Below are 63992 nucleotides of genomic sequence, written 5' to 3' on the forward strand. Positions count from 1 at the left end.
TTCAAGTTTCAAAAAAGACTTGGCTCTTATGGCTGCCGGCGTGCGGGGGGTATAAAAAGTGCCCACTCCCTTATAAAACCAAAAATTTGAATTCCTTCAAATACAGGCATGTTGCATATAAAAATGACCGCATTGAAATGCTGACTACGAATCTGAAAACCGTTTTGAAAAATATTGCTCCTAGTTCGTATAAGATCTCATTAAGTACCTAAAAACAGCTGATTTGGTCAAAATTGTTCATTTTGGTAGGTTATTTAACAATAATTTCAGATTGAATCAATATTTTTTAGAACAGTTTTCAGATCTGTAATCAGCATTTCAATGCGGTCATTTTGATATGCAACATGCCTGTGTTTGAAGGAATTTCAATTTTTGGTTTTATAGGGGGGCGGACACATTTTATACCCCCTGCACGCCCGTTGTTTTTGGATTGAAAAACCTCTTTCAATTTTCACAGGTTTTTATACTGGCCCAGTAACCCTTGCCAATGTCTACTAATGTGAAACTCCAAAATCGCCCCAACCAATTATAGAGTAGCTTCTCTACTAAAAATGAAATGTTTATATTTTAAGGTGGATCTAAAATGTTGGAAGCTCTGCCAGTTGCTGGAGTAACTGTTACAGGTAAATACCCCGATTATCTCCGAAAATCCAGGGATCAAAAGGGATAAGACAATGGTTGATAAATTGATTTACATCCCCAATGATGATAAAATTACTCCTTCTGTGGAGATTACAATTATTGGTTTAAATGTTTGAACACTCAACTTAATGAAGCAACAAGTTAAAATTTTAAAAAGTCCCCAAGATTGTGAAGCCAAAGAATAATTAAACATTATTATAAAACTTTGAGTACTAGTGTAATAAACAGCCAAGTGTCCCCTTCCTCCCTGAATTTAATCCTCCAACTTGTTATTTATTCCTTACTTTTAATAAGAAAAGTTTTATTTACGTGGCTGCTGTTGTAGATACAGTGCTTGATTTTAACTTATCTGTTCAAATCTCTGCCTATTTCCGAATCATTTAAAAAATAACTTTGGTAAAAATTTTGCACATGAACTAATTGGGTATAGTCCCTTTCGTGGCAACACCTCTTAAGGGGCATTTCGTTGTATTTTCACATTAGCTTTTGATTATGTTAGTTTAGGTGTTTGACCTGCGGGTTTAGGCAATTAGCTATGTTAAAAGTAATTTAAAAAATACTGTGAAAAAACGACGAAACGCCCCCTAAGAGGCATTGCCACAAAAGGAACTATACCCAACTAATTTACTGTATAGGAGGAGCAGTTGGAGGCCTTGCACAGATTTTGATGTCAAGTCTTCAGGGCCGTACCTGTCCCCCCCTCATGTGCAAGGTAATGACCACAACTTTTATCTGCCATTGTCTTATCTCTTTAGATCCCTGTGTACAGAACCTATAAAACATTTTATACTAGGTAAGTATAGCTAGTGGTGTAATATGAGATTTTTATTGTGCACAATATACCAGGGATCTAAGGGATAAGCCATTTGCCAATATATTGATGTTCATTTCCAATTTTGATACTCTAAATAACCCCCTGGGTAGCCTGAAAATAGTTTAGACAATCAACTATATATATTTACCAACCAATCAAAACTCAATAAAAGTACCCAAGGTTGTTAAGCCAACGAATAGGAAAAGGTTATTATTATACTATGGGCACTAGTGTAATGAACAGCCCATAAGAATTGTTTTTAGTAAGAAACACATCTCACACACAATGCCTTTATTTAAAATAATGAATGTCCTTCCTTTACATGAATCAGCTAATTGTTTGAAATTATTATTTATGTATGATTTTATAAACAGTAAGCTACCAAGTTTCTTTCAAGGTACATGGCTTCGCCGTAATCAATTACATAACAGAAATCTTAGAAACTCTAATATGTTTGATGTTAAAAAACCGAAGTTTAAATTTATTGAAAGATTTCCTAAGTATCATTTTCAAGAATTATGGAATAACCATTGTAATAATGATTTATTAACCCACAATCAATCAAGAAAAAAATTTATAAAAAATCTAAAAGAATCTTTGTTATCAAGCTTAACTTTAGTGTGTAACAACCCATTATGTCAAGAATGTATATAAAATTATATTTCTTTTCAATATTGTTTGAAATCTGATAAATCAATCAAAATCTATTTGTTGAAATGTTTTTTTAAAAATTTCTATTATTGCAATAATGGTGTGAGACTTGTATGCCCTAATCAATCCTTCCTATTATCATTCTTTCCTCTCCAATATGATTTTATTTATTGCTTATTATCTTTTTTTCTATTTTTTTGTCTTATTTATATGGCCTGTATGAAAACAATGTGTGAATACACATTACTGCATACTTCCTAGTTTTTAGGAAACTGCCATTTAGGAAGAAATTTTTTTTTATAAATTAACCATATCAATAAAATTTGACTGTATATATAAATGTATATAATATTCATTTAATTCATTTATTATTTTGTTGTTTTTTTTTCTATGTATGTACACCCAAGAATAATAAATCTAATCTAATCTAATGTCCCCTCCCTCCTTACTCCCTACATAATTTAACAGACTTAAACCAATAAGTTATTTCAACAAGAAAGGTTTTCTGACTTTGTATGGATTTATTTGGCTTTTTTTTCTAACCTAACACATTTCAAATCATTGATTCTATTTTTTTTGTTAAGCCAAAGCTCTATACCTCCATAATTTTTCTTCTACTCATAAACAGGTTAGTTCTCTCCTTTCTAATTTTTTTTTATCTATAATACAAAGTACAACGATGTCTGTCCGTCTGTCTGTCCGTCTGTCCGTCTGAAGCTTAAGATCTCAGTAACCACTGAACCGATTGGGCTCTACTCTTCAGGGAATATACCTACTGGTCCTGTGATGGTTTTAAGCTAATTCCTTGGGGGGTGGGACACCCCCAACCCCCCAAAAAATAAAAAATACCCCCCCCCAAAAAAAAAAAAAATTAAATTTTTTTTTACTTTTTTTTTTAAATCTAAAATACGAAAAATTAGGTTGATCAAACCTCTTGGGGCAAAGCCCCTAGAGGCTAGGGGCGAAGCCGCTAGTAAGAATATAAAATTATATAGAGAGTTTAGAATAGTTATTTCTCGCATCATATTATAAACAGCTTTCCGCGGATATAGAATGGGGCTAAAAAACTGGTTTTAATCTTATGATTGTACATTGTTATATTTGTAGAAAGCTGGATATAAAACGATGCTAGACATAGTTTTTTTCGTATGGATGAGAACCGGTTCCTATCCACCAGATACGAATGAATGCGAGAAAAACAATTGCTTCACTTTTTTCAACATAAACCCTACAGTTTTGGCTAAAAACTTATAAAAATAATCCAATTCATGCTCAAACAATGAAGATTAGAAAACAATATTGAACTTTGAATCTACTCACCTCTCCAAAGCACTACAGCTCAAGACCTAGCCCTTGTGGAGAATTTTGCGAAGTAATTATTAAAACATACCTTATTTTCAAAATATTATTTACAAAGAACGTGTCCTAACTTTTGTGATTTAAAAAAAATAGCTAGTAGGTGCTTTTAGTAAGTTGTAGTGTAAAATGATCCATAGAATATAGATTAAAACGCAACAAAAAAATGATGAAAATTGCCATTATGAACAAAAATAGTAAGACCTTCAATTTGACACCTTACTTTTTGAATTCTATTGAGTAATTATTGAAAAAATCTATTTTGTTGAAGCCTGGTGAATCAAAACTTTTTACTTTGGGAGCTCGTCACGAATGGGTTCAAACAAAATCACAAAAGTTAGGACACGTTCTTTTAACACTTTTATAATTTCAGAGTGGTGACTGAAAACTTAGGTATTAAAATATTTACATAAGAATAACATATTAATAGCAGAATAAACTAAAGGAGGGAGGGGTTACATAATCTTATGTCCCTATCCTAATGACCTTGTGCCGACTCTCAATTAAGTCTTTAAAAATCAACCAAAGGTGTCGGGAATATTAACACAGCCATGAAGCAGAAAACAATTTGCTAGAAGACGAAAAAGGTCATTAGATGGGGGGGGGGGGTAGATATCGGTATATACATCCATTCTCTATTCTTTTCTAAAAAAACTTATCTAAGAATATTTTTACTAAAAGACCAGAGTACTGAATTGGCAGAATCAAAAGTACCAACTCTTACCTTAGATGAAAATGCTTTGCCAGCTGCACTGTAAGTATTATCTTCTATTGATCTGTCTGTATGTCTGTCTGTCTGTCTATCTGTCTGTATGTCTGTCTGTCTTACTGTATGTTTGTCTGTATGTCTGTATTTATGTCTGTCTGTATGTATGTTTGTATGTTTGTCTGCATGTTTGTCTGTATGTCTATCTGTATGCCTGTTTCTATAAATGTCTGTAAGTCTGCCATTGTGTTTGTCTGAATGTCTGTCTGTATGTCTGTCTGTGTGTTTGTCTGAATGTCTGTCTGTCTGTCTGTCTGTATGTCTGTCTGTATGTCTGTCTGTTTGTCTGCCTGTATATATGCCTGTATATATGCATGTATGTATGTCTTTATGTCTGTATGTCTTTCTGTATGGTTGTCTGTTATTCTTTCTGTCTGTCTATCTTTATGTCTGTCTGCATGTTTGTCTGTCTGTATGTCTGTATGTATTACTCTCTGTATGTCTGTCGTTCTGTCTGTCTGTCTATCTGTCTGTATGTCTCTCTGTATTGCTATCTGTTATTCTATCTGTCTGTCTGTATGTCGGTATGTCTGTATGTATGACTCTCTGTATGTATGTCTGTCTGTAATTTTATATTTCTGACTGTATGTCTATCTATCTGTATCCGTCTGTGTGTCTTTCTGTATGTCTGTCTGTATTTCTATTTCTGACTGTATGTCTATCTGTATGCCTGTTTCTATAAATGTCTGTATGTCTGTCATTGTGTTTGTCTGCATATCTGTCCGTATGTCTGTTTGTATGCCTGTCTGTATTTTTGTCTATCTATATGTTTTTTATTTATTGTAAAGTTATTGAAAATTTATTTCTAACACAGAAAGAAATCTACCAAAAGTAACAATTTTCTAATTTATATTTTTTTTTTAATTTCAGTGTTCAATTGTTTGGAACTATATTTATGATTTCCATGCTTCTATTGGGATTGTTACTGAAGGGGATTCCTGTAACTCCATACCAACAATCACTCGAGGGAGATTTTTCAGGTTAGCCAGGGATCTTAAGGGATAAGACAATTAAGGATAAATTTAAAAAAGGAAATAATCAAAATCACCCCTATTGTAAAGGGGTTGTTGCACGAAATGCATTTGAACTTAATTTAATGAACCGCATATTTTTTCTTAGTTAATGGGTTAAACTACATAGAATTTAAGAATTTCAATTTTCTACCACGTAGTTTTTGAAATATCAAGACTTGAAAATCGTCTTTTTGTGATATATGCAATTTAATAAGACTATTTTCAAGTCTTGTTATTCTAAAAACTAAATGGTAAAAAATTGAAATTCTTTCAAATATATGCCATATAAAAGTAGTTTAACCAATTTACCAGGGAAAAATATGCGGTTTACTAAATTAAGTTCAAATGCATTTCGTGAAACTACCCCTTTTAATTATTGGTTGAAAAGTTTAGACAATGATAGTTTGGAACTAACAAATCAAAATTCAATAAAGTTTTTAAGTCAATGCATAATAGTGTTTGAGTACTGGTGTAATTTACAATTTAGTGTCCCATACCTTACTGAGGTTAATTTTGTTATAGTTGGGTACTCAAAGAAGGACACCTATCCAATATTAATATTTATCAACTGCTTAGAAAAAAAATAATATAAATGATTTTTAACATTAATAGTGTAAAATGGTCTTGACTCAAACCCAAAACTTTCTTGATGTTACCTTTAATGCTGTGTCTGTAGATATCAAAATATGAAGCAAAGACAGACAAAAATCACGAAACCTTTCTCATTATTTTGACATTTTAATATTTATAATTTGTAGAGTGACTGACAGACCGAAGTATATTACATACTGTATGATAATCTAAAAAATATGTCCTTTATCTTAAATAGTAGCTGAGAAAATCACATTTACCCCATAGCATTACAGACTGACACACAAAGTGAATTATAGAGTAGGGTGGGCCCATTTCCCCCTTTTTTTAGATTTTACTGTTATCATAAGTTGTGGAAGTCATATATATGTATGATAAGCCCCATTCAAGTTTCAAAAAAGACTTGGCTCTTATGGCTGCCGGCGTGCGGGGGGTATAAAAAGTGCCCACTCCCTTATAAAACCAAAAATTTGAATTCCTTCAAATACAGGCATGTTGCATATAAAAATGACCGCATTGAAATGCTGACTACGAATCTGAAAACCGTTTTGAAAAATATTGCTCCTAGTTCGTATAAGATCTCATTAAGTACCTAAAAACAGCTGATTTGGTCAAAATTGTTCATTTTGGTAGGTTATTTAACAATAATTTCAGATTGAATCAATATTTTTTAGAACAGTTTTCAGATCTGTAATCAGCATTTCAATGCGGTCATTTTGATATGCAACATGCCTGTGTTTGAAGGAATTTCAATTTTTGGTTTTATAGGGGGGCGGACACATTTTATACCCCCTGCACGCCCGTTGTTTTTGGATTGAAAAACCTCTTTCAATTTTCACAGGTTTTTATACTGGCCCAGTAACCCTTGCCAATGTCTACTAATGTGAAACTCCAAAATCGCCCCAACCAATTATAGAGTAGCTTCTCTACTAAAAATGAAATGTTTATATTTTAAGGTGGATCTAAAATGTTGGAAGCTCTGCCAGTTGCTGGAGTAACTGTTACAGGTAAATACCCCGATTATCTCCGAAAATCCAGGGATCAAAAGGGATAAGACAATGGTTGATAAATTGATTTACATCCCCAATGATGATAAAATTACTCCTTCTGTGGAGATTACAATTATTGGTTTAAATGTTTGAACACTCAACTTAATGAAGCAACAAGTTAAAATTTTAAAAAGTCCCCAAGATTGTGAAGCCAAAGAATAATTAAACATTATTATAAAACTTTGAGTACTAGTGTAATAAACAGCCAAGTGTCCCCTTCCTCCCTGAATTTAATCCTCCAACTTGTTATTTATTCCTTACTTTTAATAAGAAAAGTTTTATTTACGTGGCTGCTGTTGTAGATACAGTGCTTGATTTTAACTTATCTGTTCAAATCTCTGCCTATTTCCGAATCATTTAAAAAATAACTTTGGTAAAAATTTTGCACATGAACTAATTGGGTATAGTCCCTTTCGTGGCAACACCTCTTAAGGGGCATTTCGTTGTATTTTCACATTAGCTTTTGATTATGTTAGTTTAGGTGTTTGACCTGCGGGTTTAGGCAATTAGCTATGTTAAAAGTAATTTAAAAAATACTGTGAAAAAACGACGAAACGCCCCCTAAGAGGCATTGCCACAAAAGGAACTATACCCAACTAATTTACTGTATAGGAGGAGCAGTTGGAGGCCTTGCACAGATTTTGATGTCAAGTCTTCAGGGCCGTACCTGTCCCCCCCTCATGTGCAAGGTAATGACCACAACTTTTATCTGCCATTGTCTTATCTCTTTAGATCCCTGTGTACAGAACCTATAAAACATTTTATACTAGGTAAGTATAGCTAGTGGTGTAATATGAGATTTTTATTGTGCACAATATACCAGGGATCTAAGGGATAAGCCATTTGCCAATATATTGATGTTCATTTCCAATTTTGATACTCTAAATAACCCCCTGGGTAGCCTGAAAATAGTTTAGACAATCAACTATATATATTTACCAACCAATCAAAACTCAATAAAAGTACCCAAGGTTGTTAAGCCAACGAATAGGAAAAGGTTATTATTATACTATGGGCACTAGTGTAATGAACAGCCCATAAGAATTGTTTTTAGTAAGAAACACATCTCACACACAATGCCTTTATTTAAAATAATGAATGTCCTTCCTTTACATGAATCAGCTAATTGTTTGAAATTATTATTTATGTATGATTTTATAAACAGTAAGCTACCAAGTTTCTTTCAAGGTACATGGCTTCGCCGTAATCAATTACATAACAGAAATCTTAGAAACTCTAATATGTTTGATGTTAAAAAACCGAAGTTTAAATTTATTGAAAGATTTCCTAAGTATCATTTTCAAGAATTATGGAATAACCATTGTAATAATGATTTATTAACCCACAATCAATCAAGAAAAAAATTTATAAAAAATCTAAAAGAATCTTTGTTATCAAGCTTAACTTTAGTGTGTAACAACCCATTATGTCAAGAATGTATATAAAATTATATTTCTTTTCAATATTGTTTGAAATCTGATAAATCAATCAAAATCTATTTGTTGAAATGTTTTTTTAAAAATTTCTATTATTGCAATAATGGTGTGAGACTTGTATGCCCTAATCAATCCTTCCTATTATCATTCTTTCCTCTCCAATATGATTTTATTTATTGCTTATTATCTTTTTTTCTATTTTTTTGTCTTATTTATATGGCCTGTATGAAAACAATGTGTGAATACACATTACTGCATACTTCCTAGTTTTTAGGAAACTGCCATTTAGGAAGAAATTTTTTTTTATAAATTAACCATATCAATAAAATTTGACTGTATATATAAATGTATATAATATTCATTTAATTCATTTATTATTTTGTTGTTTTTTTTTCTATGTATGTACACCCAAGAATAATAAATCTAATCTAATCTAATGTCCCCTCCCTCCTTACTCCCTACATAATTTAACAGACTTAAACCAATAAGTTATTTCAACAAGAAAGGTTTTCTGACTTTGTATGGATTTATTTGGCTTTTTTTTCTAACCTAACACATTTCAAATCATTGATTCTATTTTTTTTGTTAAGCCAAAGCTCTATACCTCCATAATTTTTCTTCTACTCATAAACAGGTTAGTTCTCTCCTTTCTAATTTTTTTTTATCTATAATACAAAGTACAACGATGTCTGTCCGTCTGTCTGTCCGTCTGTCCGTCTGAAGCTTAAGATCTCAGTAACCACTGAACCGATTGGGCTCTACTCTTCAGGGAATATACCTACTGGTCCTGTGATGGTTTTAAGCTAATTCCTTGGGGGGTGGGACACCCCCAACCCCCCAAAAAATAAAAAATACCCCCCCCCAAAAAAAAAAAAAATTAAATTTTTTTTTACTTTTTTTTTTAAATCTAAAATACGAAAAATTAGGTTGATCAAACCTCTTGGGGCAAAGCCCCTAGAGGCTAGGGGCGAAGCCGCTAGTAAGAATATAAAATTATATAGAGAGTTTAGAATAGTTATTTCTCGCATCATATTATAAACAGCTTTCCGCGGATATAGAATGGGGCTAAAAAACTGGTTTTAATCTTATGATTGTACATTGTTATATTTGTAGAAAGCTGGATATAAAACGATGCTAGACATAGTTTTTTTCGTATGGATGAGAACCGGTTCCTATCCACCAGATACGAATGAATGCGAGAAAAACAATTGCTTCACTTTTTTCAACATAAACCCTACAGTTTTGGCTAAAAACTTATAAAAATAATCCAATTCATGCTCAAACAATGAAGATTAGAAAACAATATTGAACTTTGAATCTACTCACCTCTCCAAAGCACTACAGCTCAAGACCTAGCCCTTGTGGAGAATTTTGCGAAGTAATTATTAAAACATACCTTATTTTCAAAATATTATTTACAAAGAACGTGTCCTAACTTTTGTGATTTAAAAAAAATAGCTAGTAGGTGCTTTTAGTAAGTTGTAGTGTAAAATGATCCATAGAATATAGATTAAAACGCAACAAAAAAATGATGAAAATTGCCATTATGAACAAAAATAGTAAGACCTTCAATTTGACACCTTACTTTTTGAATTCTATTGAGTAATTATTGAAAAAATCTATTTTGTTGAAGCCTGGTGAATCAAAACTTTTTACTTTGGGAGCTCGTCACGAATGGGTTCAAACAAAATCACAAAAGTTAGGACACGTTCTTTTAACACTTTTATAATTTCAGAGTGGTGACTGAAAACTTAGGTATTAAAATATTTACATAAGAATAACATATTAATAGCAGAATAAACTAAAGGAGGGAGGGGTTACATAATCTTATGTCCCTATCCTAATGACCTTGTGCCGACTCTCAATTAAGTCTTTAAAAATCAACCAAAGGTGTCGGGAATATTAACACAGCCATGAAGCAGAAAACAATTTGCTAGAAGACGAAAAAGGTCATTAGATGGGGGGGGGGGGGGGTAGATATCGGTATATACATCCATTCTCTATTCTTTTCTAAAAAAACTTATCTAAGAATATTTTTACTAAAAGACCAGAGTACTGAATTGGCAGAATCAAAAGTACCAACTCTTACCTTAGATGAAAATGCTTTGCCAGCTGCACTGTAAGTATTATCTTCTATTGATCTGTCTGTATGTCTGTCTGTCTGTCTATCTGTCTGTATGTCTGTCTGTCTTACTGTATGTTTGTCTGTATGTCTGTATTTATGTCTGTCTGTATGTATGTTTGTATGTTTGTCTGCATGTTTGTCTGTATGTCTATCTGTATGCCTGTTTCTATAAATGTCTGTAAGTCTGCCATTGTGTTTGTCTGAATGTCTGTCTGTATGTCTGTCTGTGTGTTTGTCTGAATGTCTGTCTGTCTGTCTGTCTGTATGTCTGTCTGTATGTCTGTCTGTTTGTCTGCCTGTATATATGCCTGTATATATGCATGTATGTATGTCTTTATGTCTGTATGTCTTTCTGTATGGTTGTCTGTTATTCTTTCTGTCTGTCTATCTTTATGTCTGTCTGCATGTTTGTCTGTCTGTATGTCTGTATGTATTACTCTCTGTATGTCTGTCGTTCTGTCTGTCTGTCTATCTGTCTGTATGTCTCTCTGTATTGCTATCTGTTATTCTATCTGTCTGTCTGTATGTCGGTATGTCTGTATGTATGACTCTCTGTATGTACGTCTGTCTGTAATTTTATATTTCTGACTGTATGTCTATCTATCTGTATCCGTCTGTGTGTCTTTCTGTATGTCTGTCTGTATTTCTATTTCTGACTGTATGTCTATCTGTATGCCTGTTTCTATAAATGTCTGTATGTCTGTCATTGTGTTTGTCTGCATATCTGTCCGTATGTCTGTTTGTATGCCTGTCTGTATTTTTGTCTATCTATATGTTTTTTATTTATTGTAAAGTTATTGAAAATTTATTTCTAACACAGAAAGAAATCTACCAAAAGTAACAATTTTCTAATTTATATTTTTTTTTTAATTTCAGTGTTCAATTGTTTGGAACTATATTTATGATTTCCATGCTTCTATTGGGATTGTTACTGAAGGGGATTCCTGTAACTCCATACCAACAATCACTCGAGGGAGATTTTTCAGGTTAGCCAGGGATCTTAAGGGATAAGACAATTAAGGATAAATTTAAAAAAGGAAATAATCAAAATCACCCCTATTGTAAAGGGGTTGTTGCACGAAATGCATTTGAACTTAATTTAATGAACCGCATATTTTTTCTTAGTTAATGGGTTAAACTACATAGAATTTAAGAATTTCAATTTTCTACCACGTAGTTTTTGAAATATCAAGACTTGAAAATCGTCTTTTTGTGATATATGCAATTTAATAAGACTATTTTCAAGTCTTGTTATTCTAAAAACTAAATGGTAAAAAATTGAAATTCTTTCAAATATATGCCATATAAAAGTAGTTTAACCAATTTACCAGGGAAAAATATGCGGTTTACTAAATTAAGTTCAAATGCATTTCGTGAAACTACCCCTTTTAATTATTGGTTGAAAAGTTTAGACAATGATAGTTTGGAACTAACAAATCAAAATTCAATAAAGTTTTTAAGTCAATGCATAATAGTGTTTGAGTACTGGTGTAATTTACAATTTAGTGTCCCATACCTTACTGAGGTTAATTTTGTTATAGTTGGGTACTCAAAGAAGGACACCTATCCAATATTAATATTTATCAACTGCTTAGAAAAAAAATAATATAAATGATTTTTAACATTAATAGTGTAAAATGGTCTTGACTCAAACCCAAAACTTTCTTGATGTTACCTTTAATGCTGTGTCTGTAGATATCAAAATATGAAGCAAAGACAGACAAAAATCACGAAACCTTTCTCATTATTTTGACATTTTAATATTTATAATTTGTAGAGTGACTGACAGACCGAAGTATATTACATACTGTATGATAATCTAAAAAATATGTCCTTTATCTTAAATAGTAGCTGAGAAAATCACATTTACCCCATAGCATTACAGACTGACACACAAAGTGAATTATAGAGTAGGGTGGGCCCATTTCCCCCTTTTTTTAGATTTTACTGTTATCATAAGTTGTGGAAGTCATATATATGTATGATAAGCCCCATTCAAGTTTCAAAAAAGACTTGGCTCTTATGGCTGCCGGCGTGCGGGGGGTATAAAAAGTGCCCACTCCCTTATAAAACCAAAAATTTGAATTCCTTCAAATACAGGCATGTTGCATATAAAAATGACCGCATTGAAATGCTGACTACGAATCTGAAAACCGTTTTGAAAAATATTGCTCCTAGTTCGTATAAGATCTCATTAAGTACCTAAAAACAGCTGATTTGGTCAAAATTGTTCATTTTGGTAGGTTATTTAACAATAATTTCAGATTGAATCAATATTTTTTAGAACAGTTTTCAGATCTGTAATCAGCATTTCAATGCGGTCATTTTGATATGCAACATGCCTGTGTTTGAAGGAATTTCAATTTTTGGTTTTATAGGGGGGCGGACACATTTTATACCCCCTGCACGCCCGTTGTTTTTGGATTGAAAAACCTCTTTCAATTTTCACAGGTTTTTATACTGGCCCAGTAACCCTTGCCAATGTCTACTAATGTGAAACTCCAAAATCGCCCCAACCAATTATAGAGTAGCTTCTCTACTAAAAATGAAATGTTTATATTTTAAGGTGGATCTAAAATGTTGGAAGCTCTGCCAGTTGCTGGAGTAACTGTTACAGGTAAATACCCCGATTATCTCCGAAAATCCAGGGATCAAAAGGGATAAGACAATGGTTGATAAATTGATTTACATCCCCAATGATGATAAAATTACTCCTTCTGTGGAGATTACAATTATTGGTTTAAATGTTTGAACACTCAACTTAATGAAGCAACAAGTTAAAATTTTAAAAAGTCCCCAAGATTGTGAAGCCAAAGAATAATTAAACATTATTATAAAACTTTGAGTACTAGTGTAATAAACAGCCAAGTGTCCCCTTCCTCCCTGAATTTAATCCTCCAACTTGTTATTTATTCCTTACTTTTAATAAGAAAAGTTTTATTTACGTGGCTGCTGTTGTAGATACAGTGCTTGATTTTAACTTATCTGTTCAAATCTCTGCCTATTTCCGAATCATTTAAAAAATAACTTTGGTAAAAATTTTGCACATGAACTAATTGGGTATAGTCCCTTTCGTGGCAACACCTCTTAAGGGGCATTTCGTTGTATTTTCACATTAGCTTTTGATTATGTTAGTTTAGGTGTTTGACCTGCGGGTTTAGGCAATTAGCTATGTTAAAAGTAATTTAAAAAATACTGTGAAAAAACGACGAAACGCCCCCTAAGAGGCATTGCCACAAAAGGAACTATACCCAACTAATTTACTGTATAGGAGGAGCAGTTGGAGGCCTTGCACAGATTTTGATGTCAAGTCTTCAGGGCCGTACCTGTCCCCCCCTCATGTGCAAGGTAATGACCACAACTTTTATCTGCCATTGTCTTATCTCTTTAGATCCCTGTGTACAGAACCTATAAAACATTTTATACTAGGTAAGTATAGCTAGTGGTGTAATATGAGATTTTTATTGTGCACAATATACCAGGGATCTAAGGGATAAGCCATTTGCCAATATATTGATGTTCATTTCCAATTTTGATACTCTAAATAACCCCCTGGGTAGCCTGAAAATAGTTTAGACAATCAACTATATATATTTACCAACCAATCAAAACTCAATAAAAGTACCCAAGGTTGTTAAGCCAACGAATAGGAAAAGGTTATTATTATACTATGGGCACTAGTGTAATGAACAGCCCATAAGAATTGTTTTTAGTAAGAAACACATCTCACACACAATGCCTTTATTTAAAATAATGAATGTCCTTCCTTTACATGAATCAGCTAATTGTTTGAAATTATTATTTATGTATGATTTTATAAACAGTAAGCTACCAAGTTTCTTTCAAGGTACATGGCTTCGCCGTAATCAATTACATAACAGAAATCTTAGAAACTCTAATATGTTTGATGTTAAAAAACCGAAGTTTAAATTTATTGAAAGATTTCCTAAGTATCATTTTCAAGAATTATGGAATAACCATTGTAATAATGATTTATTAACCCACAATCAATCAAGAAAAAAATTTATAAAAAATCTAAAAGAATCTTTGTTATCAAGCTTAACTTTAGTGTGTAACAACCCATTATGTCAAGAATGTATATAAAATTATATTTCTTTTCAATATTGTTTGAAATCTGATAAATCAATCAAAATCTATTTGTTGAAATGTTTTTTTAAAAATTTCTATTATTGCAATAATGGTGTGAGACTTGTATGCCCTAATCAATCCTTCCTATTATCATTCTTTCCTCTCCAATATGATTTTATTTATTGCTTATTATCTTTTTTTCTATTTTTTTGTCTTATTTATATGGCCTGTATGAAAACAATGTGTGAATACACATTACTGCATACTTCCTAGTTTTTAGGAAACTGCCATTTAGGAAGAAATTTTTTTTTATAAATTAACCATATCAATAAAATTTGACTGTATATATAAATGTATATAATATTCATTTAATTCATTTATTATTTTGTTGTTTTTTTTTCTATGTATGTACACCCAAGAATAATAAATCTAATCTAATCTAATGTCCCCTCCCTCCTTACTCCCTACATAATTTAACAGACTTAAACCAATAAGTTATTTCAACAAGAAAGGTTTTCTGACTTTGTATGGATTTATTTGGCTTTTTTTTCTAACCTAACACATTTCAAATCATTGATTCTATTTTTTTTGTTAAGCCAAAGCTCTATACCTCCATAATTTTTCTTCTACTCATAAACAGGTTAGTTCTCTCCTTTCTAATTTTTTTTTATCTATAATACAAAGTACAACGATGTCTGTCCGTCTGTCTGTCCGTCTGTCCGTCTGAAGCTTAAGATCTCAGTAACCACTGAACCGATTGGGCTCTACTCTTCAGGGAATATACCTACTGGTCCTGTGATGGTTTTAAGCTAATTCCTTGGGGGGTGGGACACCCCCAACCCCCCAAAAAATAAAAAATACCCCCCCCCAAAAAAAAAAAAAATTAAATTTTTTTTTACTTTTTTTTTTAAATCTAAAATACGAAAAATTAGGTTGATCAAACCTCTTGGGGCAAAGCCCCTAGAGGCTAGGGGCGAAGCCGCTAGTAAGAATATAAAATTATATAGAGAGTTTAGAATAGTTATTTCTCGCATCATATTATAAACAGCTTTCCGCGGATATAGAATGGGGCTAAAAAACTGGTTTTAATCTTATGATTGTACATTGTTATATTTGTAGAAAGCTGGATATAAAACGATGCTAGACATAGTTTTTTTCGTATGGATGAGAACCGGTTCCTATCCACCAGATACGAATGAATGCGAGAAAAACAATTGCTTCACTTTTTTCAACATAAACCCTACAGTTTTGGCTAAAAACTTATAAAAATAATCCAATTCATGCTCAAACAATGAAGATTAGAAAACAATATTGAACTTTGAATCTACTCACCTCTCCAAAGCACTACAGCTCAAGACCTAGCCCTTGTGGAGAATTTTGCGAAGTAATTATTAAAACATACCTTATTTTCAAAATATTATTTACAAAGAACGTGTCCTAACTTTTGTGATTTAAAAAAAATAGCTAGTAGGTGCTTTTAGTAAGTTGTAGTGTAAAATGATCCATAGAATATAGATTAAAACGCAACAAAAAAATGATGAAAATTGCCATTATGAACAAAAATAGTAAGACCTTCAATTTGACACCTTACTTTTTGAATTCTATTGAGTAATTATTGAAAAAATCTATTTTGTTGAAGCCTGGTGAATCAAAACTTTTTACTTTGGGAGCTCGTCACGAATGGGTTCAAACAAAATCACAAAAGTTAGGACACGTTCTTTTAACACTTTTATAATTTCAGAGTGGTGACTGAAAACTTAGGTATTAAAATATTTACATAAGAATAACATATTAATAGCAGAATAAACTAAAGGAGGGAGGGGTTACATAATCTTATGTCCCTATCCTAATGACCTTGTGCCGACTCTCAATTAAGTCTTTAAAAATCAACCAAAGGTGTCGGGAATATTAACACAGCCATGAAGCAGAAAACAATTTGCTAGAAGACGAAAAAGGTCATTAGATGGGGGGGGGGGGGGTAGATATCGGTATATACATCCATTCTCTATTCTTTTCTAAAAAAACTTATCTAAGAATATTTTTACTAAAAGACCAGAGTACTGAATTGGCAGAATCAAAAGTACCAACTCTTACCTTAGATGAAAATGCTTTGCCAGCTGCACTGTAAGTATTATCTTCTATTGATCTGTCTGTATGTCTGTCTGTCTGTCTATCTGTCTGTATGTCTGTCTGTCTTACTGTATGTTTGTCTGTATGTCTGTATTTATGTCTGTCTGTATGTATGTTTGTATGTTTGTCTGCATGTTTGTCTGTATGTCTATCTGTATGCCTGTTTCTATAAATGTCTGTAAGTCTGCCATTGTGTTTGTCTGAATGTCTGTCTGTATGTCTGTCTGTGTGTTTGTCTGAATGTCTGTCTGTCTGTCTGTCTGTATGTCTGTCTGTATGTCTGTCTGTTTGTCTGCCTGTATATATGCCTGTATATATGCATGTATGTATGTCTTTATGTCTGTATGTCTTTCTGTATGGTTGTCTGTTATTCTTTCTGTCTGTCTATCTTTATGTCTGTCTGCATGTTTGTCTGTCTGTATGTCTGTATGTATTACTCTCTGTATGTCTGTCGTTCTGTCTGTCTGTCTATCTGTCTGTATGTCTCTCTGTATTGCTATCTGTTATTCTATCTGTCTGTCTGTATGTCGGTATGTCTGTATGTATGACTCTCTGTATGTACGTCTGTCTGTAATTTTATATTTCTGACTGTATGTCTATCTATCTGTATCCGTCTGTGTGTCTTTCTGTATGTCTGTCTGTATTTCTATTTCTGACTGTATGTCTATCTGTATGCCTGTTTCTATAAATGTCTGTATGTCTGTCATTGTGTTTGTCTGCATATCTGTCCGTATGTCTGTTTGTATGCCTGTCTGTATTTTTGTCTATCTATATGTTTTTTATTTATTGTAAAGTTATTGAAAATTTATTTCTAACACAGAAAGAAATCTACCAAAAGTAACAATTTTCTAATTTATATTTTTTTTTTAATTTCAGTGTTCAATTGTTTGGAACTATATTTATGATTTCCATGCTTCTATTGGGATTGTTACTGAAGGGGATTCCTGTAACTCCATACCAACAATCACTCGAGGGAGATTTTTCAGGTTAGCCAGGGATCTTAAGGGATAAGACAATTAAGGATAAATTTAAAAAAGGAAATAATCAAAATCACCCCTATTGTAAAGGGGTTGTTGCACGAAATGCATTTGAACTTAATTTAATGAACCGCATATTTTTTCTTAGTTAATGGGTTAAACTACATAGAATTTAAGAATTTCAATTTTCTACCACGTAGTTTTTGAAATATCAAGACTTGAAAATCGTCTTTTTGTGATATATGCAATTTAATAAGACTATTTTCAAGTCTTGTTATTCTAAAAACTAAATGGTAAAAAATTGAAATTCTTTCAAATATATGCCATATAAAAGTAGTTTAACCAATTTACCAGGGAAAAATATGCGGTTTACTAAATTAAGTTCAAATGCATTTCGTGAAACTACCCCTTTTAATTATTGGTTGAAAAGTTTAGACAATGATAGTTTGGAACTAACAAATCAAAATTCAATAAAGTTTTTAAGTCAATGCATAATAGTGTTTGAGTACTGGTGTAATTTACAATTTAGTGTCCCATACCTTACTGAGGTTAATTTTGTTATAGTTGGGTACTCAAAGAAGGACACCTATCCAATATTAATATTTATCAACTGCTTAGAAAAAAAATAATATAAATGATTTTTAACATTAATAGTGTAAAATGGTCTTGACTCAAACCCAAAACTTTCTTGATGTTACCTTTAATGCTGTGTCTGTAGATATCAAAATATGAAGCAAAGACAGACAAAAATCACGAAACCTTTCTCATTATTTTGACATTTTAATATTTATAATTTGTAGAGTGACTGACAGACCGAAGTATATTACATACTGTATGATAATCTAAAAAATATGTCCTTTATCTTAAATAGTAGCTGAGAAAATCACATTTACCCCATAGCATTACAGACTGACACACAAAGTGAATTATAGAGTAGGGTGGGCCCATTTCCCCCTTTTTTTAGATTTTACTGTTATCATAAGTTGTGGAAGTCATATATATGTATGATAAGCCCCATTCAAGTTTCAAAAAAGACTTGGCTCTTATGGCTGCCGGCGTGCGGGGGGTATAAAAAGTGCCCACTCCCTTATAAAACCAAAAATTTGAATTCCTTCAAATACAGGCATGTTGCATATAAAAATGACCGCATTGAAATGCTGACTACGAATCTGAAAACCGTTTTGAAAAATATTGCTCCTAGTTCGTATAAGATCTCATTAAGTACCTAAAAACAGCTGATTTGGTCAAAATTGTTCATTTTGGTAGGTTATTTAACAATAATTTCAGATTGAATCAATATTTTTTAGAACAGTTTTCAGATCTGTAATCAGCATTTCAATGCGGTCATTTTGATATGCAACATGCCTGTGTTTGAAGGAATTTCAATTTTTGGTTTTATAGGGGGGCGGACACATTTTATACCCCCTGCACGCCCGTTGTTTTTGGATTGAAAAACCTCTTTCAATTTTCACAGGTTTTTATACTGGCCCAGTAACCCTTGCCAATGTCTACTAATGTGAAACTCCAAAATCGCCCCAACCAATTATAGAGTAGCTTCTCTACTAAAAATGAAATGTTTATATTTTAAGGTGGATCTAAAATGTTGGAAGCTCTGCCAGTTGCTGGAGTAACTGTTACAGGTAAATACCCCGATTATCTCCGAAAATCCAGGGATCAAAAGGGATAAGACAATGGTTGATAAATTGATTTACATCCCCAATGATGATAAAATTACTCCTTCTGTGGAGATTACAATTATTGGTTTAAATGTTTGAACACTCAACTTAATGAAGCAACAAGTTAAAATTTTAAAAAGTCCCCAAGATTGTGAAGCCAAAGAATAATTAAACATTATTATAAAACTTTGAGTACTAGTGTAATAAACAGCCAAGTGTCCCCTTCCTCCCTGAATTTAATCCTCCAACTTGTTATTTATTCCTTACTTTTAATAAGAAAAGTTTTATTTACGTGGCTGCTGTTGTAGATACAGTGCTTGATTTTAACTTATCTGTTCAAATCTCTGCCTATTTCCGAATCATTTAAAAAATAACTTTGGTAAAAATTTTGCACATGAACTAATTGGGTATAGTCCCTTTCGTGGCAACACCTCTTAAGGGGCATTTCGTTGTATTTTCACATTAGCTTTTGATTATGTTAGTTTAGGTGTTTGACCTGCGGGTTTAGGCAATTAGCTATGTTAAAAGTAATTTAAAAAATACTGTGAAAAAACGACGAAACGCCCCCTAAGAGGCATTGCCACAAAAGGAACTATACCCAACTAATTTACTGTATAGGAGGAGCAGTTGGAGGCCTTGCACAGATTTTGATGTCAAGTCTTCAGGGCCGTACCTGTCCCCCCCTCATGTGCAAGGTAATGACCACAACTTTTATCTGCCATTGTCTTATCTCTTTAGATCCCTGTGTACAGAACCTATAAAACATTTTATACTAGGTAAGTATAGCTAGTGGTGTAATATGAGATTTTTATTGTGCACAATATACCAGGGATCTAAGGGATAAGCCATTTGCCAATATATTGATGTTCATTTCCAATTTTGATACTCTAAATAACCCCCTGGGTAGCCTGAAAATAGTTTAGACAATCAACTATATATATTTACCAACCAATCAAAACTCAATAAAAGTACCCAAGGTTGTTAAGCCAACGAATAGGAAAAGGTTATTATTATACTATGGGCACTAGTGTAATGAACAGCCCATAAGAATTGTTTTTAGTAAGAAACACATCTCACACACAATGCCTTTATTTAAAATAATGAATGTCCTTCCTTTACATGAATCAGCTAATTGTTTGAAATTATTATTTATGTATGATTTTATAAACAGTAAGCTACCAAGTTTCTTTCAAGGTACATGGCTTCGCCGTAATCAATTACATAACAGAAATCTTAGAAACTCTAATATGTTTGATGTTAAAAAACCGAAGTTTAAATTTATTGAAAGATTTCCTAAGTATCATTTTCAAGAATTATGGAATAACCATTGTAATAATGATTTATTAACCCACAATCAATCAAGAAAAAAATTTATAAAAAATCTAAAAGAATCTTTGTTATCAAGCTTAACTTTAGTGTGTAACAACCCATTATGTCAAGAATGTATATAAAATTATATTTCTTTTCAATATTGTTTGAAATCTGATAAATCAATCAAAATCTATTTGTTGAAATGTTTTTTTAAAAATTTCTATTATTGCAATAATGGTGTGAGACTTGTATGCCCTAATCAATCCTTCCTATTATCATTCTTTCCTCTCCAATATGATTTTATTTATTGCTTATTATCTTTTTTTCTATTTTTTTGTCTTATTTATATGGCCTGTATGAAAACAATGTGTGAATACACATTACTGCATACTTCCTAGTTTTTAGGAAACTGCCATTTAGGAAGAAATTTTTTTTTATAAATTAACCATATCAATAAAATTTGACTGTATATATAAATGTATATAATATTCATTTAATTCATTTATTATTTTGTTGTTTTTTTTTCTATGTATGTACACCCAAGAATAATAAATCTAATCTAATCTAATGTCCCCTCCCTCCTTACTCCCTACATAATTTAACAGACTTAAACCAATAAGTTATTTCAACAAGAAAGGTTTTCTGACTTTGTATGGATTTATTTGGCTTTTTTTTCTAACCTAACACATTTCAAATCATTGATTCTATTTTTTTTGTTAAGCCAAAGCTCTATACCTCCATAATTTTTCTTCTACTCATAAACAGGTTAGTTCTCTCCTTTCTAATTTTTTTTTATCTATAATACAAAGTACAACGATGTCTGTCCGTCTGTCTGTCCGTCTGTCCGTCTGAAGCTTAAGATCTCAGTAACCACTGAACCGATTGGGCTCTACTCTTCAGGGAATATACCTACTGGTCCTGTGATGGTTTTAAGCTAATTCCTTGGGGGGTGGGACACCCCCAACCCCCCAAAAAATAAAAAATACCCCCCCCCAAAAAAAAAAAAAATTAAATTTTTTTTTACTTTTTTTTTTAAATCTAAAATACGAAAAATTAGGTTGATCAAACCTCTTGGGGCAAAGCCCCTAGAGGCTAGGGGCGAAGCCGCTAGTAAGAATATAAAATTATATAGAGAGTTTAGAATAGTTATTTCTCGCATCATATTATAAACAGCTTTCCGCGGATATAGAATGGGGCTAAAAAACTGGTTTTAATCTTATGATTGTACATTGTTATATTTGTAGAAAGCTGGATATAAAACGATGCTAGACATAGTTTTTTTCGTATGGATGAGAACCGGTTCCTATCCACCAGATACGAATGAATGCGAGAAAAACAATTGCTTCACTTTTTTCAACATAAACCCTACAGTTTTGGCTAAAAACTTATAAAAATAATCCAATTCATGCTCAAACAATGAAGATTAGAAAACAATATTGAACTTTGAATCTACTCACCTCTCCAAAGCACTACAGCTCAAGACCTAGCCCTTGTGGAGAATTTTGCGAAGTAATTATTAAAACATACCTTATTTTCAAAATATTATTTACAAAGAACGTGTCCTAACTTTTGTGATTTAAAAAAAATAGCTAGTAGGTGCTTTTAGTAAGTTGTAGTGTAAAATGATCCATAGAATATAGATTAAAACGCAACAAAAAAATGATGAAAATTGCCATTATGAACAAAAATAGTAAGACCTTCAATTTGACACCTTACTTTTTGAATTCTATTGAGTAATTATTGAAAAAATCTATTTTGTTGAAGCCTGGTGAATCAAAACTTTTTACTTTGGGAGCTCGTCACGAATGGGTTCAAACAAAATCACAAAAGTTAGGACACGTTCTTTTAACACTTTTATAATTTCAGAGTGGTGACTGAAAACTTAGGTATTAAAATATTTACATAAGAATAACATATTAATAGCAGAATAAACTAAAGGAGGGAGGGGTTACATAATCTTATGTCCCTATCCTAATGACCTTGTGCCGACTCTCAATTAAGTCTTTAAAAATCAACCAAAGGTGTCGGGAATATTAACACAGCCATGAAGCAGAAAACAATTTGCTAGAAGACGAAAAAGGTCATTAGATGGGGGGGGGGGGGGTAGATATCGGTATATACATCCATTCTCTATTCTTTTCTAAAAAAACTTATCTAAGAATATTTTTACTAAAAGACCAGAGTACTGAATTGGCAGAATCAAAAGTACCAACTCTTACCTTAGATGAAAATGCTTTGCCAGCTGCACTGTAAGTATTATCTTCTATTGATCTGTCTGTATGTCTGTCTGTCTGTCTATCTGTCTGTATGTCTGTCTGTCTTACTGTATGTTTGTCTGTATGTCTGTATTTATGTCTGTCTGTATGTATGTTTGTATGTTTGTCTGCATGTTTGTCTGTATGTCTATCTGTATGCCTGTTTCTATAAATGTCTGTAAGTCTGCCATTGTGTTTGTCTGAATGTCTGTCTGTATGTCTGTCTGTGTGTTTGTCTGAATGTCTGTCTGTCTGTCTGTCTGTATGTCTGTCTGTATGTCTGTCTGTTTGTCTGCCTGTATATATGCCTGTATATATGCATGTATGTATGTCTTTATGTCTGTATGTCTTTCTGTATGGTTGTCTGTTATTCTTTCTGTCTGTCTATCTTTATGTCTGTCTGCATGTTTGTCTGTCTGTATGTCTGTATGTATTACTCTCTGTATGTCTGTCGTTCTGTCTGTCTGTCTATCTGTCTGTATGTCTCTCTGTATTGCTATCTGTTATTCTATCTGTCTGTCTGTATGTCGGTATGTCTGTATGTATGACTCTCTGTATGTACGTCTGTCTGTAATTTTATATTTCTGACTGTATGTCTATCTATCTGTATCCGTCTGTGTGTCTTTCTGTATGTCTGTCTGTATTTCTATTTCTGACTGTATGTCTATCTGTATGCCTGTTTCTATAAATGTCTGTATGTCTGTCATTGTGTTTGTCTGCATATCTGTCCGTATGTCTGTTTGTATGCCTGTCTGTATTTTTGTCTATCTATATGTTTTTTATTTATTGTAAAGTTATTGAAAATTTATTTCTAACACAGAAAGAAATCTACCAAAAGTAACAATTTTCTAATTTATATTTTTTTTTTAATTTCAGTGTTCAATTGTTTGGAACTATATTTATGATTTCCATGCTTCTATTGGGATTGTTACTGAAGGGGATTCCTGTAACTCCATACCAACAATCACTCGAGGGAGATTTTTCAGGTTAGCCAGGGATCTTAAGGGATAAGACAATTAAGGATAAATTTAAAAAAGGAAATAATCAAAATCACCCCTATTGTAAAGGGGTTGTTGCACGAAATGCATTTGAACTTAATTTAATGAACCGCATATTTTTTCTTAGTTAATGGGTTAAACTACATAGAATTTAAGAATTTCAATTTTCTACCACGTAGTTTTTGAAATATCAAGACTTGAAAATCGTCTTTTTGTGATATATGCAATTTAATAAGACTATTTTCAAGTCTTGTTATTCTAAAAACTAAATGGTAAAAAATTGAAATTCTTTCAAATATATGCCATATAAAAGTAGTTTAACCAATTTACCAGGGAAAAATATGCGGTTTACTAAATTAAGTTCAAATGCATTTCGTGAAACTACCCCTTTTAATTATTGGTTGAAAAGTTTAGACAATGATAGTTTGGAACTAACAAATCAAAATTCAATAAAGTTTTTAAGTCAATGCATAATAGTGTTTGAGTACTGGTGTAATTTACAATTTAGTGTCCCATACCTTACTGAGGTTAATTTTGTTATAGTTGGGTACTCAAAGAAGGACACCTATCCAATATTAATATTTATCAACTGCTTAGAAAAAAAATAATATAAATGATTTTTAACATTAATAGTGTAAAATGGTCTTGACTCAAACCCAAAACTTTCTTGATGTTACCTTTAATGCTGTGTCTGTAGATATCAAAATATGAAGCAAAGACAGACAAAAATCACGAAACCTTTCTCATTATTTTGACATTTTAATATTTATAATTTGTAGAGTGACTGACAGACCGAAGTATATTACATACTGTATGATAATCTAAAAAATATGTCCTTTATCTTAAATAGTAGCTGAGAAAATCACATTTACCCCATAGCATTACAGACTGACACACAAAGTGAATTATAGAGTAGGGTGGGCCCATTTCCCCCTTTTTTTAGATTTTACTGTTATCATAAGTTGTGGAAGTCATATATATGTATGATAAGCCCCATTCAAGTTTCAAAAAAGACTTGGCTCTTATGGCTGCCGGCGTGCGGGGGGTATAAAAAGTGCCCACTCCCTTATAAAACCAAAAATTTGAATTCCTTCAAATACAGGCATGTTGCATATAAAAATGACCGCATTGAAATGCTGACTACGAATCTGAAAACCGTTTTGAAAAATATTGCTCCTAGTTCGTATAAGATCTCATTAAGTACCTAAAAACAGCTGATTTGGTCAAAATTGTTCATTTTGGTAGGTTATTTAACAATAATTTCAGATTGAATCAATATTTTTTAGAACAGTTTTCAGATCTGTAATCAGCATTTCAATGCGGTCATTTTGATATGCAACATGCCTGTGTTTGAAGGAATTTCAATTTTTGGTTTTATAGGGGGGCGGACACATTTTATACCCCCTGCACGCCCGTTGTTTTTGGATTGAAAAACCTCTTTCAATTTTCACAGGTTTTTATACTGGCCCAGTAACCCTTGCCAATGTCTACTAATGTGAAACTCCAAAATCGCCCCAACCAATTATAGAGTAGCTTCTCTACTAAAAATGAAATGTTTATATTTTAAGGTGGATCTAAAATGTTGGAAGCTCTGCCAGTTGCTGGAGTAACTGTTACAGGTAAATACCCCGATTATCTCCGAAAATCCAGGGATCAAAAGGGATAAGACAATGGTTGATAAATTGATTTACATCCCCAATGATGATAAAATTACTCCTTCTGTGGAGATTACAATTATTGGTTTAAATGTTTGAACACTCAACTTAATGAAGCAACAAGTTAAAATTTTAAAAAGTCCCCAAGATTGTGAAGCCAAAGAATAATTAAACATTATTATAAAACTTTGAGTACTAGTGTAATAAACAGCCAAGTGTCCCCTTCCTCCCTGAATTTAATCCTCCAACTTGTTATTTATTCCTTACTTTTAATAAGAAAAGTTTTATTTACGTGGCTGCTGTTGTAGATACAGTGCTTGATTTTAACTTATCTGTTCAAATCTCTGCCTATTTCCGAATCATTTAAAAAATAACTTTGGTAAAAATTTTGCACATGAACTAATTGGGTATAGTCCCTTTCGTGGCAACACCTCTTAAGGGGCATTTCGTTGTATTTTCACATTAGCTTTTGATTATGTTAGTTTAGGTGTTTGACCTGCGGGTTTAGGCAATTAGCTATGTTAAAAGTAATTTAAAAAATACTGTGAAAAAACGACGAAACGCCCCCTAAGAGGCATTGCCACAAAAGGAACTATACCCAACTAATTTACTGTATAGGAGGAGCAGTTGGAGGCCTTGCACAGATTTTGATGTCAAGTCTTCAGGGCCGTACCTGTCCCCCCCTCATGTGCAAGGTAATGACCACAACTTTTATCTGCCATTGTCTTATCTCTTTAGATCCCTGTGTACAGAACCTATAAAACATTTTATACTAGGTAAGTATAGCTAGTGGTGTAATATGAGATTTTTATTGTGCACAATATACCAGGGATCTAAGGGATAAGCCATTTGCCAATATATTGATGTTCATTTCCAATTTTGATACTCTAAATAACCCCCTGGGTAGCCTGAAAATAGTTTAGACAATCAACTATATATATTTACCAACCAATCAAAACTCAATAAAAGTACCCAAGGTTGTTAAGCCAACGAATAGGAAAAGGTTATTATTATACTATGGGCACTAGTGTAATGAACAGCCCATAAGAATTGTTTTTAGTAAGAAACACATCTCACACACAATGCCTTTATTTAAAATAATGAATGTCCTTCCTTTACATGAATCAGCTAATTGTTTGAAATTATTATTTATGTATGATTTTATAAACAGTAAGCTACCAAGTTTCTTTCAAGGTACATGGCTTCGCCGTAATCAATTACATAACAGAAATCTTAGAAACTCTAATATGTTTGATGTTAAAAAACCGAAGTTTAAATTTATTGAAAGATTTCCTAAGTATCATTTTCAAGAATTATGGAATAACCATTGTAATAATGATTTATTAACCCACAATCAATCAAGAAAAAAATTTATAAAAAATCTAAAAGAATCTTTGTTATCAAGCTTAACTTTAGTGTGTAACAACCCATTATGTCAAGAATGTATATAAAATTATATTTCTTTTCAATATTGTTTGAAATCTGATAAATCAATCAAAATCTATTTGTTGAAATGTTTTTTTAAAAATTTCTATTATTGCAATAATGGTGTGAGACTTGTATGCCCTAATCAATCCTTCCTATTATCATTCTTTCCTCTCCAATATGATTTTATTTATTGCTTATTATCTTTTTTTCTATTTTTTTGTCTTATTTATATGGCCTGTATGAAAACAATGTGTGAATACACATTACTGCATACTTCCTAGTTTTTAGGAAACTGCCATTTAGGAAGAAATTTTTTTTTATAAATTAACCATATCAATAAAATTTGACTGTATATATAAATGTATATAATATTCATTTAATTCATTTATTATTTTGTTGTTTTTTTTTCTATGTATGTACACCCAAGAATAATAAATCTAATCTAATCTAATGTCCCCTCCCTCCTTACTCCCTACATAATTTAACAGACTTAAACCAATAAGTTATTTCAACAAGAAGGGTTTTTCTGACTTTGTATGGATTTATTTGGCTTTTTTTTCTAACCTAACACATTTCAAATCATTGATTCTATTTTTTTTTGTTAAGCCAAATAAAGAAGATAACAGTCCATGTTGTTGGCTAACAGTTGAGATAGGAGAATCCAGTTCTAATGCTCAAGGACGTGACCCATATCAAACACTTTTTATTGACACACTGAAACAGATGGATATTCGAAGAAACATTCCAAGAATTAGGAACTTATTTCATATTCTCTTAAAACTTTAACAAAAATAAACAAAATGTTCTCATTGGAAGAGAATTTGGCGGTTTTCTTAAGAGAGCCAATTCAAGCACCCCTTTCCTCCTCCTTATTTAAAAAATAATTATTAGGATCGGAGGGGGGGGGGGGGGCAGATTTTTCATGTTTACTTTATATTAGGTTAGGTTAGATTATATTGTTACAGTGTAGCCCTGTTAGGTTAGTAACCGCAGGTAGAGTCCTCACGAGCGGGTTTAAAAATAGTTATAGAAAAAAGTAACCTATTCCCTATTAAACATTTATTTTAGAAATAACAAGGATGGCAACATCCATAAGTAGCGAAGCACACAATTTATTATGAAATAGACAAACAGACAAAGTAAGTTATAGAGTAGTTTATCTGTTATCATAACAAAGAAAAGAAAGAGAGAGAATTTGCAAAAACTTAAAATCACGAAACAGACAGACATACATACATACAAACGAACATTTTAAATTATAGAGTAGCAGAAAGGGGGAGTCAGGTTACCCACAGGAACTTTTATGATTGCATAAAAAATTTAAAACAACCTGTATATAATAAGGGATCTAAAAGGATAAGACAAATGCGAATAAATTGATGTACATCCCTAATAATGGTACACAAAATAACCCCTTATTTAGATTACAATAATTGGTTTAAATGTTTGAACAGTAACACTAAACTTAATAATCCAACTTGAGTACTTTGAGTAACTTTACTTGAGTACCCAAAGTTATTAAGTCTACGAATAAGAAAACGTTAATATAATCTTTTGAGACTAGCGAATAATCAGCTCATTGTCCCTCCCCTCTCTCTCTCTGAACTAATAAAAAACATAAAATATTGAATTATGAAAAAGAGATTTGTTCAGTTGTCCTGCATCATGCTGATGCCTTTGATGCAAACATTTAGGAATATGATGATTCAAGAACATGTGCAACAAAATAATGAAAAATAATTTATTTGCAATGTTTTAGCTCTATATTGAAATTTTTGAGTTATTAATATAAATCTAAAAATGTGATGATAGCATTTACGTTTGTCTTTCTATCTGATAGCTATGTTTAGTAACCAAGGAAAATGGGGATAGATGTTACAGCTTTTGGCCTACCTATTCTATTGACGTCATAGTAGAGGAAAAGAGAAAGGGAACTGGGTAAAAACCCAGAAAAGAAATGGGGTATAGGGCATTTCCTGACATCAATAGAATTTGTCATGTATCCCCATTTTGCTATTGACAGCTACTTCTATCTTTCAAAAGATATAGCACAACCTGCAACAAATGTTCTGTTTAGTTGTTATGAATTATAAAAATATCAATCATTCAACTAAATAGATAAATTATACTGGTTCCTGTATTTCTGTAACAACATCTTTGGATCACATTCGTGATAACGCCTGTTAAGGGGCGTTTCGTCTTATTTTCACAGTAGTTATTTTAGGTTAGGTTAGGTGATTGCCCCGCAGGGGTAAGCAATTAGCCCCGCAGTGTTAGAGCCTCCCATAGGAGCTAGAAATATGAGAAAAGCTACTGTGAAAATATAAAACAAACGGCCCTTAAGAGGCGTTATCAAAAAAGGGACTATAACCACATCTTTTATTCACTGTACATTTATGTCTTGCTTGTGTTCAAACTTTTCTACAAACATCTAGGTGTAGTTTGTTCATTTAAATTTGTTAATTCATTTTCTCGTATTCATTCAAATCCGGTGGATAGGAACCGGTTCTCATCCATACGAAAAAACTATGTCTAGCATCCTATTATATCCATTTTTCTACGAATATAGAAATGTACAATCATAAGATTAAAACCAGTTTTTTAGCCGGTGCCTTCGGCACCACAGGGCTAAAAAACTAGTTTTAATCTTATAATTGTACATTCTATATCCGCGGAAAGCCGTTTATAATACGATACGAGAAATAACTATTCCTGCATTGCTTCAAAACCAAATAATATCCGGTGAATTAAAACGGGTTTTCACTAAAAATTATGTCTAGCATCATAGTATATCCAGTTTTCTCCGAATATAAAAATGTACAAAAATAAGATTAAAATATGTTTTACAGCCCGTGCTTTCTGCATCTGGGGGCTAAAAAACTGGTTATAATCTTATAGTTGCGCAATTTATATCTGCAGAAAGCTGTTTATAATACATTGCTAGAAATAACTAATACATATTAATTTATTGTCTATTTTCTAATTATGAAAACTCAAATAAAAAGATTATAAATCATATAAAGTACATAATAGGATTCATTTTAATAATCAGAGGTAGAATCTTAAGGTGATAACCCTTCTATTATTTGATTTGATTTTTGTAGATATTTTTGAGATTTTGGAGGATTTTTCACAAAAACAGTTTTGGTGAGGGTTACAGCGACCTTATTTTTTTTCTTTTAAATCCACCCCTGATTGAAAAGAAAACAGAATCATTTATATTAAAAAGCAAAGTAAAGAGCTATCCCAATTTACCTCACCTGAAAAATGAATTATTGACATTTTTTTAGAAAATCAACAAAATGGAATTAATATTTATAATTGCTTAATGTTACTAAAGTATTTGTATTGTATAACTGATAAACCAAATAATTAATAATCAAAATTTTACCTCATCAAAAATATATATATTTCAGAAAAGTTATTATTGAATGTTAAAGGATTAGAAAATTTGAAAAGTAAGAAAAGTTTTTGAAAGTTTCTTATTTAAAATCAAATATTAAAAAAACAAACTTGGACAAATGCTTCTATTGGTAAATTTATATTTGTTTTATTTCAGATGTTTGGTTATTTAAAGCTCTATACCTCCATAATTTTTCTTCTATTTATAACCAGGTTAGTCTTAAATCTACAGGAGGACTAGAAAATTAATCTTTGATATATAGAAAAAAAACATAGATGTTTCTTAGGCATACAGAAGCCTTTAAAAATGCCATAAACTTGCCATGATTGAAGATATACCACATTTATTATTGCTAATATCTTTTTTTATTTCAGGGTGATGACACAAAATTCAGGTTTTAAAAATATATTTACTTTTATTGATTGTCTTTCTAAGGGTTGTCAACAAATATCAGAATAGTTATCACATTATATTGATAGGGAGAATAAAATTTTAAAACAAAATTAAATCCAATTTAGGTTGTTATTTCAATGAATTTATTTTATCATTTGTTGATATTATTTTGTATGATATCATACATGAATTTTCATTATGGATCAGAATCAGCCAAAACAAATCTGATTCAAAACCAAACTTGAATATATTTTCTGAGAAAACAACTAAAAGAACCAATTGTGAAATGTTAAATAAATATTTTGAATATTCTAAAAACAGACACACAAGAGATATCAAATGAGAATGAAAATAGTTCTACTATTGGTTCAAACACAGATGACAACAATGATGAATTTAAAGGAATGGATAATCTTATTTAAATAACTTCAATATATTTATCTCAGTAGTCTATTTAGGGTTCCAGGACAACTACAGGAGTCCCAAACGTCGGAGTGGACAAACGCAGGAGTGGTAAAATTCTAATTTTATTAAGTTTTTCTATACAGATTAGGTTAGGTTAAGATATGAATAAACAAATAAACCCCCCTGCAGGGGTTAGGCATTTAAAAAACCTATAGGATGGTCTAAAATAGGTTAGGTTAGGTTAAGTGTCCACTCTGACGTTTGTCCACTCCGACGTTTGGGACTCCTGCATTTGTCGTAGGACCCTATTTAGTCTAGATGTAAATAATCTAAAATTGAATCATGCTAAAAAACAAAGTTGTTCCTTGAAAGGACATAAATGGCCTTCCTATAACTTCCTTTTTCTTGCAATTTTAAACATAAAATAAATCAAAAATTTAAAATCCAAATATACTGATAAAAAGTTATTGTTTACTATTTCAAAATTAAAACTAAAATTCTGAATGCTATGTAGAAATTATAGATGAAGAATTATCCAATGTTTGTAAGTAGCTGAACGGAGTGATGATGTTGCTGAAACCAGAGTAACAATTGATGGTGATGCTCATAGTCGCAATGAAGTGACCGCTTCACTGTAAGTTTCACAAAATTATTAAAAAGTTCACAAAAATAGATTATGACTTTTCCTACATTTTTAAATTGTATTTTTTATTTTTTTAAATGATAATTGAAGACATAAACTGTTTCTAATCCAACTAAACATTAAAAATTTATATCTTTACTTTATTTCTATCAAACAAAAATATGATTTTAACTTTTTAGTTGTACATATTTGTTCTTTTTTAAAGATAATTTTTTGTTCCTTTAAATCCTATCTTAAATCCTACCTATGATTATTTATGGTGATTCAAAAAGGGCTATCTTTTCTAAATTATTAAACTATTACATGTAGTAAGGGCTACTAAAAGGGAGCTTAAAAGTGCCCCAGGATTTCAAACTTACTCTACTGAATATTAAGATGCCACTCTTTGACTTTTATTTTGTAAATTATGAATATTCATATTCAGGGTTCAACTTTTTGCCACAATATTTATGATTGCTATGCTTTTGTTGGTGAGTTAGTTTTTAATACAAACCTGCTCTGTAATTCTGAATGTTTGTCTGTTCATCAGTCAGCTACATTAAAGAATTTTTGCACTGACTTTAGGCATAGATGTTTTGAATATTTAAAGGGAGTGTGAATGTAAATATTTCTCATTAGGTAATTTATTTACAAATTTGTAATGAAACGTGGGCGAGAGATGGGTCAACTGAAGTTACTTGGATACTAATAAAAAAAACCTGTTTTTTGCTTTGTTATTGTATTTGATATCAAATAAAAAATATTGTTTATTTTATCAATTTCTAAGTTACTATACATTGCATTGGTTTAAAGCAAGGATTATGCTAAAAGTCGGCTTACTGTTAGTAAATATAGAAGGAAAACAGACAATTAACTGCACATTTATATACTCCGAAATTTTTTTCCCCAATCTTGGATATAGTAAAAATCAGCAGAAAAAGCCGTTTTTTAAGGAAACAAGATTACGTTTTGCCCTATATTTGAGATTATATGAATGAGATAATGTTAATGTTTGATAATCTGATGAGAAATTTTTCTTTCACAGCCCCTTTTCTCCTGTTTTAGTATTTCTATATAGTACATATTTATTATGATGCAATAGGAGATTCAAATAAGGATTCTTTGATTAAAATAGCTATATCTAATTTTCTACCTCCATTTACTTGTTCAACTTATGTTGTGTCATTTTATGCATATTCACACTCTTTTTTTTAAAAATAATTGTTTCATCTGTAGGGTCTATTACTGCAGGGTATTCCTATTGTTCCATTTCAAACATCATTGAAGTCTGATTTTCCAGGTAGTAATATTTTGATTTTTTTAACCTGAAACAATGGTTCATTTTGTAGTGCATCCACTCATTGTCAGGGAGGTCATAGGTTTGAATCTATCTAATATTTTTAATCTAAAGTGTTATGAAGTGAAAATAAATTTATTCTGAAAAAAAATATATTATTTTCAAAACATTTTCTAGGTGGATCTGATATGTTACAAGCCCTGCCAGTTGCTGGTATTACAGTCACAGGTAGATATTTGCTAATGATAATCTTTTGAAAGCCAAAAAAATGTTCAATTTTCAGAGTTTATTCTCCCTACAACAATAAACCTTTAATTATGCTAGGTGGAGCAACAGGAGGTTTAGCACAGATTGTCATGTCTGCAATAGAGGGGCGTACCTGTCCACCTGGAATGTGTAGGGTGAGAGTTTTTAATCCGCGACCATGGCTTAACATGTAGCGTATCCACTAATTGTCGGGGAGGTGACAGGTTCCAATCTTGGCTAAACAACGTGTCATAACTAAAAATGTTTGAGACATGACAAGGTTGAACCAGTCCACAAGGAATGTGTAGCTTGAGAGTTTTTTAACCTGCTACTGTAGCTCAACATGTAGAAAATCCACTCATTGTTGGGGAGGTAAGAGGTTCAAATCTTGGCTTAACAACACGTCATGACATGAAAAGGTTGTACAATCAAAGAATTGGTTGTCTGGCAGCTCTTAATTCACATTGTATTAAGCAATGGTTGTCCTACTCATTACTTTATCTTATTTGATAGTTCTTTTTTTAAAAATAAACTGATATTGGAACCATATTTCCTGTATCGCTTCAAAACCGATTAATATCTGGTGGATTAAAACCTGTTCTCAAATACTGAAAACTATTTTTAGCATTGTATTATATCCAGTTATCTACAAATATAAAAAATTACAATCATAAGATTAAAACCAGTTTTTTTTTAGCCCGTGCCTTCGGCATCTCAAGGATGAAAAATATGGTTTTGATCTTAGAATTGTAAATTTTTATATTTGTAGATAACTGGCTATAAAATGTATTTATTTTTCATTTTGAAAGACACACCTAATTTATAAATACTCTATATTTTAGCCTAAGACTAGTGATTGGTGTTGTTGTTTGGAAGCTTCATATACATACATCAAGTAAAATTTCATATTTCTAAATATCAAATATGTGTGGTATCCGCCTAGGTTAGATGGCAGACACCCGAGTTCAAATGACTACGGCAGTGCGAACAGACGTGGACACATATATTATAGAGAAGCTACGCTTCTCTAGCAATCACTAAATAATAAACAGAGTCTATTCAGATGTTCCTTTATTCAGGGTCTAAGGTTTACTAAAGTTATATACAACAAACAATAAATACACAGATTGGAACAAGTAATCATAAAGCAGAATCAATATAAATACATGTACAATAATCAGATTGGGCAATAATGATCCCCCATCCCTGGAAAGGGTGGGGGAACCAAACAATACAGCTTAACCATAATAAGGCTGTCAAAATCTATCATTAATTGTAAGGCATAGGGAGGGGTCGGCTGACCCCTTCCCCAGTACTCGGGGGAGGGCCCTCGGCCCTTCTCCGAACCAAGGTCAGGGTTGCCATAGAACATGGCTCACGGCTGCCGAATACCACAACTCTCCCCTCGGAAGACTGGGAGGGGGTTTCCCTGCCAGACTTCCGACAGTGGTTGAGGCCTTCGGCCTGCTCATTAGGGGCTATTATGTACAAGAGATAATGATTCAATGGAATCCTAGTGGTAATTTTCAGGGTTGATGGGCCCCCAACGTGGGGTAGAAGGTAGAGGCTGGCTTTTGTTGGGCACGTAGCGCGGCGCCAGCGGGTGTCAGGTTGGCATGGGGCGCAGCCGCTGCGGGACCGGTCAGCAACGGGGCATTCTGGTTGGTGTTGGCAGCGGCTGGGGCACTGGCTACCAGGTTGACTGACTCTGGCCTCCCGAGGGGCTTTCCAGAGTGTGGCCCAGGCCTGCCTTGGCGGTCATTTCCACTATCTGCTGATTGCATGGATACCATCTCCTCGGCTGCTTCCCGGCCAATAGGAATGGCATCCCAGTCCACTGAAAAGTCCCGGGACTTGGCATGGGTGAGCCTGGCCCTGGCCAAGGCCTTACGATACAAGGTTGGGTGATACAGGAATACTTGTGACATCGCGTTCAGGGCGGCTCGTACCCCTCCTTGTGCAGCTGCCAGGGAGATGATGGTTAAGTCTCCCAGCAGCTTGAGGATCAACAGCAGCAGACACAGTATGGCTGCGCCATCTCCCCACTCATGAATAGCCTGTCTGAACCCAGCCCAGACATCCAGGGTTTCCTCCCCTTCCTCCGCCAGTCGGTCAATATCGTAGGACACGATCCCATGGTCTCCGGTGGCTGAACAGCTGCCTTGCTGGACGCATGAGCCATACGACAGGCCGGTCAGCATGGCGGCCTTATACGCCGGGAACGCTAGTAGCTGCTGCCAGTCGTTCAGCTCTGCCTGAGAATACAATCCTCCCGAGCTAAAGTCATCCAAGGGCTCGGTCAGCAGCTGCTTGGGTGTATCCAGCGGGGGCGGCCTCTTCTTAGGTGCAGGAGTTAGCTCTATCCATCCTTCCTCGGCGTGTACAGTTAGGGGGTAGGTGGAGGAGCAGGGAATCTTGGTGGCGTGGCCGCTATACACCTTTGTCACGGCATCTACAAATCCTGTGGGCTCCACTGGCACCTTGTCCCAACATTCATTGCTCTCCCTGACCACGTACTTATTACGTTGGCAGGTAAGCTGGAGCAATACATCTCCCCTCAAAATAGAGAACGTGCTCCCCTGGACACGCACCGGATGGGCCGGGTCTAGCTGCTGGAGCTTCCAGCAATTGGCCGCTACTTCTTCTGCTGCTGTGCTTCTCATTTGAGTTTCCAGGGTAAATCCGATGTAACCTGCATGTATCTGGGCCTGGAGGGGGACATCCACGTCCCTGGCCGATACTCTGGGCAACGCTGCCGCGGCCGGGTCGGCTGCCACGAACAATGCTGGGTGGTTGGTGGCATGGGCCTCAAAGTCGCAGTTCACTATTGAGGTGGGGGTAGTGTTGATGAAGAATTGGGCTTGATGGTCAACCAGGAACGCATCCATCACCAGGCTGGGCTGGAGGCTGCGGATCAGCCTCAAGGGGCAATCTCTCCCCAGGTGGTCCCACACGTATGTGGCCTCTCCAGTGATACAGGACAGCTCGGAATGGGGACACTCTAGGGTCAGGTGGTCAGACTGGGACTCCACCCGTCCATTCTCAACTACGTAGGTCTCTTCCTTGACCAGTAGCCATCGCTCCTGGAGCACTAATTCATTTCGGTACAGCTGGCCTTCAAAATGGACGTCCTCCCCTTCACAACCCACCCCCTCGGGGCTGTTGACCAATGCGCCTACCATATCGAGGGTAAAGAACAGGGGGTGGTTCAGCTGGAACGTCAATGGCTGGGTCTTGCGAGCAGGGTGTAGACTCGGTTCCGGGCCAGGTCTCGGCACGTTTCTGGGTCAATCTTGGTTGGCCGCATGAGGGTGGGGACCGAGGTCACCTTCAGGTGGCCCCAGACTCCACACCTAAATGTCCACTGGGACACTGCGAGTTGACAGCTATATCCCGTGGTCTCCCGAATCTTGACTTGCTGCAGGACATGTACCTCATGGCCCAAGGGCACCTCCTGGTGTAGCGGCTCCTTGCTACACATCTGCTCCTTGTTGTAGGCGGTGACATGGGTGGGGTTGGCACAGTCCCACCCTACCAAGACATAGCTAGTTGTAGGCCACACAGCTGCTAGCAGTAGGCCCCACAGAACCATCCACCAATGGGAGAATCTGCCAGACAGCCATCGTCCTCGCGCACGCATCTGGGGATCCTCGGCTCGGGCCACGACTGCTTCTTGGGGCTGAACACTGCTGGACTGCTCCTGGCTGGATATAAATTTCCATTGAGTGTTATCTTTGGACGCCCGGGGCGTCCCGAGGCCCTCCCCAATGACAGACTGACAGGCGACTGGCGCCTGTCTGGGCGTCGGCTCCCCTAGCCCCAAGGTGTCCCTTCCCTCGTCCATGGCATGCCCAGTGGCATGGGGCTGGAGTGCGTGTGACACAGGCTCGCCCTGTATTACATCCCTCCCCTGCCCTAGGAACTCAGGTGCATGTGGCACAGGCAAGTCCTGATAACCCCAAATCTCAATCTCCCCAGCCTCTGGTGCGGGAGGCACAGGCAAGGCTGGAGTGTTACAATACTTTGGATACAATACATTTGTCAATTTTAACTTATCCTGGCTCAGTTGAGGGTGGTGGACAGCTGGACTCTCCCTGCTGGCAGGGGGCACTGGATGGTGGATAGCTGGACTCTCCCTGCTGGCTGGTGGCGCTGGCTGACTGGGGGTGACGGATGTCACCCCTCCCTCTGGGGCTGCAGGCTCGTTCCAGGGTCCAGGTATCTCGGTGGCAGCGACGGTTGTCGCCCCAGGCACCAGTGTGGGGGCGCTGGATAGCACCCCCCAGTCTTCACAGGTGGCGGCGGCGGTTGCCGCCCCAGACATCAGCTTGGGGGTGCGGGGGCGCACCTCTCGTCCTTCCCAGGTGGCGACGCCGGATGGCGCCCCATACATCGACTCCGATGCGCTGGCTAGCGCCTCTCGCCTCTCTCGCTCAGCGACCGCCAGGGCCTCCCCGTACACTGTCTCGGTGGCGCTGGGTAGCGCCCCTCCGCTCTTGCTGGGGGGACTCGGTCTGGCAGGCCCCATCATGTTGAGGCTGAATGGTTGAGGCCTCAGGACTTCTGGCTCCGCAATGTTGGTTGGCTGCACAAACTCCGGTCCCAAGTGGTTGAGGCTGAAGCCCAGGCCAACCCGGTTGGGTTCAGCCGCTCCTCCCAGCACGTTGATCCTGGCTGGGATGGTCCCAAACTGCGGCATTCCTTCTGATTGGCCCGCCGCGCTGGGGGCGGCTGCTTGCTGGAGTGTTGCTGGGGGCGCGCTCCCTTCCATGTTGGCTACTCGGCTGGGCTTTCCTGAGTGAGCGCCCTTGTCAGCTACACGTCTCCGGCCGGCTACCTGGTCCCAGTCAGCCCTGCACTCGGCTGCCGTATGGCCTGCGTAATGGCAACGTTCACATTTGGCAGGACGGTCACGGCGTGGCTGGGTGCGTCGCTCTTCTAGGCTGACCTCCATAGACGTAGGACAATCTCTGATTCGGTGGCCCTTCCCATGGCAGCGGTAGCAGCGGCCTGGAATCTTGTCGTCTGGTGCAACCTTCCCCATCTGGTGGAGACCCGGAGCCAAGGCCCCAATCTCCATTGGCTCCGACTCATCGTACTGGGGCAACTGGACGCTGGCCGATCCCGTGAGCCCGTCGGTGGCGTCCACTAGGCACACACCCTCCTTCAGCTGCTTGGTGATCATGGTCATGGTGAACATGGCTCGCCTCGTGTACTCAGGTACCGAGGCGATCTCATGACCCATCATAACGCGTTTCACATTAGCGTTGCGAATGCCGCAATTTAGTTCATCTATCAATAACTCCAAATCTTCGTGGCTGTAGGCCTCCCGGTACAGCGCACACTTTGTGGATATGTAGGCTTGTATAGGCTCCGTCGAGTGTTGCCTGTAGTCTCTGAAGGCTTGCTTCAGGGTCTGAGACTCATAGGCTGGAGGAAATAACATTTCACACTCGGCCTTGACTTGTTCGTATGTCAAAGCTTGGCCTGCCTCTCCAAACAGATGAGAGGCCATCTCCGCCGCTTGCGCCGCCAGGGATAGCAAAAGGGCGTTGCGGCGGTTCAGTGTGTCATGGGGGGGCACACGGTAAGCCGCCCATGACATCTCCAGCCTCCAGATGTGGGAATTCCAGGATTGCTTGGGCGGTCCTCGGTACTCCGGCAGGTTACTCAGCATCAGCTTGCGGTACTCGGCTGGAGCCGGCTGGGGATCGTCCTGGAGCCATCCTTGGAGCTGGTCGCCTCCTTGCGCTTGTGGCTGCTCCATCGGGTCAAAGGTTCAGCGGCGGGACACTAAGTTTTAAGTCAATACTATAGGTGGTTTACACTTATGGCTCTCTAGCCTAGCAGCCAACACCGTTTACCACTTGGTTGGTAGTTTAAGCTACAAAGATCTAAAATAGGTGTACACTAGAATACTTGTCACTAGCTTCTGAGCTTTAAGGTAGGCTGGTAGGTGTAGATAGTTGTTGAGGGTCTGAACTGCTGTCAGGAACTGATTTGGTTTTCCTTATCACACTATAGATAGGAGGGAGGAGCTTGCAAGTCTTTTTTTCTAAAAATATCTCTGTTGTATGCTATGGAGTAGCTCCTCTCCTGTGTGTGTGTGTGTGCGTGAAATCTCCTTTCCTTGCAACGCGCCTACGCGCCGTCAGATTGGGCACACAGGTAAAACGCGCATCTATCCCTCAATCTGCTCTCTCATTGGTCCGCTTTATCTCCTTTGTCCGTTGAATTTTTGTTGCGTCCCAAGCTCCGCTGCGCAACCCGTGAATTGCGCTCCGTTCTTCCGGTCGCTATCTCCGCACCGTGGACGGACTTATCCAAGTGTGGGGAGAAGGGGGAGTGCGTGAGGGGATGGGGTAAAGCCGTCCTTTCCCCCCTATGGGGAGGGGGGTGCTGCAGGTTTGAAGTGACTGGGTGGTGAGGTAATTGTGCCTCTTCCTTAATCCTTGGCTTATTGTTATGTCACCTCAATTGTATTTGCTTCAATTTATGGTGGGCCCCTCCCCTTCCGTTGGGATAAGGGGGTGTATTTGTCGTGCTGAAGGCTTGGGGTCAGATTATTTACCAATGCATTGTTATCTTACATCTAGGTTCTATTTTTGGCTTTATCACAATACACAACAAATTTGTTTACCAAGCCCTGCCCATAAATCTATTGTTCAGCTTTCACACCAGGGTGGTAATCCATAAAATCTGATATAATATCTGTTTTTCTCAATGGGTGGCTGCGCTGTAGCCTCTCAGGATACTTGGAGTTAACGTAGTTTTTCTTCTGCTTGGTACACTACACTCGTATTTTCGCTCACAGCTCGCAGCTATTTGGCTTGTTTCAGCGGCAGGCAATGTCCCGTCCTGCAGCGCCGTGTGTCCGAATCCGGTTGGTGGCGGCAGGGAATGTCCCTTCCTGCAGCGCCGTGGGTTCGGATCCTGCTATTTCTTGCAGTAAATGTTGGCCTATTTTCAGCCGTTTGCACTTATTTGGCCTGTTTCAGCCCGTCCGCAGGCCTGTTTCAGCCCTTGAGCGCTCAATCCTCCGTTAGATGTCGGCGCTTTTCGCGGTTCTCCGTCAAGTTTCGCTGCTCTCCGCAGTCTCTCGTCCGATTTCGCTACTCTCCGCAGCTCGGGTTCCGCCACACTTAGTGGTCTTTCGCTAGGTTTCGCTTCCACAACTGCCGGATACAGAGTTAGACCTTGCTATCCAGGGTGGGTAATTCAGGTTGCTTGTGTCAGTTTTGCCAGTTTCACTGCTGGGAGTACCTTAGCCTCAGCTGCGCGTCTGCTCTACACTTGTGGTTTGACGTAATCTCACACAGCTGTCACCAAAAGTTGTGGTATCCGCCTAGGTTAGATGGCAGACACCCGAGTTCAAATGACTACAGCAGTGCGAACAGACGTGGACACATATATTATAGAGAAGCTACGCTTCTCTAGCATTCACTAAATAATAAACAGAGTCTATTCAGATGTTCCTTTATTCAGGGTCTAAGGTTTACTAAAGTTATATACAACAAACAATAAATACACAGATTGGAACAAGTAATCATAAAGCAGAATCAATATAAATACATGTACAATAATCAGATTGGGCAATAATGATCCCCCATCCCTGGAAAGGGTGGGGGAACCACACAATACAGCTTAACCATAATAAGGCTGTCAAAATCTATCATTAATTGTAAGGCATAGGGAGGGGTCGGCTGACCCCTTCCCCAGTACTCGGGGGAGGGCCCTCGGCCCTTCTCCGAACCAAGGTCAGGGTTGCCATAGAACATGGCTCACGGCTGCCGAATACCACATATGCACACCAGTTGATCAGAACTGGTTTTAATATGGTAGAATCACATTTGGAATCATACTAGCTGAATAATTATTCTATTATACCTATTTTTAAAATCCATCTCAATCCAATGAAACTTTATCAAACTAACATCTTTGTATAGGCCAAATATTAATTTTTAAAACTAAAATGCTGTTGAAAAAGAATTTTCAGAAACTTTATTAAAACACACATATCTATAAACTGTTTTAACATTTGAAACATATTTACACTCGTGCTACATATCTATTAGTGGTCTAACAGCAGACCAATACAAAACAAACAAAAAAAATAATAATGAAAGAAAGAGTTTAAGAATAAAACCAAAATAAATGCTTGATTTGAAAACAGAAATATGAATTTTTTAGATGCCCGGATAGTTGTCAGTCTGCTGGTAAAAGCATTCAGGAATAGAATAAAATCTAATATTTATCATTTGAATTATATCTGAACAAAATCTTATCAATGAAGTGCATCTGTAGGCCTACAGGCATCCAACGTTTTGATTGAAAAAGGATTCTTTGAAAGTCCTTGTATTGCAAGTAAGAAGGCAATGAGTAATACCGTCCCATGACTCAAAATTTTTTTGTTGCATCACTGACAAAGCAACTTTAGGAAGTGGGTTTTTAATGTCTTTGATTATGATGCAGTGTTGGGCCTGTGGGTGGACCAACCCTCTCTCTTTATTTTCAATTTACAAAAATAAGTAGTTAGGGGTTTCACAGCTTGATAGAAATTGCCAAGAAAAGCTTTTGCCAACACAAATAAGCAAATTTAAATTTTGGGGTTACCTTCATCACAAAAAGTGTCACAGATAAATTTGTTCTACTATTAACAGGATACATTTTCCAAGATGTTTGGTTGGCTGGCTAAATAACAAGTTTTAAGTGTAACCCTGCTCTCCTCAAATAAGAATCTCAACATTATCAGTAATATCCAATTTACCTATGTTTTATACATATTATGTTTATTTTAGCTGCTTGCTTTAGAAGTTATGACTTACATTTTTTACCTCTAGATTGAAGTTATAAAACAAATAATTACTAAAGATTAATGGTTAAGACAATGTTAATCTTTTATAAAAGTCTAAATTTTGATATATACATAAATATGAATGGATAACCTTTGAAATCAATAAAGATCCACCACAAAAATAGACTTTTTTATATTTAGTCATTGAATTTTATTAATAAGCATCAATACATAAACAAGATTAATCAGTTAGCTTAGTGGCTATAAGAATAGTTATTTATTGAATCTTTATTATTGGTCATGCTTGAATAGCTATTCCAAATATTTTCAATTTTTTATAAATGCATATTATTTTAATATGATAAAAAGACTTTCTCTAACCAGTACAAGTTAAACGAGAAATAGTTATTTTCCAATAAAAAATCCACAAAAAACTATAGATTTGTAATCAATTCATTTTTCAATCATTATATTTTCAGAAGAAAATGTTCAAATTTGTTATCTTAATATGTTTGTTGATTGCCAATGTTGATGGTCAATGTTTTAAACTCTTTGCTGTTTCAACGTCTACATTGGTTTCAACATCACAGATAACGGTGCCGTGTAAGTATCCTAGCAGTTTCTGAGGACAATTCAATGAAAACTCTTATAGTTTTATCAAAATCAATAGACAGTTCTATCCTAAACATAAAAATAATATTCTATATGATTTTTATAAACATATTCGATTTTAAGGCCAACAAAATCTGAATGTAACAATTAATCTTTAAGCCCTAATCGTCATTAAAATATATCTCTTATAAACACTTATTTACATTATCTAAAGCCTGAATAATGAATGAAACAGCTATGTAGACCTCATAGAAAAATAATTTGTCTATAAATTTTTCCATTTAATTCTGTAGAATATACATAGAGTTTTCATAAAGAATTACCATTAATTTTTTTGATTTATTTGTTACTAACCAATCATAAATCACCAGAAATTGACAAATAGGGATGCCTGTAATCAAAGGTTGACAAATATAGATGCTTGAAAAAAGAGAGTGTTCATAAACAATATTCTGTAGAAATTCTAAAAAAATAATAATATTTACATAATACAAAAAGAATGAAAATTATAAACAAATATGTATAAGTCAGTATATAAATTTTAAAGCAATATAGGTAAACAAATGATTATTAATGTGTCTTGCGTTTAAAAAAATCTGTTAAATTGCATCATACGTTTTATTTATATTTTTTTAGATTCAATCCGTTAATTGTTATCAATGTCTAGATCACTTACTCTAAAGTCTCTGGGGACATACTGTTCCTCCTCTGGTACACTGGGGAAATGTGTTTCTAGTAATACCTTTAAAGTTTCTTCTGGGGAGCAGGTGAAATCACCTTGTTGACTTTTTACTGTACCTAGTTCAATCTTGTTGCCCTGGGCTAGAACTTTTTATATTCTACTTGCTGTGTTGACGTCTGAAAGCTCATCCCTCAATTTTGGCTGTTTTGATGTCAGATTTATACTTACTCTTTAACCTATCATGTGACTCTTTAGTCTCTACTATATTATACCTGCAGTTTTTAACATTAGCCCTATGTAGCTTACATTGTGTTAGATGTTACCTATAGCATCCATAATTAATGTGACTCAGGGTTCAGTCCACAGAATTCAACCCAGTGAAATATAAATTTTAATTTTTAAAAAGTTTTTTCCCATATTTTTTCCTGTATTTTTTTCTCCGAGTTTTTTCTAAGAAACACATAATCTTAATTTTTAAAAACAGATTAAATGCTAAAATCTGTTGTTCTAATATCTGTGTTGATTGCCCAAGTTGATGACCAATGTTTTAATTATTTTGCTATTTCTACATTACATCTGTTACACAATATTATTGATGTACATATTTTACTAAATGCAAGACAAGTGTGCCATCTGTAACCCAGGGAGAGTAGGAAGTTTATAAACAAAATTTTTACAAAATTTTTAAATTTTCTATGAACCTAGTAATAGTGTCTAACTTTTTATCTTTGTGACGTAACAAAAATCGAAGGATGAGAGGGGAGGTGGGAAAGGAAACCCCTAAAAAAGAGATGGATTTTTGTTACGTCACAAAGATAAAAAGTTAGACACTATTACTAGGTTCTTTTCTATTCACAGGTTCTAGTCAGAAATGCTATTTTGTATCTTAAATGCTTACTTAAGGCCCTACCGGCAGGAAAAAGCGCTCCATAATTTTGGATGGTTTAGTTCCAGAAGAGAAGACAAAATCTGATAGCATTATTCCAGCTAAAAGGTATAATTACAAAAATACAATGTAATGTTTAAATTCCTTCACATGCTTGTCACAACAACCTACTTTTAATAATTATTATTTGATTTATATATGATTAAATAAGATTAACTGATTAAAACTATTTCATAAATTATTAGATTTAATAACTTTGAATTGGAATCCAGCATTTCAACAACCCCAAAAACTGGAAAGAGGAACACAAGGTTAGAAATAAAAATACTTAGGAAATATCTTATAGAACTAAAGAATTATATTAGTAATATAGTAATTTATCTGCTTCTTCTTACAAGCTAAATAATTTAATATTAAATACATTTTTCTAATGAGAAAGCACTTCATAGAAACGAGATTTACAATGTTTTCAAAAGCGAAGCTTTTCTATAATTAGGGTTGGTCAATCGGTACATCTGGAATGGATAGCTTTTTGTTAATTTAGGCATATTAAAATTTTCCTATTGATTTCAAACCTTGCATGGTGATTCCTGTAGTAGTTAGGAACAATTTACAAAGCATAGAAACACGTCATAATCGTTACCAGAATGTCCGTACGTCCATTTTAAACATGTTGATTTTTAACGTTTTTAATAACCAATTTGTATGTGATAAAATTATCCGATTGATTTGATTTTTGGAATTCTGATTCCTAGGATAACAAAGTATAATATCATAAGTGAAGCATCTCTATAATGAAGTCCTAAAAACGTAATTATGTGCTTAAATATTATCTTGTATTTAAGCAGTTTTTCAACATTTTTAATTAAAATTTTGATTCAACATTTATTATTAATGTTCCGATTTTTTAGTTCTGACACACTACAAGTATTAATGTTCCTTTGTTCTAACGTATCAGAGCTTCACTTTATGGATGTTGTCATCCTTGTTGTTTCTGATTTTCCTCTCATTTACAATATAACTTTAGCATATTTTTTTTTAATGACATTTGTAAAGACATTCCTAATACATTGATTTTTTAAAATATAAAAGTACAAAAGTAACTTTCTCTGTATGTTTTAGATTAATATTTTACTGGAGGACTGTATCATCAACATCAACAACAATTACTACAACATCAAATTGTTAAGGATAAAATAGAGTTTATTTTTTTAAAAACAATTGATAACAAATTTGTATATCTTAATTTTTTTTTTTCATGTTATGCCTATTTTCATAGAATAGAATTTTTCTAAATTCTTGAAGTATTTTTTTGTTATAACAATTTTTTGATGCATATTATTTTGTTTTATTTGTTATCCTCCTCCACATGTTTTTAGTTAGATTAGCTATGCTTCTGTGGTATCCCCCCTTACTTACAGCTATAAGTTAGCTTCGCTTCCAGCTCTGGGCTTATTTTTTTTATTTCCTCTTGAGAAAGAGGCGAAGCCTTGTAATCTATCCCTCAGCTGGGATTGTTTGTTTGTTAAACTCCTATTGTGTAAATAACTATAAAATCTGATCAATACTTTGGTTATCCCCTCCCTTTTCAGGGATGGGACTAACCTTTGTTAATAATCATTGTGTATGTTATACTTTAACCATGTTATTTTAGTTATATGTATCCCTAATTCCGTGTTATCGATTATTATATGTATTATAGTTAGTAGATTTTAGACTCCTTTCAAATAAACACCTTTGAATTGTATCCGAGTTATTCCTAGAGGCCGAAATCCGTGGCCTCTACCATACTTCCTTGAAATATAATGTTCTTGTTAATATATTTTTTAGATTTATTATGCCTCTATAAATGTGATTCTATTTTTTTATTCTGCCCATTTCTTCCCAAAATGAAATTATAGGACGGAATTATGTTTAATCTATTTCAAACAATTGTCATCTGTAAAAAAATATTCAATTTTAAAGATGTATAAGCAGTTGGTACCATTTTTAACGTCTCTTGTATGACATGTTGTAGACCAGTCTGGAACACAACATCTTCCCGATAGCAAGCAGGCATGCTATCAGGTTAAGGATAATGCTGTGGGTTTCAAATATGGCCTCTTACTCTGTCAAAGTTATTTTAATTAGACAAGTCTTTTTGTTTGTAGCGAAGCTACGCTATAATTCACTTTGTCTGTCAGCCAGTCCGTAACGATATGGGGGAAATGCGATTTACTCAGCTCCTATAAAAGATAGAAAGCTGAAACTTCTTGTCAACATTCACATCAATATGGAGCATAAATAAGTATTAACATCAATAGTGGTCGAACTACTTTTAAGCAGCTGTTTAGCCGCTTTTATTTTTCAAAACTAATTTTCTCGGCTTCTGTAAAAGAGAGAAAGCTCAAACTTCTTGTCAACATTCTCATCATTATGGAGCATAATTATGTATAAAACATCAATAGCGGTCGGACTACTTTTAAGCAGCTTTTTAACCGCTGTAAAAGATGGACGGCTGAATAATCTTGGCAATATTCCCATTAATATGGAGCATAATTAAGTATAAAACATCAATAGCGGTCGGACTACTTTTAAGCAGCTTTTTAACCGCTTTAATTTTTCAAAACTGATTTTGTCGGCTCCTGTAAAAGATAGACGGCTGAATCTTCTTGGCAATATTTCCATTAATATGGAGCATAATTAAGTATAAAGCATCAATAGCGGCCGGACTGCTTTTAAACAGCTTTTTAGTTGCTCTTACTTTTTGCAAACGATTTTCTCGGCTCCTACAAAAGATACACAACTGAAACTTCTTGCCTATATTACCTTCTTAGTGCTCCATAATTAGGTATACAAAATCTATGGTAGTATGACTGCTTTTAAGCTGCTTTTCTTTTTAATTTTCAGACATAAACCTTAATTTGTTAAGTTTTCGTGATTTTAAGATTTTGCATATTTATTTGCATATATTTCTTTTCTTTATGTCCGCTTGTCTATTTCATTATAGATTTTGTGCTTCACTACATATGGATGCTAGATCAATTCCTATATTTTATTGACTCCCACCTGATATAGCAGCAGTAGTCAACACTTTTACTGTTATTAGTTATGATCTGGTGTTGGGCCAAGATTCGAACCTATCATCTTTATGACAACGAGCTTATGCGCTACATGTAGATAAAAATATATTTTCTATAACACAAAGTAGAACGATGTCTGTCTGTTTGTTTGTACCAAAGGATCTTGCTAACCCCTGAACTGATCGTGTTCTCCTTAACAGGGTAGCTTACAGGTCCCTGGAAGGTTTTTTAACTATTTTCTTGGTTGATGGGACACCTCCTTCATCCCCCCCCCCAAAAAAAAAATATTTGATGAAACCTCTTGGGGCAAAGCTGCTAGTAGTATTACAAACCAATATAAAATTTAGGTGTTCAAGTCAATTTCAGGTTCCAGGTATGATCCTGCCGGTCCTGTCCTTCCAAGTCTCCTGAAATCTGTTACCGAAATTTTGAAATTCAAATTTAAGACATTAGCTTATCTAACATGTCTACATATTAAAATTTTGTGAAAATTTTCTGCTTTTTTCCCAACACCTCGGCGGCTGGCAGATGCCAAGTACTGATGCCATATTTATTTTATCCTCGCAAATTTAAAACTTTAGAGGAAAGGGGCTAAAAAACTGTATTTCCCCACCCCCGTGACTCTGTGCCGTCTTTCAATCGGGTCTTCGAAAATCAACCAATTGCAGTGGGATTATTAACACAGTCAAGTCGCTACAAAAGAGCATAATGGATTTTGCTAGCAAACGAAAAAGGTGCTGAGCTAAAACAAAACAAGGATGACAACATCCACAAAAGCGAAGCTCTGAAATCAAACAGTAGAACAAACGAACATGAACACTTGTAAAGTGTCATAACTCTTAAATAGCAGATGGTTGATTGAAAGGTATGAATAATTTTTTATAAACTTCTTTGAGAAATTGCATAAAAACAGGATTCTGTTTAAGGACATACTTACATTTTTAGAACTTGATTAAAGACACGCTTCTCATAAAATAGTTTACCTTGTTGTCCTAGGAATCGTTATTCCAAAAATCAGATAATAATATCATAAAAATCAGCATGTTTAAAAAAATGGATGTACAGACATTCAGGTAACAATTATATACAACGCTTTCTAGATCATACCTAACTAACACAGGAATCCTAACTAATCCAGAGATTGAAATTGATATGAATATTCTAACATGTAAAGAATCAATGAAAAGAGCTAATAGTTGCAAAACAAACTGACGTATGTAAAGAACCTAATTATAGAAAAGCTTTGCTTGGAAAAACTTCAATACAAGACCAGAGAGAGAGGGGACAATGGGCTGTTTATTACACTAGACCCATAAGTTTTTTTAGCAACATTTACGTATTCATTGGCTTAACAACTTTGGGGACTTTTAATAAACTTTGATTTGATGGTTTATTCAGTTGGGTGTACAAACGTTTCAACCACTAATTTTAATGTACAGACGGGAAAATATGTATGTATCATTATTGGGGATGTAACATCGATTTATTGGCAATTGTCTTATCCTTTTAGGTCCCTGGGATATAAGAAGTATAGACGAAGACAAAAACTTTCTGAAACATTATGTCTAACCTGTCTGTCTGTTCTGATGGATCTCCTTAACCGCTGAACCGATATGGTTCTACTTTACATGTAGATACTCATAAGTCATAAGAAGGTTTTTTGGGGAGGGTACATAAACTTCCTAATAAAACTTGACCCCCCACTTACATTTTTAGGACTTGATTATAGAGTTCATTGTAATAGGAATCAAATCAATCGAATAAAAATACCACGTAAAAAATGAACGTAAGGACATTCTCTTAACCATTATAGAGATGCTAAATCATGTCTAATTACTACAGGAATCACCATACAAAGTTTGAGTTTGATAGGACATTTCTATCTTGCCTTAATTAACGAAAAGAGCTAATCGTTACGGACGGACTGACGGACTGACCCTAATAATAGAAAAGTTTCGCTATTTTGCTATTTTTTTCAAAGTAGAAATTTATTATTTTTCAACAAAAACTCTTCCAAACTTTTTATGAAAAATCTTTGATTTTATTTTAAAATATTTTTGGTATTTTTTAAGAATGAATCGTTTTATAAAATGTTGTGCTTCCTGGAATAATTTATTGAATCTTTTTCATGCTTGGCTGGATCTTTAAATCGTTTCAATGGTGCGCCAAATCGGGGTGAGCAAACTTTCCACCAATAAGAGCACAGCATTTTACGAAATGCCGCGCTGTGATTGGCTGAAATTCGGCGCACCCCGATTTGGCGCACCATTGAAATGATTTAAAGATCCAACTCAGGTAAAATATTTTAATCACTAGCGGCTACGCCCCTATAGTGGCACCTAATTTTTTCTAAATGACTAATTCATGATAATTTTACTCAGATCAGCTTTTTATTGATGTTTCTCTGGTAGCTCCCAGGGATATTAATGGATAGGACAATGGCCGATTGATTGATGTACATCCCCAAGTATTACAAGTTTGAAACGTTTGAACACTTAATAACTTAATAAACCAACCAATCAAAATTTACTATAAGTCCCCAAAGTTGTTGAGCCAACAAAAAAGAAAACATTTATATAAGACTTTGAGGACTAGTGTAATAAACAGCTCATTGTCCCATATCTGAGACATTTCAATTTTTTTTTCACAGGAAGCTTCCCTCTTAAGCAAGCACCTCTATAATCAAGTCCGATGCAATTTTGTTTCGACTTTAATACATTTATTCAGCTCTGGAACTCTACAAGTTCACTTTCTGGATGTTGTCATCCTTGTTTTATTCTACAATTTTCCTCATAAAGATAAAGATATAAACATAGTATCACCAGAAATTATAAAAAAACTTCCTGGGGCAGCAAAACTAATTCATTTCTTACTTGTTACTGTTCCAAATATCTTGCTGGACAATAGACATTCTATTTCATATTAATATATTTATATGGGAATCAAATTATGTAGCAAATATATGTGTAAAGTTAATTAGTCACAAACCTTTTAACATATTTATAATGAAAACAAGGATGACAACATCCATAAAAGCGAAGCTCTGAAACAAACATAAACACTTGTAGAGTGTCAGAACTGAAAAATCAGAACAAAAATGTATAAATGTTGAATCAATAAGTATATTTGTTGAAAAACTGCTTGAATACATAATATTGTTATAGGACATACTAACTTTTTAGGATTGATTAGAGAGATGCTTCGTTTATAACATTGTTCCTTGTTGTAAAGGAATCAGTATTCCAAAACTCCGATAAATTGGATAATTTTAACATACAAAAATTTGCTATCAAAAAAGTATTGACGAACGGACATTTCTGTAACGATTATAGAGTGGCTGCGCTTTCTTAATCGTACCTAACTACTACAGGAATCATCATGCAGAGTTTGAAATCGATAAGACAATTCTAACATCCGAAAATTAACGAAAATAGCTAACCGTTTTGGACGGACGGAATAATAGAATTATATGTCTTGCTGTTGGCAGTTGGACATGGTAGTTGCGCGGCTGGGCTGCAGTTCCTTCTTAGCTGAACATGACAATTCAGGTGGCTCATTTTTAAATTACAGCAGCTGCCATACTATTTATTAAAATTAAACATTAAAAGTCGGTTTACTCTGGGATCTAAAGGGATGACCCAATAACCGATAAGTAGATGTACATGCTCAATGATTATACACAAAATTATTAATTATAAATATATATTACAATTAGTGGTTGAAGCGTTTGAACACTCAACGAGTCAACTTAATGATTTAACCAATCAAAAGTCCCCAAAGTTATTAAGCCAACAAATAAGAAAATGTTATTATAAAACTTTGGAGACTAGTGTAATAAACAGCCCATTGTCCCCTCTCTCTCTCTGCTGAAATGAGAGAAAGTAGACATACAAACACATAATTTAGGAGTAACTTTACTTATGGTAATTATTGACTAATAAAAAGTTTTATTAAAAAACTACTTTATTTCCCAAAAAAAACATCCCATAATAAAGAATACATATTATATAGTATAAAATTATAATCATGATAAATATGATAATTATGTCAATAAAAAGTAGACAAAGCCCAAATTGTGTTAAAATTGTGTCAAAAAATGATCTATGTGACGTAATAAAATGAGGGAGATGAGAGGAGAAGTTGGAAAGAAAACTCCTAAAAAAGAGATGGATTATCCCTCATTTTTATTACGTCACATGGATCATTTTTGACAAAATTTTAACACAATTTGGGCTTTGTCTAATAAGCAAAGTTTGAAAGCTTTTATATTTATGGAAAGGCATTGTCAATTAATCAAAATTTAAAAAATCATATTTTTTGCCAAAATTATCTTTACTAATAAAATGCATATATAAATACCAATATTTATAAGAAGTTGTGGTTTAATAATCATTAGCGGCTACGCCCCTATAGGCATCTAGGATACTTGAGTTGAATGGGATAACCCAATTTCTTATTTTAGATTTTAAAAGACACAGCAAGAAAAATATTTGGATCCCCCCCCCCCTTATTTTTAATTTTAGTGAAAAAAATCAAATAAAAGAATACTTTTTTTCTAGTGGCGATTTAATTTGGGAGGGTGGTGGTACCCTCCCTCCAAAATAGTTATAAACCTTCCCGGGACCTATGAGAAGCTACTCTGTTAAGAAGAGCCCGATAGGTTCAGTGGTTAGCAAGATCCTTCAATAAAAACAAATAGACAACAAACATTCTTTTACATTATTATAAGGATTTCAAAGTTTTGTAGGTTTTTTTAGTTTTTCTCAGTAACAAAAAGCTTCTTTTTTCAACGGACATTCATCCTGAAAAATATTAAATAATTTTAAGGATTTTATAAATTTATTTTGTTGTAGGGAATATTTGTAGAGTTACTCATTTATTCTCCCAGAGCTGGATCTTGAAATCATTTCAATGGTGCGCCAAATCGGGATGAGCCAACTTTCCACCAATGAGAGCACAGCATTTTACGAAATACCGCACTGTGATTGGCTGAAATTCGGCGCACCCCGATTTGGCGCACCATTGAAATGATTTAAACATCCAGCTCAGCTTATTAAGTAAGGTAACACCTAATAGACAACCAACTCATTAATTGCACAACCTTTGACTAGAAGTCCTATCTGTGCATGGTAATGGGTTGTGCCCATTTTTGGCCAAGGCATTTCCCATAATCTAATTAATTATGTTGCGCACCATACATAGCAGCAGTAGGAATAATTTTTAATGTTTTTAGTTTAAATAAGAACTCAAGTAGTGCAAATATTAAAAAACAAGGATATGAGTCTAAACAAAATTGTAACTAAACTTTTTGCAAAACTGTTTATCTGTTGTTTTGGGATTTATTATAGAGATGCTTCCCTTATAAAATTAAACTTTGATAAATAGGATTATCATAACACATAAAAAATGTTGTTAAATAGGATAAAAATCAACATGGTTGAAATGGACATACGGACATTCTGGTAACGATTATAGAGTTGCTACGATTCATAAATCCTACCTAATTGTTGAAGTAATCAAAATGCAATGTTTGAAAAAAATAGGATAATTCTAACATGTCTAAATTAACGAAAAGAGCTATTTTATTAGATTTGATTTGACCTACCTTAAAAATGTCCTCAACATAGTGTTGTCAACATTGAAATATCTAGTGATGATAATTTTCTTCCTCATCCTAAATTACAAAAATAAATTATAATAGTTATTTATAACATTGTATCATAGACAGCTTTATGTGGATATTTAAACCATTTTTATTAAGCCCGAGGGGCCGAAGGCTATACATGATTTTTCAGCATGGCTGAAAGCTGAGCTTAAAAGTAAGAATTTTAAGATTAAAAACAGTTTTGTTAGCCCTTAAAGCCAAAGGCCCAGGATAACAAAATTGGTATGACTATATTGGGGTTAGGACAATGGCCGAGAAATTGATGTACATCCCCAATGAAGATACACAAAATTTATTGACACTCAATAAAAGACTTTAGAGACTGGTATAATAAAGAGACAGCTCATTGTCCCCTCCCTCCTTGAGTAGACATTGTAATTATTACAGAGTTCAGTAATGTTCCTAAATGTTACAGAACAAAGATTATAATTGTATAATTAAAATATTGATTGCTTGAAATATTATATTATAAATTTACTCAACTTTCTTTGGTTTATTCTTTTTATATGTTCATAAATATTCAAAGATAAGAGGTGCTTTTACACAGTAGTAGCCCCAAAGAATTAGAAAAAAAACAGAAAAAGTTCCTGCAGGGTCAGTGCCCATCAGAGGGATTAGGCAAAGTAAAAATCTTCCTTATTTTCAATTTTTTTTCAAAATTAGGAGGGAGGGAGGGGGGGGGGGGGGGTTCTGTGCTTTGTATGACTTTGTGTGAAAGCACCAGGAAACAAACCTGTTCAGTTACAGTCAATAGAGGATCATTCTCATCCATATCTCCATCTCTCTCACTTGCAATCTGGATAATAAATAAAAAAAATATTAGATAATAGTAAGATAAAAACTTTAATAATCCAAAACACCAAAGATTTATGATGTGAAATAGCTAAAAACCTGCTTAAAAGCAGTCCAACCGCAACCAACCGCAGTCCAAAGAAATTTCAGCCTTCTATCTTAACTAGAAGCTGAGAAAATCATGTTTCTCCCTCTCCATGACTAACATATAGTTGGACAGACAAACATTTGGAATTATAGAGTTGCTTTGCTACTAGAAATTATTTTCTACCTGTGCATCATCTTGAATATTTCTTTCTTCAACAACTACAACTTCAGTTACAGTGAGAGGTTCATTTTTATCCATACATCCATCTCTCTCACTTGCAATCTGGATAATAAATAAAAAGTATTAGATAATAGTAAGATAAAAACTTTATTGACAAAAAACACAGATACGGGGGAAATTTGAAAGATAAAAAGATGTATGTTTTATTATTAATTGTGATTAATTGTGATAATAGGAATAATGACTAGAAGTTTCAGCCTCCTATCTTAAATAGAAGCTGAGAAAATCATGTTTATCCCTCTCCATGACTAATAGATAGACGGACAGACATACATTTAGAATTATAGAGTAGGTTTGGTACTGTAAATTTGTTTATACCTGTTCATCATCTTGAATATTTACATTCTTGTCAACAACTTCAGTGACATTTACCTTGAAAAAATTAAAAAAATTTATTTATTTAATTAATGGTAATTATCAATTATTAGTTTCAATGGCTAGGAAGGAGCAAAATTAATGAAATAGGCTAAAACCTGATTAATTTATCATATCTATAGCAAATATCAATTAAAAGTATCAATGGTTATAAAGATAGCCAAAAACCTGCATAAAAGCAGTCCAACTACCATAGATATTTTATAATTGTACTTCATTATAATAGGAATAATGACAAGAAGTTTCAGTCTTCTATTTTAAAAAAGAGCTGAGAAAATCATGGTTACCCCACTTCCTGACTAATGGATAGACGAACAGACATTTGGAATTATAGAGTTGCTTTGCTACTAGAAATTTGTTTAAACCTTTTCATCATCTTGAATATTTACATTCTTGTTAACAACATCAGTGACTTTTACCTTTAAAAAATTTACAAAAAATAAGTTATTAAATCAATGGTAAATATCAATTATTAGTTTCAATGTCTATGAAGGAGCAAAATTAATGAAATAGAATAAAACCTGATTGGTGTTTGTCAAGAGAGGTTCATTTTTATCCATATCTCTCTCACTTGTAATCTAATTTAATAAAAGTATTAATGGTAGGGAGGAAAAATTATTTTTTTTAAATTCAAGTATATGGAATCATACTTTTTCAATAATACTAGAGTCTATTTCTTTATCAATCCATATATTTGAGTTTAACCTATCTAAGTTAATTTTTAAGGTAATGTCTATGAAGAAAAAGATTTAATGAAATGGACTGAAACCTGATTAGTGTTGGTCAAGAGAAGTTCATTTCCATCCATATCTCCGTCTTTGACTTTTTCCTTTTGATAATTATATATCAATAAATATCAAAAAATATTAAGATAATGATTATGTGTCAATGTTTATTAAATAGGAAAATATAATGTATAAATCTAAAACCTGATTGTTGTTAACCAAGAGAGAATCATTTTCATTCATATATCCATCTCTTACACTTGCATTCTGAATTAGTAAAATCATTAAATATTAGTAAGACAATTCTTTTTTGGGAATCAGACTTTTTAAATTATTGGTTGGTTATTGATTCATACATTTGAATTTAACCCAACACATGTAAGTTTCAATGTATATGAAAAGGAAAAAGAAAAAATATACAAAAACCTGATTGTTGTTCAACAAGTATATATTATTTTCATCCATATATCCATCTTTGATACTTGCATTCTGATTTAGTAAAATTAAAAAATAGTAGTAAGATAATTCTTTTTGGGGAATCAAACTTTTTAGACTTATTGGTTGGTTATCAATCTATACTTTTGAGTTTAACCCAACCTAAGATTAATTATAAGTTTCAATGTATGTGAAAAGCAAACAGATAAAAATTAACAAAAACCTGATTGTTATTCGATAGGAAAAGTTCTTTTTCATCCATTTCTCCATCTTTGACTTTTTCCTTTTGATAATAAAAAAGAAATATTACATAAAAGTTTGATAAAAATAGTTAGCTGAGGTTACAAACACCTAAATTTCAGCACTGTCAATGTTTATTAAAAAGCAAATATAATGCATAAATCTAAAACCTGATTGTTGTTATTCAAGAGAGAATCATTTTCATCCATATATCCATCTCTTACACTTGCATTCTGAAGTAATAAAATTATTAAATTTTATTTGACCCGAACTAAAATCAATTTGAAGAGTCAATGTGTGTGAAAAGCAAATAGACAAAAACCTGATTGTTGTTCAACAAGAATAGCTTATTTTTATCCATATCTCCATCTTTGACACTTGCATTCTTAATTAGTAAAATTTAAAATAGTATTAAGACAATTGGGAGTAAGACTTTTAAGACTTATTGGTTGGTAATCAATCTATCCATTTGAGTTTAACCCGATATAAGATTAATTAGGAGTTTCATGGTATATAAAAGCAAATAGAAGACAAAAACAAAATATTTTTCCTCCTACCTGTTCATCAGGAACATTAGAATTAACATTTGTTACTTCATGAATTTCAACTGCAACATTTACCTAAGATCATATAAATTTAAACACTCAATTTAGAATACATCTAAATTGCATAAATTATTAGTGCAAATGAGAATAAAAAAGCAAATTTAATGAAACCTTGTTTGTCAAGAGAGGTTCTTTTTCATCCATATCTCCCTCACTTGCAGTCTGATAGTTATGAGTAGAAATATTAAGAATAATAGTAATGTATGTATAAATTGAATATTGTTTTAGAAACTCTTATTTTTAGATATATATAGAATCAGACTTTATAAAATACTATTTGGTTACCAACCATAACAATTCAATGCTACCCAATTAATTATTAGTCAAGGTATATAAAAAGCAGTTAAATAAAAAAGTTTAAAACCTGATTGTTGTTTGATGAGAGAGGCTTATTTTCATTCATAACTTCATCTCTATCACTTTCATTCTAATAATAATAGAAATATTATTAATTATTAAGATTTATAGTAGATAACAGAATACAAAATTAAGAGTCTATAAACAAACAACTCTAATTGATATAAAGACTTAAATTTTATAAATGTTATATAAAATATTGCTTAAGTATTTTGTTTTTACCTGTTCTTGAACATTACATTTAATGTCAACAACTTTTGTTTCTTCATGAATTTCAACATTTATCTAAAAGTATATAAAATTAAACACTTAATTTAGAATACATCTAAATTGCATAAATTATTGGTGTAAATGAGAATAAAAAGCAAATTTAATAAAACCTTGTTTGTCAAGAAAATTAAGAATAATAGTATCATACATAAATTGAATGTTGTTTTAGAGAATCTTATTTAGATATATACCTATAGAATCAGACTTTATAAAATACTATTTGGTTACCAACCCTAATATTTCATTTCTACCCAATCAAGTATTAGTCAAGATATATATAAAGCAAATATACAAAATAGTTCAAAACCTGATTGTTGTTTGATAAGAGAGGCTTATTTTCATCCATATCTTCATCTCTATCACTTTCATTCTAATAATAATAGAAATATTATTCAATATTAAGATGTATAACAGAATATAAAATTAAGAGTGTATAGGTAGCATAATTTTATAAATATAAAATGAAATATTGCATTAGAGTTTTGTTGCTACCTGTTCATCTTGAACATTGATAGTTTTGTCAACAGTAACAGAGTGGTTACTTTCATCAAGTTTGGTAATTTCTTCATGAACTTCTACATTTACCTAAGATAGTATAAAATATATTATTTGGTAGACAAATGATAGTGATACGCATAGATAAAAGATTTTTTAGATTATTTTGATAATTGTTTTAGAATTTAAAAAAAATATTATTTATGTATCGTATAGCAGCTAAATAAATCTTATTCCCCTTGCTGAAACATAATTTGTTCTGAAGCATTACTAAAAATATAACCAACCTGGGTATTCCCTGCCAAGAGAAGGTTGTTATCATCCATACCACTATCTGCTACAGTTTCATTCTAATAATTTAATCATACATAATCCTTATATAAAAGTAACAGGATGTCTGTGTGTAGTGGAAGATCTTGTTAACTGATAAACAGATATGGTACCCCTTTTTGGTGAAGCTTTTTACAGGTCCAGAGAAGTTCAAATATAGTTTTGGGGAAGAGAAATCTAACCTAATCTAGAAAACTAATTTAAAAGTTGTAATTGCATATTTTAGACCAACTTCTGTTGTTAAACTGTGATATAACCTGATCAATCCCAGATGCCTCTTGATGAATCATTTCCACTTCTGTCGGTGTAATATCATGGTCTGATACAACCTGATACAAAATTGAAATACGATGAAATCAAATTAGTCTTTAATGCTGGTTGAATATTTTTTTTTGAACATCATTATGCCATTTGAAAGCTAGCTTTTGTTTACTAATCAAAAAAGTATTACAATTTTTGTCCTTCCATCTTCAGCTTAAAATCTCACTACCCTGTTATGACAGACTTCCCTTTTCAGTGAATCTACATACTTTGTTGGGCCAAGATTGTATGAAAAAAAAACTGTATGAATAGTGTCTGTTTCTGATCTTTAAACCAATTTGTTTGCAGACAAGCTTAATTAAAATAAACTCTTAAGTACTACAACTAATCATTTAAAATACCAGACAAACAAGTTTAAATGATATTTATATATTATAATTACCTCAGAGATAATGACATTTCCTGGCTCCCTATTCCAAAACTCAGTCTCTTCAGTTTCTTCGCCATCTTCATCAAATGGATTCTCAATTCCTTAATGAAAAATATTTTTGCATTTTCAACTATAAATAGTTTTGATTCATAGGATTTAAAGCTGTGATTTTCAACAACAACAACAAAGAAATATTGCACAACTATAATCATAAAAACTTAAAAACTTTTCCAGTATTTGACATTCCATCAGTTATACAAACAATAAAAAACAATGACTCAGGATCAAGAAGTAAAATGTTCATTTTATTGCTATACCTTTATAATCCTCTGTTGAAAAATTGCAAGGGAAACTCCATGAGATTTTCTGTACATGTTCTTTGCACAACCATCTTAAGAAAATAATGATAGTGAGTTTTATAAACTAAATAGCAGGTTTTATTTGAGAAGAGGAAGATAACCACCATCTCATAAATCTAGGATTTAAAAATATTAGTGTTACCCTAAGAAAAAATACCTTTTGCAAGAAATATTTTGCCTACTTCAGCTTAATCTCACTTTAGTTAGCAATGAGGGGAGTAAGAAGAGAAGCATCTATATTACCTGGTGTGAAAGGTATATTTTCCTGCTTCTAGTCTCTGAACTCCCAAGATTGTGTTCCATATGTGGAAATATTTGTAGAATATCAACTTAATAAGTAAAGTATTTAATATTAATAATTATGGTGATTGATTGCAATACCCTATTTAATAATCATAAATGTGCCTGATAGTGGTAGTGCGAATAGGGTGCTTGGCCATATTTTGGTATGACGGATGCTCTCCCATGAGTACTGCTAAAATTTAAGGCTGCGCTTAGTTCTGTATAAATTTCAGTGAAATACCCACAAGTATTCTCAACATTGGTAATTAATATAGAATGCTCTGTGCTTTATCTCACATTATAATACAAATTTATGACCTGATAAGAGATGCATAAATCCCCATGCATGGTATAATAATGCTTTAAATAAGAATAAATGTCGTTTAGGTGTTGATTTGTTTGATATAAGTATAGTAAAGTTACATAAGGAAAGAAAACATTTTATATAGTTTTGTTGTATTTACAGTTAATCAGACATATATTTAAATGATACATAATAGAAGTAGATTCAAGTTTATCTCAAAGAGTTACTGTAAACATAACAATGAAAGTGCTTTAAGTAGTGTAGGATGAGAAGTGTCTAAGTCCAAGGAATGGTTGTGCATATAAAAAGGCCTTCGGGATATGACATATGCACAATTCATGCCAAGTACAAAGAAACCTAAGCCATATTACCTTAAACCAGGAAGAGAAGAAGAACTGATAAGTTTGAGAGTTTTGAATTAACTGAAGATTTATGGCTTTACAAGCTATAAAGTTAACTTAATTGGTCTTACAGGTTGTCTGTATAAAAATGATAATTTGTACTAGAAGTTCCTATATGGTCCATATATGTAAGTATTTTACTTAAAAGTAGGCATAAAAAGGCCTAAAAAGGACATGTTTATTGGCTTGAAAAGATATGCCTTGCATCATGTTAATTAGAGCGCGAGCTTAAGATAATTGCATGATGTTTGCTTGTCAAGGTAAGTGTATGCTTGTCATAAATATATATATATACATTTAGACAATTTTTATCTTAAAGTGTAGCTTTTATGCAATAGTGATGTACGTATGTTCAATTTATTTGGAACCTAGATCTGGCATCTACAATAGAAAGTTTTTATTGTTATAGACCAAGGCATTTCCTCCACCTTTTTTTATATGATGTTCTCAGAAGACGGTAAAATTTTTAATGTCTTTATTTATGGTCTGGTTTGGGCAAGGATTTAAATCTTCACCTCACCAATAAAGATCAGTTTTCACCTAGTGATAATTAGTTATAGCCAGTCATTCCTGGAAAGATTTAAAAATGGCAACAATCAAATGGCCTCTCATGGCCCAAACATTGAAGAATTGTGTAACTAACTTATTTAATCTGGCAAACCACCACCCCAATGGCCACCTTTGGAGATCTTGTAAGGCAAACAAAAGAAATCTTGCTACTTTAAAATAAAGGCTTTTTTGATTACCTCTGTAATTATACTGATTATCCATAGACAGTTAACTACAGCTACAATGATTCCAAAAGAGTGTTCTGAAATGTTGTTGAATTGTTGTTGGAACATAAATGGTAAGCCACACAACAAATTGTTCTCCACAAACACCACCAACAGAAACAAACATCTGCTGATAATATCAAACTTTGGGTAATGCAAATGTGTTCTAGAGTTGTGTAGATTATTTAGAAGGAAAGTTGAAGATATACAGCTAATGAACATCAATATTGGTCTCTTAGTTTTGTTATACAAAATTGAATATCCACTTATCACACTGTTAAGACAAGGAAGTGATTTCTTTATACATGTCTCCACTGTACTCTTGAGGCAAGCAACTCTTATTTTTTGTAGAACAAATTCAAAGCTCTCTTCTGATAGCACTTTGGCAACTTTCTGTTTCTTTTTCTTGGCTCTGGTTTCAAACAGGGTTTTCATCAACATCAATAGTGTTGTGTGGGTCACAAGAAACAAACTGTATTTCAACAATCCACTTTGTTCCATTAGCATCAGGGTACAGAGGGAGAGAAGCCTTGCAATAACTTGACACAGAGCACCAGGCAACAAAACAAGCAATGACTTCATTTTCCTGCTAAAATTCAGGCCTGGTTTCCGAAGTCTCAATAGTGAACAACCAGTAGAAATGGAAATGACAGCAAATACAATCTTTCCACACTTGACTGCCAGGTCTCCAGGATCATAGTAATTGAAAGAGAGAATATTTCCCAGGCCTTTTAGTCCTTGGTAAAACAGTTCAGTCCATGATACACAGGCAAAGTATGGAACAAGTAACCATATCATGAGGAAAAGCTGGAGACTATTTTCGACTGATGTTTCAATGAACTTGACACCAAGCCACAGTTTGTTTGACTTACTTCTTCCTTCGCTGTACTTTATTGGGTTGTTAGATGTACCTTTTAAGGTTGTATATGTTCTTAACTGTTTTACTTTATTCATAAAATTTAATCATAAATTTCTTAACAAGATAATATTATATAATTATTGAGCTGTTTTTGAATATTGTACACTATAGTACACATAAATATAATGCAAACAAAAATTTAGAAAATATAAACACTCAATACAATTGAAGTATTAAAATGGAAAAACACAGGAATATTATTAAATATATCCACCACTCAATACTTTTCAAGTATTTTTGATGTAATACAAACAAGAATTAAAGAACATATACATCACCTGTCAAGTATTCATGAGGTAATACAATCAAGAATGGCCAGAACAATTTTGCAAAATATCGGAAGACTTTGAAAAATGTCAGCTTTCTCTCAAGTTCAGGAAGTTTAGGTTTGAGGTCATCATATTTCTTTTCTTCTTCATCAGAGGTAACATAATTGCCATCTTTAAGTTTTTTAATTCTATTGTACTCTTCTAAATCTTTGTTCACTCTATCTATCATTTGATCTACCCAAGTTGGATTACTTATGAATACTCCAATAATGTATGATATAAGATTGGATATAAGTATGACCTTCATGATATATCCAGCTATAGCATATTGATTAGTAATTGCATCATTTACTACACAGGCTGTTTTGTTGTTCACCTTGATTTCATCCCATGTTTCATTTACATTTTTTGAGTTATAATCCAACATTAAATTGAAATCTGACACCTAATTAAAACAAATTTTTAATACAATATATATTTAGCCAAAAGTTTGTCCTTCTGCCTGAATATTTGTCCATCTTGGTTTCTGTCTAAAAAGTCTCTATATAAGATAGACATCTAAATTTTTGTATTCTTTTTAACAAAGAGCATCCAGTATATAATTCACTTGATACACTATTGCTATTACTGACACAAGAATTTTTAAAAGAATATAATTTTTGCAGCTACTTTAGGTGGACAGATAACTTTTTTTTGAGGAATGTGTAGATCAATGAACCACTATTCTATAATGGTCTATCAATCAAATTTCCATGGAAGAAATGATCTCTTCTAATTGTAAGAATAGAAAATTGAGATAATCTAGAGACATACTTTCTAAATTAGCTAATAGGAAAACAGTGGAGGAACAACTTGGCACTATTACTATAAAAAGCCTAAGTGGGGCAGGATTTCCATTTAATTTCAAGTGATCATCTAACAAAACCAAGGGCATCATATAATCTAAAACCCACTAGTGGATAATATGATAAGTAACATACAACAAACAATATTGCATGACCTTTGCTGAGAAGTCCTAACTGTGCATGGTAATGAGTTGCGCCTGTTTATGAGCCAAGACATTCCCACTCTCTCTAACTATCAGTGTCAGACACCTAACATAGCAACAGAAGGATCCATTTGTAATGTCTTTAGTTATATTGAAGTGTTGGGCTTTAAATGGACCCAACTCTTAGGATATTTGGTAAATTATATCATGTAAAAAATATCTGCTTGAACAAAGTGAAGAATATGAAAAAACATATACTACAAGTCAGCTATTAATAGTTGAGTTTCTTAGGATAAAGCTAGCTTAGGGAAATTTATATCATCAAAAAATTAACAAAGATGTTTTTATACTAGAACTTCTTTTTGAGGAATGATCCTTGCATTCCTTTTTAGTGAAAAACAGTTATATAACTATTCTCAAATTTTCTCTTTTTAAAAATTTGTCTTTCCTGATCCATTGCATAGCTACCCATAGAAAATAGAAACGTTCCAAAAATAATGGAAATCCACATCTTTATTCCTTTGTTGATCCCTATCTTTCCCAAACAGTCATTATCATCTTCATTATATATTTGTCTTACAATCCATTGTTTCAACTCTTCATCATCCAGGTTTAATCTGGCACACTGAAGGAGGGATAACTTGTTCTTATCATAATTATGAACTTCTTTTTCCAACTTTATAATTTCAGTAGCAGACTCCTCATCATTGTTCTTGACACAGTTGTTTAAAACTGTGTCAAACATCTCATGTCCAGCTTTTCCTATGTGGAGAATTTCATAAACATCTTTTTTTGTCAATATGTTCTGACTGGTAGCCACCTCCATATACTGAATGAAAAACTTCAATTTCTCTTTTCTTTTATATTTTGTTGACAAACTTAGATGAGTGGCCAGATAAGACTTCAAGGCTTCTTTGGAGGGTGGTGGTCTTTCAATTAGTGTTGGAATGTTGTTTTTATTCAAAACCAGTATGTATATTTCTAAAATTATAAATATTTTGATAAAATCATAAATGTTTAGAAAT

General features: G+C 33.7%; 4 protein-coding genes and 2 long non-coding RNA genes across 6 annotated transcripts in view; 4 read left to right on the plus strand and 2 right to left on the minus strand.

Annotated features, from left to right (window-relative positions):
- LOC145306940 (uncharacterized) overlaps positions 1 to 1420 on the plus strand; it is a 5798-nt gene extending 4378 nt beyond the window's left edge. The window contains exons 6-7 of the mRNA XM_080149279.1: positions 573 to 623; positions 1278 to 1420. Of these exons, the coding sequence (XP_080005405.1) occupies positions 573 to 623; positions 1278 to 1420 (194 nt within the window). The remainder of the gene's footprint in view (positions 1 to 572; positions 624 to 1277) is intronic.
- Positions 1421 to 30521: 29101 nt separating this feature from the next.
- On the plus strand, positions 30522 to 31160 carry LOC145307282 (uncharacterized). The gene is made up of 3 exons (XR_013875380.1): positions 30522 to 30577; positions 30740 to 30759; positions 31080 to 31160. It is a non-coding gene; the product is annotated as an uncharacterized LOC145307282 (long non-coding RNA).
- Positions 31161 to 31715: 555 nt separating this feature from the next.
- Positions 31716 to 41564, plus strand: LOC145306942 (uncharacterized). The gene is made up of 7 exons (XM_080149282.1): positions 31716 to 31797; positions 32231 to 32276; positions 33022 to 33085; positions 33260 to 33310; positions 33407 to 33483; positions 34171 to 34223; positions 41519 to 41564. Exons 2-7 carry the CDS (start codon positions 32256 to 32258, stop codon positions 41562 to 41564), a joined length of 312 nt encoding a protein of 103 aa, XP_080005408.1. The 5' UTR covers positions 31716 to 31797; positions 32231 to 32255.
- A 427-nt stretch (positions 41565 to 41991) lies between these two features.
- On the plus strand, positions 41992 to 46171 carry LOC145307307 (uncharacterized). The gene is made up of 4 exons (XM_080149669.1): positions 41992 to 42725; positions 44320 to 44410; positions 44548 to 44613; positions 45425 to 46171. Exons 1-4 carry the CDS (start codon positions 42608 to 42610, stop codon positions 45489 to 45491), a joined length of 342 nt encoding a protein of 113 aa, XP_080005795.1. The 5' UTR covers positions 41992 to 42607; the 3' UTR covers positions 45492 to 46171.
- Positions 46172 to 53761: 7590 nt separating this feature from the next.
- LOC145307220 (uncharacterized) lies at positions 53762 to 54523 on the minus strand. The gene is made up of 3 exons (XR_013875352.1): positions 54468 to 54523; positions 54093 to 54191; positions 53762 to 53825 (listed from the first exon to the last, which is right to left on the minus strand). It is a non-coding gene; the product is annotated as an uncharacterized LOC145307220 (long non-coding RNA).
- Positions 54524 to 55960: 1437 nt separating this feature from the next.
- On the minus strand, positions 55961 to 59498 carry LOC145306943 (uncharacterized). Its single transcript, XM_080149283.1, has 11 exons — positions 59437 to 59498; positions 58990 to 59063; positions 58685 to 58773; positions 58239 to 58310; positions 57939 to 58001; positions 57649 to 57741; positions 57464 to 57526; positions 56641 to 56691; positions 56482 to 56544; positions 56247 to 56309; positions 55961 to 56157 (listed from the first exon to the last, which is right to left on the minus strand). The coding sequence occupies exons 1-11, from the start codon at positions 59496 to 59498 to the stop codon at positions 56062 to 56064; spliced, it is 789 nt and encodes a 262-aa protein (XP_080005409.1). The 3' UTR covers positions 55961 to 56061.
- Between the last annotated feature and the right edge of the window lie 4494 nt (positions 59499 to 63992).

This window comes from Acartia tonsa, chromosome 15 (assembly GCF_053477335.1).
Source record: "Acartia tonsa isolate MP-2025a chromosome 15, ASM5347733v1, whole genome shotgun sequence".
NCBI classification, from domain to species: domain Eukaryota; kingdom Metazoa; phylum Arthropoda; class Copepoda; order Calanoida; family Acartiidae; genus Acartia; species Acartia tonsa.

Excerpts from the sequence above, each read along its gene's own strand:
- LOC145306943 (XM_080149283.1), bottom strand. The coding sequence starts at position 59,498 with ATGGGAGAGCATCCGTCATACCAAAATATGGCCAAGCACCCTATTCGC. Across the intron at positions 58,774-58,989 it reads TTCAACAGAGGATTATAAAG|GAATTGAGAATCCATTTGAT; the intron begins GTATAGCAATAA and ends TTTTTCATTAAG. Across the intron at positions 58,002-58,238 it reads AGGCATCTGGGATTGATCAG|AATGAAACTGTAGCAGATAG; the intron begins GTTATATCACAG and ends TTAAATTATTAG.
- LOC145307307 (XM_080149669.1), top strand. The coding sequence starts at position 42,608 with ATGTTCAAATTTGTTATCTTAATATGTTTGTTGATTGCCAATGTTGAT. Across the intron at positions 44,411-44,547 it reads AGCATTATTCCAGCTAAAAG|ATTTAATAACTTTGAATTGG; the intron begins GTATAATTACAA and ends ATAAATTATTAG. Across the intron at positions 44,614-45,424 it reads ACTGGAAAGAGGAACACAAG|ATTAATATTTTACTGGAGGA; the intron begins GTTAGAAATAAA and ends TGTATGTTTTAG.
- LOC145306942 (XM_080149282.1), top strand. The coding sequence starts at position 32,256 with ATGATTGCTATGCTTTTGTTG. Across the intron at positions 33,086-33,259 it reads ATTGAAGTCTGATTTTCCAG|GTGGATCTGATATGTTACAA; the intron begins GTAGTAATATTT and ends AACATTTTCTAG. Across the intron at positions 33,484-34,170 it reads GTCCACCTGGAATGTGTAGG|CCTAAGACTAGTGATTGGTG; the intron begins GTGAGAGTTTTT and ends TCTATATTTTAG.